Below are 68,967 nucleotides of genomic sequence, written 5' to 3'. Positions count from 1 at the left end.
TGTATTCATCGCTGGGGAAAGCACAAACATGAACTAGTCTCTGTTGCAATTGCCGGATTCTGGTTGCCACGCTCCTCTATGTCCGTCCGCCCATCGATCGTGTCCTGTGTGTTTTGGTTTTTTGGGAGTTGGGATGCGATGCGATGGCCAATATTTAGATACGGCCAGGGAATGTACCGCTCTCGCGCTGGTCATCCCATTTCTCCACCCAGGCGTTAGGGCACATCGACTTGTACACCTTCTGGAAATAGTTGCAGGGCGCAAAGTCCTCGCCGCGCTTCTTCTGGCAGCGGTGGAAGTCGATGTACGACTGGTAGCAGTAGCGGGTCACGTTCTGGTTAGGGAACCGTGGATCGAAGGGTGCAGTCTCCAGCTTATAGGCGGACATGTTGCTGCTGTCTGACGATTTGTCGCTGCTTTTGTTTTTGGACATGAAAAATTGCATATAGACTTTAGTTGGGAAAGGAAAATAAAAAGAAACAAACGAAACCGAAGGGAAGGCGAAAAATATCGATCGAAACGTAACCAAAATCGTAAACCAAGGCATTGACATAGACAGAGAGAGAGATAGAGATGGATAGTTATATAGTCGTAATGGAAAAGAAAGAGATGGGTGAATTAGGATTGCATGAGGTGAAGTACATAATCAAATGAGAATGGAAACGATACGTAAAATACAATTTCAGTGCATAAACGGGAAGGAAGAAATAGATATATAAATCACAAAGGTTAGTTTTTCAGATTCGTGGCTGCTTAATGAGCGGTATATATCATATTTTATATAGAGAGACACATCTCTTATGGATCATGTATGTAAAACTTTATCTTACTATCTAACTATTATTATTTTATTATGTGTATATCAATGCTGCAGCTAGTTCCTTGGCCCTTGTGAAAAAAAAATACAAATTACACAGCTAGCGCTTGCAGCTTAAAAGCCCTTCACTATTACTATAAACTATGTATCTGTGCTCGCTTATACTCGTGTACAAAATCTTCTGGAGGTTGGGGTACTGGGAAATCGCAGTGTTTTTCGAGTGTTTGGAAAAACGCTTTTGATCGAATCAAAATCGAATATGTAGCTGGGGGGGGAGTTCACGTTTGCTGCTCTGACTGCGTTCAAGTTCATGTTTCTATGAGAAGCGGGATTGTTATTGCGACTACTTGACCAACGGACGCTTGCCGTTATCCGTATCGCAGGCGTTGCTCTTGTACTTGTTGACCTCGGCCAGATACAATGACCAGAAGTCCTTTGGGTCCACGTCACTCTCATTGGTCGTCTTCACCTTGGCCACTACGCCAGTCTTTAGGACTTTTCCTCCACGACGTCGTCCCACGAAAGAAGGAGGCGGCGCTAGTTTTCCGGCAGCAGCAGCGGCTATATAGGGAGCAGCTGAGCTGCTGGCGGCTCCTACGGCAATGGCCGGCAATGCGGGAACTGCGGAGGCCTCAGCAGAGGCCAAATGCTGCTGGTGCAGGAGATCCTCCATTGCTGGCTGCTGCATCTGGAGGCTGCTCACTTGCTGCTTCTGTCCCTCCTGCATCTTTTTGAACAGCTCCATGAACGAGCCGTCGTTAGCGAAGACGGGATGCGAAGGTGGTTCCGGCTTCGGTGGAGGGTACACCTTACCCTCTCTGGCTAGTGCTTCTCGTAGCTTTTGCTCCATCTCCCGGTGGATACGTTCCTTGTCGAAAGGCTCGTCGGTGTCCAAATTGTAGTAGGCACCCACGGAAGCGGTGACATTGCTCTTGCTGGCCAACTGGACCTGATCCGTGGCAGCGGCAGCCGCAGCGGCTGCCTTCTGTACGGCGGTTAGCTCTGACCTGCCGGCGGATGATGAATGGTGGCCCCTTCGTTGGCTGCTGCTGGATCCGGATATAGGGCCAGGGACAGAAGGTGATTCTGAGCGGCGGTAGTGATTTGAACGTTTTGAGTAGTCACGGTCACGATCCCTGGAACGGTCTCGGGATCGATCCCTGGAGCGGTCTCTTGAGCGATCTCTGGACCGATCTCTGGAGTCGCGGTCCCTGTGGTAACGAGAGGACTTTTGCCGCTGATGGTCCTGGCGACGGCGACGTTGGCTAGAACGCTCATTGGAGCGGCTGCGACTACGGGAACGCGAACGGCTTCGACTGTAGCGGCTGCGCTCCCGCCTTGAAGATCCGCCGGACCCACGCTCGTTGTAGCCGCGCTTATAATCGCGTCCACCACGTCGCTGCTGATGCCGGTCCTCATGATCCTGCTGATAGTAGGGCAGGCGGGCCGCCGACATGTTGATGCGGATGTAGTGATGATCTGCAATTCGAAACTATGCCGCGTTAAATCGAGCAGTTGGCAGAGGCGCGTTTACGAAATACCTATACACAATATCTGTATGCTTTCTGTATTCAGTTATCTTTTTTTGATCTGCTGTTCGGTTCTTTTCTGTTCGGTTTGGCGCTTGTCAGAATCGAAAATCAAAAATCGAGAATCTAACGTAATCTTGCGCTAACTTGACTTGCCTAGCACTGGCTCCTTGACCTGACCGAATCGAATCGAATGATTTAGATTTTGGGGGTCGGATTTAGGAGCCAGAGCTTGAATCAAGTGGGTGGGCTACAAGAAATGCTTGAGGAACATGGTTTGTTCACAGCGCATACGTGACTCTTATGCAATTTGGATACTTTGACTTTGACTTGGTTTTGTACTTGTACTTGGATTTGGATGGATTGATTTGATTTGATTTGATTTGATTGCTTTGTTTGGTTCTTGGCTTGAAGATTTCTTTTTGATAAAATGAGAAATGGTAATTTACTTGTTTGCGATGTCCGCTGCGATGTGGTTGTGGTTGTAGTGTTGCTCCAACGCTGTGGCTACGTTACGTTATCATCCGTGGTCGTTGTTGTTGCTGTTGCTGTTGATGTTGAGGAGGTGTCCTTCCGTGTGGCTTAGATCGAATCAGTTCGATTCGGTTTGCTTGTTTTTCTTGCGTTTAGTGCTTAACTCTGATTGCGACTCTGAAACGTATCGGATTTTCGGATTCGCCTGCATGGAAAAATGACTTGAACGCATGAATACAAAACGTTACTCGAACCAGGTCGCGCGGTGCAGGGGGTTTGTCTTTCTGGCTACAATAGTGGTTATATTATGGGGACTGTTTCTCTTTCTTATTTCTTTCCACCCCCTTTATGCGGGCGGTGACTTATGTAACCCTGGGGGATACGGATCCAGACTCAGATCCAGATTGGGTCAACTTACGGATAATGATGCAGACGACGGAGTCCGTCCCCCACCCCTCACAACTCACCCCAGCAATAATTACTACCCCGAGAGCACCAGCGAGTTATGTAACTTGTACTTTTTTCTTTCCTGCTGCCCGAGGAATTCGCCAGCGGAAGTGTGTTAGTGCGCTAGTGTCTATGTGTGTGCGTGTTACGAGTTGCGAAGGTACGATTTTTGGCCAAGTACTTTCTTTTTCTTTGGGTGGCATCGATCGGTGCCTTGGCTTACGGTCTGGTGTACGTGATAAGGTGCGAAAAACATACCTTTGTTGTTCCGAGAGTACGACGAAAAATTTTCAACTGCCGAGAATCTCACGAGCGCCTGGCGATAGAAATAGCGATGGCTGAACGGTGCTATCGACAGCTGTCAGAATGACAGCTAGGGCTAGGTTGCCAGATCTCCAGCAGCCAGTGTTTGCCAGCGCTCGTTTCGGAATCTAGTCGCAAGTCCGAAACTGTGACACGCGCAGATGAAAAACACAGGTCGCCATCTCCTTTGACGCCGCTGTTGATGATGGGAAGCAATCCTCCCGAGCACGGGACCAAGCCGAGATCCACCAGACACCACAGACAACAGAATCATCGAGTGGTGCGCAAACAGCCACCGCGTCCTATTGCCAGCGACCGCCACAATATCTACATTACCAGCAAGACAGACTTCAAGGCAAATAGAAGATAATATTTAGAGTATTCCGGAAAATCCCTAATGTTACCTTGTTATCTTAACAGGCCCAGCAACGGCGCTGCGAGGAGCTGCTTAACTCTGGTGCCCGCGAGATCTTCCTGCATTGCATGGGCTTCTCGGTCACCCGAGGCCTCAATCTCGCCCTGCGCCTCGTCCAGAATTCAGACGGTGCCCTTAGCTACGCAATTAACACCTCCACCGTTCAGCTGGTGGACGAACTTCATCCGCTTTGCGATGCTGAGGACGTAACCTTCCGCCAGCGCAACAACTCGGCCCTGCACATCAAGATCTTTAATCGCAGCCTTTTCGACATCGTCGTGCCGCAGCCATCGCAATCGCAAACGCAACCACAATCCCAGGGAGGGTTCCGGGGAAAGCCAAAGGCCAGACAGTAGTATGTTCAAGCTCTCAGAGCTAGTGCGCTGGCTCGGGCTCACCGAGTTCGAGATCCTGGTCAACCTGTGCGGCTTGCTGGTTTTCACCATCACGCTGGCCGTCAAGCTGCATCTACAGGCCAGAGCCGGTCCCGGTGGCATCCTGCCGGAGCCCATGGGTGACTGGTTTACAGTCTTTAGCCCTTTGTTCTTTATCGACATTTGCAACGCGTACTTCTGCGTCATCGTGGGCATCCGCATGTACCTAGACTCTAACAACAAGCGAAAAGCCATGCATCGCTTCATGTGGAGCACCTACTTCCTGGTGCTGATAGCCATCTTTAAGTACCTGCTCTGCCTTAAGCTTTCCAGCAAGACAGGTCTCGAGTACTCGGAGGTCTTTTCGCCGATCTTTGTCCTGCTGCAGCTAGTGGCGGTGCGCGCTTGTCAGTTGCCCAACTCCATATGAACTATAGACCTAGCATATTCATAGCCCTAGTATGATACTATACATACATATATTATTTCTGATTTGATACGAAGAAAGTGTTGATATCTTTTAATGTTTGGGTGAATCGCAGATTGGAGTTTATTTAAAACAAAAATATTATATCTGATTTCTTTTAAATTTTTAAAATAATATAGTGCCTTTTAATCCAATATATATTTTAAGTGATCTGTCACGAAAGATATTTTTTCAGTGCCATTTAATTAAATATTAATTTGATTAGGCTATTTCTATCGGCTTAATTTGATTTTAAAATATTTGAAAGTTACCGTTTTACTAACATACAATGATTTAAGAAAGGTAAATACATATGTATTTGAATTTTAAGAATGATTGCTTAACAGTATTTTCTGTTTCTTCTTTCTGTGTATTTCCTTCCAACAATATTGCTTTCTTTTTAAATGAAATAAAATATTACCAATTAATAAATAAAAATATTTTTCGGAATTATAGTGTTGGGCAACGCCAGTGGTGGGTCAGCGATCAGGTGGCAGCCCCAAGGGAAACTGATTGCTCAGCTCCGCCCGAAACGAATCGAAACAATAACACAAACTGTTGAGTTAATCCGGTACTTTCGGAATCCACTAACACAGATTCGTTAGCGCCATGTCCACTTTAAACCGCCCCAAGTCCCCACACACGCCCACTGCCATTAAAAAGGGCGAGAAGGAGGACAGTTTCTGGGACAAGTTCAGTACTTTGGGTCGCAAACGCGGCACTCGCGAAGGTAGGTAGATCGCTTGGAGCTTCGTAAATACCTCAATTTGGCAAGGAAGTGAAACGGATCCTACTGGGCTTGGTTCTTGGACCTCCATACCGTCAAATGGCGGCCAAAAGTTACAGGAAAACTCCTCCCGTTTCTCCCAGGAAGCTCTTCTGGGAACAGATGTGCGGATGCTCTGATTAATAAGAACATTGCGTCATTGATGACGCACACAAACAAACAAAGCTGTCACTCGCGAGTGTATGCGTACGATGGCCTTGTGTCGTCATGGTTTTTGTTTATCTTGTAGATGGTATCTTTAAATACGCCCTATACTTGCTTAATTTACAGTGAAAAAGGTTCAGGAAGAGGGAAAATACGCCATTGACTCACCCGGATCGCCCAGCCAGTATGACATCCCGCCCGAAGATTACGCACTGCGTAAGTATATTCCAACTAAAGGATAATCTACATTCAAATTTCGATTTTTAAAATTTCATTCCATCTGATCCTTGCAGGCGAGCACGAACAGCGCGCCGTCATTGATCCGCAATCCATCAACGATCCCGAGGTGATCAAACTGCAACGTATCCTCGTCGATTGGATCAACGACGAGCTGGCCGAACAGCGTATCATTGTTCAGCAGCTGGATGAGGACATGTACGACGGTCAGGTCCTCCACAAACTTTGGGAGAAACTCACCGGCAAGAAGTTAGATGTCCCGGAGGTTACCCAGTCGGAGCAGGGTCAGCACGAGAAGCTGAACATCGTCCTGAAAGCTGTTAACCACGTGAGTATTTGTACTATCCGAGTGGAGCCGAAATTCTGGGAAAGATATACTATCCCATTTTAGATCACATATTATATTAACCGGCCCAGTTTTAATCAAGTTTTATGTTTATCCCTTAGACACTTGGTTTTCACCAGAAGATCCCTAAGTGGTCGGTGGCCAGCGTGCACTCAAAGAATATTGTGGCAATCCTGCATCTGCTGGTGGCTCTAGTGCGCCACTTCCGTGCTCCCGTTCGTCTGCCGGAGAACGTTTTCGTGACCGTTGTAATTGCTGAAAAGAACGCGGGAGTGCTAAATGCGCAAAAGTTCCAAGAGCAAATTACTTCAGAGTATGATGACCTAGGCATGCGCTGCGAAAAGGATGCCTTTGATACGCTGATCGACTGTGCGCCGGACAAGCTGGCCGTGGTCAAGAAGTCCTTGATCACTTTTGTAAACAAACACCTTGCCAAGTTGAACTTTGAGATCAGCGACCTAAACACCGACTTCCGTGACGGTGTTTATCTTTGTCTCCTAATGGGTCTGCTTGGGGGCTTCTTTGTCCCGCTGCATGAGTTCCATTTGACGCCGCAGGACGTCGACCAAATGGTAAGCAACGTGGCCTTTGCCTTTGACCTGATGCAGGACGTTGGCTTGCCAAAGCCAAAGGCGCGACCTGAGGATATTGTCAACATGGACCTCAAGTCCACCCTGCGCGTCCTTTACAGCCTTTTCACCATGTTTAGGGACTACGCCTGAGTGAAAACCACATAAAGCTAGCCGCAATGGTGCAGAAATTGACGCCAATTTTACATTTTATATTAACTTTTTGTAATGTTTACACGCTTAATTTATGTGCGTCCTGAAGTTAGTCGTAAACGGTCCGGCGGTTGAAGCAAATGGACCAAAATTAAACACACTTACTGTCCATACTACACAGAGCATTATGAGCAGAAAAGTAGCATTACCGTTTACAATTAGCTTAAAGGATGTTTATATATATTTATATTTATGTGTCGTACGTCTAACCACTGCGATCTGCTCGGACCCAGATTGTTCGAAGCAGAGCAGAGAAAAGCTAACCCAAACCCAAACCCGGCGGCCAGTTGTTAACTTGTCTTACTCACGTGCCAGACGTAGTAGTTGTTACTAAGTGAATTTACTGTATTAATACACAATAACCGAGATTGTGCCTTCAGATCACACAGACCTTTTGCAAATTATGTCACAGATCCAACCAGTAAATGTAAAAGTTTACGGAAAAGTTTTTAAAAATTTTGTATTGTGTACGTTAAAAATTTGGATTAGAAAAATCAATAAATATTGCCAATAGCACATGTGTTTTTCTACTTAAAGAGTTTCAAGGCGCAAAATTTATCTGGGGCTGCAGCACAAACAACCGCCAGCTTCCATCAAATTCACACGTAAGTAGTTATATAAATTCTCCTTTCTTAGTTATTTGTTTACCACTCTGTATTTTGAATTTCGACGGTTGCGCGCAATTCGCAGAGACTTGTTATCGATCAAAGTTGAGGTCAGCCTGCCAGACTTCTGCTAGCATCGAAACGACTAGATATTGAACAGCTGCCAGATTATTTGCAAACCGGTAGACTTTGAATAAAAACTCAGCTATCCGGACCACAAGTTCTAACCAAAAAAAAATTTTTTTCAAAATTGTCCAATTTCCCCCTTTTAGCAACTGCAAAACTTACAGCCAATCGTGTCCTAAAGTAATATGTCGTTTTGAAACAAGGTGGCAACCATGCGCATGCTTTTTATGATTTTCACAATAGCCGAACGAAGTTTCAAGATTCTAGAGTTGTCCAACGCCACAACGCTCCTGCTACGCCGCCAGTCCCACAACTACGGCTACGACTACAGCAGTCCCACACACATAGAACTCAGTCGTGAGGCAACCCGCCTGGTAATACGCCGCCTCCAACGCACCGTTCTTCGCCTGATCCGCGATCCTGACTTTAATATGTCTGCTGAGGCGAATCCCGATACGGAAAAGGAGCCACAAGAGTCCCCGTTCGCGGCTAATCGCAAGGCCGGTGCCACCGCCGGCAAGCAGGACTCCAATTGTCGCACCTGCAACGACTTTAAGTCCTGGTCCAAACAGCAACGCCTCATCTCCAACGTGCAAAACTCCAAGGTGACGTTTCTCTGCAGTCCACCCCGCCAACGCAGCAAATCCGTTATCTCAAGCCTTCCCTTCTCCCCCTCCCTTCCCAGGTTAAGCACATGGCCGCAGCCGAGAAACTGACAGTAAACGCTGCTGAGAATCCTCTGCCTCGTGAAGACTGCCCGCTGGACAAAGTACGGCTGGGCATCTCCACCTGGGGATTGTTGCACACTATGGCCGCATTCTATTCGGACAACCCCACGGACACCGAGAAGCGAGACATGAAGACCTTCTTTGAAGTCCTGTCGCGACTCTATCCCTGCGAATTCTGCGCCAAGGATTTTCGCACCGAGTAAGTCAATTTTTGGCTTTGCTTTCTGTTTACTATTGATCTGATACCTAAACTCTTATAGCCTAGATGTTAACCCCATCAATGTGAACTCCCAAAAGGAGTTAGCCTTGTGGCTGTGCAAGTTCCATAACCGGGTGAACGATAAGCTCGGCAAGCCGCTCTTCGACTGCAGGAAGGTGAACGAAAGGTGGCGCGACGGCTGGCTGGACGGCTCCTGCGACTAGGTGCCCCAGCCACATTTCATATAAAATTCCCAGGGACGTGTTGCCGATTGCCATGTTGACCATACTTTCCCCCCATATTGGTCGACATGCCCACCACAACCACGGAAAACGGGACACCCATTTGGCGGCAATCCGCCAACCAAACTGTTCCCGTACCTGGTCAGAAGCACCGTCTATCTGTCGGAATCTGTGAAATCGGCGTGACATTAAGTTGTGTTAAAAGTTGTTAAATGCTTTGCTGGCTATGGACCTCTCAGAGAATACACACATTTTTTTGAAGATCCGTATTTAATATTCTCACTGGCCCTGCAGATTTCTTAATCTTTGATATGCTGATGGGCTATCATAAGATAAGATGGGGGCGGAGCGGAATTACCTATTTATGTTGACTCATGGGCGAAGGAAGGCAAACCTTCTGGTACCTTCGATAAACTGGAAATATAAATGAATTTAGACCAATTCATTGTGCCGTATGAACCAGGTTGTTTAGGATAATGATTTTGTGTCGAAATTTAAGCTATGATATTCATTCTTATTATCAAAAAAGTATATTTAAGTTTCGATTTTTAAAGGTGTTTACCTGATACTAACATAAATATGGTTCTGATTTGTTGTTGTTTTTATACATATTTTAAAGAACGTGTACAGCGCCAAACGATTTAGAATTTCTCTTTCTCCTAATTTTTAAAAAGAATGTCTGGTTATGTACGAAATATTCAATTAACGTTTTTTATTATTATTTTTTTTTAATAAAGTGTTTTACTTTAAAAATATGATGAAGTTTTAAGCTTTTATAAGAATATTAACACCCTGAGAATTTCTTCAATTGAAAATGATTTTACCCCACCCAAAAACTATTGCTCGCTTGAAAGCATTAAAAAAACAATGATTTACAATTCCCGCAAGTAACAGAAAAATTTCTGAAAGTTTGATACAACATTTTCGGTTATCGATATTTGTTCGATAAATCTTATTGGAGTAGTTTCCCTTTGGAAATAGCCAGATATGTCTAGAAAATCGATACAATGTCGGCACCGCTACCCACACTATTCCGATTTAGCCAACACTGTCGCAGATCGAACTACAGTTAGTTGCTTGCTGGCTTTTGCGCGTCGCATGTTTCACCTCGACAGATTTCTTGATTTAGCCGAGCTGAGTAGAGTGTAATTACCAAACAAAGAAATGCGCCTGGCTGAAATTGAATAAATAAAAGCGCCCGCCGTGTGTGACAATCACTTTGCCCACCCCCTTTGGCCAGAAAAGGAGCGACACCAGCAGAAGAAGAAGAGCCAGCAGCAATAGTAATAGTCGTAGTAGAGGAAGACGAAGAAGCAGGGCTGCAAATAGAAAGAGCGAGCGAGATAGGACGAAGCAAAAACAGGGCTGTTTGGCAACCAGGTGTTTACATCCTGCTCTCCGTCATCTGTGTGTGTGTGTGTGTGTCGTCATCGAACAGCAGTATAAAATATTGAAAATTCGTGTTATAAACAATTGTGACAGTTTCTCTCGATTATTTATTTTATTTTGTTTTTTTTTTTTATAATTTTTTCGCTGTGCCCCACGTGCGTTCTTTTTGTATTGCCGAATCCCAACCACTTTAATCCAACTTGAAGTGCGAACGCGGAAAGCGGCTAAAACACGCGAATTCCCAATTTCCAAACGAGGAAAATTGCAAAAGCAGAATAATGGCCCCGGCGTTGAGCAAGTTGGCCAATAACCAGAGCGCCATCGTCGGCGTGGCGGGCATGACGGCCGCCCTCTGGATAATTGCCTATGGCAAGATGTCCAACAAGAAGAGGTGAGTTTCTGTTTCCATTTCTGTTTTTAAGGTTACTATAAGATCTGCCTATATAGATATCAATATAGCCAACATTGAGAAAGGTCTCGGTCTTGGCCATTGAAATTTCCATGATATTGAATTTGAGTTATTTGCACACACACGCACACACTCTCTCGCAAATCGCAAAAACTCGCAAAATGTGTGTGTGTGTGTGCGTGTATGTTTGCGGAACATACGATGCCGTAGTGGGTCATCATCTGGTGGATTTCAAACTGGTTTCACAATTGGTTTTCCTTCCACATTGGATGCACTTCCCCTTCATTGTATTCCGGTTTCAATTGATCCATCCATCAGCGCACAGTGGGCCAGATAATCCGGTTTTGGACAAAAGGGTTTCCTACTTACCTTTCTTTCTGATGATTTATGGTTTCTATTTGAAAGATTTTACCCAACTAGTGCTTTATGACAGGTTCTTAAGAATTCCTGGAAGATTTGAAGAAATATGTGAAGAAAATTAAAAATTAAAATGATATAATTAAGTCGTCGTTTTAATAGCTTCCCTTCAAGATTCTGAAATATAAGAAACAATTATCAAATTTTTGGCCACAAAAACTACCTGTTTACTCCACGGCACAATGGTCAACATTCCAAGGATAACCAGCGGAAAGCAAGGCCGCCAATTACCTTGATTAGTGCTCGATTATATATCTTAACAGATATGAGAAAAACATCTTTAAAATATTTTTATAACTTGATTAATGCCGGCTTCTTCCTATCGTTAACAGTTTTTCAAGCTAAGGGAAAGATCAGGAAATACAATCTTATAGATTAATATATTCAATATGAAGAGTAGATCGCCGGAAAGTACCACTTTTGGCATAGACATTACTACATACCGATTAGGGAAACGTTTTTCACACTCGTCATTCAGAATTTCAAGCACCACTCCTAAGAAGCCTGATCTGTTGTAAAACGTTCAAGGCTTTCCCAATAAAGCACTTGCGCGATCGGATTCAAACCAAGGGCCACGTTTTGATGTTTGGATGGACTTGGTCTCCTCGACTAATCTAATCGGTATCACGCAAGTCTGAAATACTTAACAACATAGTATATCCCCACACCTGCACTCGGCACTTGTGCCGATTATGCTTGTTGTTAACGCAACCGATATTTGGCTATATTTGATGACCAGGGCTTGGCCCGGAATGTGAACGTTATCTGTCTATTCCATCTAATTGAATGAAAAGGGGTGAGATGGGGAAATGAGACTTCGACTATTTGCATGACAGAGCCAATTAATTAGAGAGATTGCGGCGGACATGTCGAGTGCATTGCAGCGTATTGCCTGTGGCTTCATGTGCCACTCGATAATTGCTGGCATTATTCCGATTATTGCGATTATTCCGATATCAGGAACCCAACTTGATGGCCAGCTCTTTCCACACCTTCTGCACGCCAGCGTAAAATATATAAGTACAAGCTGCACTTTGGAAAGCAAACGAAATTAAAGATTTTTAATGGGCTGTCGGCGGTTGTTTTCGTTGTTATTGTTATCCATGTGTAGCCACTTGTGGATGGCCGGTAAATTTATGCACCATTCCATTATTCGATTCCCCTACAGTGGATGGGGTGACTCACATCGACACAATGGATGCAGTGATTGGACACTCCAGAGTCCAATTCTTGTTTAAATCAAAATATTTGCGATAACATTTCACCTTTCGACCTTTTGTATATCAAATTTAATATGGGTTAAGCACATACCGGAAAGTAATTGCCATTTTACTTTCAAGCTATTTTATATATACCTAGTCTAGACTTACCTTATCTATTTTATAAGTTTATATAAAATGAATTAAACACAGGAAGGTAGTCCAAAAGTCATAAAGACCCTACTACTTACATTAACAAGATCGTAAATTACAGTTTTTCAGAAATGTTTTATAATATCAAATTGTTTACAAATTGTAAAAGCCTTTACAGAAGTCTAAAGGTTGTGAAACGTATAGCTTTTATAGACCCTTATCAAGGTTAGGACTTACCAAAAAAAAAAAAAATTAATACAATAATTATTGGTAACTGATATGAGTAATGTTGGTACTTGAGATGGGTTCGAATTTGGTCTGGTCATTTTATGGCACCGCTTTCGAAGGGTATCCAAGTCCAGGCCCAACGCCATTACATTTCCATTAAGGGTTATGAACGAAACACCTGTGCAAATCTGGCTGCCCGAAAGTCCAACAGAGTCTTTGACATCCAGCAGCCTGGCCTGCAATCGAACACGTAATAACCGGTGGGCAGTTTGCTTTGGTGTGTTGCAACATACTCGATCGTACTCCAAACCATGGGTGAAATGATGACACCTCGACTATAAAACATAAACATTACAGCCGTACCTTTTAATGACTTGCGACGGGCGCATAACACCAGAAAAAAAAAGAAAAAGAAAGAAGGAAAAAAAGCGTTGGCTTCTGGTTTCGTTTTTCCATTTCTTGGGGCTCTTTTTTTTTGTGGGGGGAATAAGTGTTAATTTGTGTAAACCTTGCTCTGTTTTTTTTTTCACATGTAGACACATTCTCGCCCTGGCTGTGTGTTGTTTTGTTGCGCAATATGTGGGCAGTTCCAGAGTTCCAGACGGCAAAGAAGAGAGATTCATTCATTTCGTGCACCTTGCCCCCGGTAAACGCTTGGCCCCTGATAATCGGAGGGCCCTCCGAGAAGCGGATGAATACTGCTATGCAGTGTAATTTGTATAATTCTCGTTTTAACCCAGCCGGTGCGTGAAATGAGATCGTAATTTCAATGCAGATTCACAGCCGAGCTCTGACATTTGCATCTGACAAGCGGCTGTAACTGCGGCTGCGGATGCGGATGCCACGTTGTCAAGGCCTTCCTCTCTCTCTAAATTGAGTTGGTGTTAGTTAACAGGTGATGAGTGTGTCTACCTACCTACCAACCAACCTATCCACCTGCCTACCTACCTACCTATCTGATTTGGCTAGTGTTTATCAACCATTAGCTAGATAACAGTCGCTATACCCCGATCGACGATCGTTGCAAAAGAGCCATTGGAATTGCGATTGGAATTGGCGGGTCCCTATCTGAGTCAGACACTAACCGATCTTCTCGTGTTTGGGTTCAATGTGCCCCCCTATTAGTAGATCGCCGGCGATTAGAAAAAGAGAGCTTTTGATGAATTGAATAGACAAGGGGAAAGGGAGGCCATCGGAGTGACCTATGGACCCAAACACATGTTCCACGCCGAGGCGGTGAAAACAAGTTTAATATACGAATTAAAAAAAAAAAAGGGAACCACATGAGAGTCGGACGAATAGATGGAAACATATCATATATATATATATATATATATATATAGTATTAGTAAATACAAGAGCACTATGAATAATTCAAAGATCTGCGCAGCGATATCTAAGAAATAACCAAGTCATCACGACTCGCCGCTTTTTTTTTTTTGCTTCCACCCTGCAGATAACCAAGGCGCGAGCTTTGTACTTTGTTTGGGCTAACTTATCACCACCACCGCCCTGCCCACTGCATCCATCACCCACATCATCATCATCATCATCGTCGATTGTCATCGCCTAATAGACTTCGAACCGTGGCAGGCTGTGATGTCCGATACGATCCGATTAAGCGATCCAATGTCGGATAACCGCCAAGTTATGTGTGGCGTTGATCGGGTGAGACCGAAACGTTCGTGTTGAGCTGGTCAGCGTTGTCGGTGCTCATTATTGGGCGCTAGCTTTTTATTCGAAACATGATTCCATATTGCCTACACACTTCAATTACTTTCCTTTTCCTTTCTTTGCATTTCTGTATCCATAAAGTTATGGAATTCAAATGAGAAATTTTGGGGAAAAACGCATTAGTTTGCGATAATGTTAAGTTAGGAAATGGTTTATCTTGAGCAAGTAGATAAGAGTTTTTGTTTTGTAGGCAAAAGTATAATATGCTTAATACTGTTAAAAGTTAGTGTTTAAAACTGCTTAGATGATTTATATATTTACTTATATGGGATAAAGGAGCTACTTTAAAAACAACCATTTTCATAAATTGTTTCCGCTGGTAATTTGATATTATCAATTCAAGTGCCAATTTCTAACAAAGGCCGATTTATGTTCAGCATAGAAAGGTTTATACAAGGAAAGAATATTCACAAAATAATAAGCTAGCATTTCATTAAATTTACAAAATTAAAACATAAATTACTATGAATACATGACATTACGATTACGGTCTACATAGGTGATCCAGCATTTTTTTTTTATTAAATTTAACCTATTGACGTGCTGTGTAAAATGTCATGGTGTATCTCATCGTTTTAATTGTTATATTTAATCACACGCCTTCATTGCATATTCGAGAGTTTATGGAGACATTAAACACGTAGTTCGTTCTTTATTTGCCAAAGCCACGAAGCCGACGTGCTAGCAAGAAGCAAAGGTTGATATTCAAATTTCCCATATTGACAGGGGGAGTTAAACAATTGTAATTTATTTTATAAATAAACAGCAATCAACATTGGCAATTTGTTGAGTATATTACTGTGATAATGATCTCATTGGGTCATATAGTTTTGTTATTAAACAAATAACCCTAAAAGTTTGGTCCTAAAATCTGTTATAAGCTTCTTTCTGTATTTATAATATCATAATTTCAAAACCATTTCTACACAATGGATGCTCAAATGATCATATTTATCATATTAATATCGAAGTTTACCTTTTAAGTTAGTTAAATCAGTTAATCGAAACTAAAAATCGGTTTTCCTTCTTGCAGAAAACCAGGCTATGAGGACAAGATCCAGTACACAATCGCCGAAAAGAAGGAGAAGAAGGCATCAAAGGCACACGTCAATTCAGTATTCTTTAAACAGCTTCGCCAGCTTCTCCGTAAGTCCAAAATTATCCTTATCATTAGAGAATAATCACTAACAATCTCGTATCTTATAGCCATTCTCATTCCTGGTTTCTGGAGTGTTGAGACTGGCCTGCTCTTCTTGGTGGCCGCTGCACTGATTGGCCGCTCTGTGAGCGACATCTGGATGATCCAGAATGCGACTGTCGTGGAGAGCACCATCATTCACATGAACCGCACCAAGTTCAAGACGGCGCTGCTTAAATATTTGACAGCTCTTCCAGCGGTAAGATATGATTACTTTTTGCCGATTAACTGATATTTATCTTATGGTTTTCATGTTGCAGATCTCTGTAGTCACCAATGTCCTCAAGTGGAGTTTGGGCGAGCTGAAGCTGAGGTTCCGTACTAACCTTACACATCACCTTTACAGTCAGTACCTAAAGTAAGTATAATATTATTGATTACGTAGAGGCAATATTAACAATCATTCTTACTTGCAGTGGCTACACGTACTACAAAATGTCCAACCTGGACAATAGGATAGCCAACGCCGACCAGTTGCTGACAACCGACATCGACAAGTTCTGCGAGAGTGCTACTGATCTGTATTCCAACATCAGTAAGCCGGTGCTTGACATCTTCATTTATGTTTACCGCTTGACGGTGAACCTCGGTGGCAAGACGCCATCGATTTTGATGCTTTACTTGCTGTTTGCCGGCGTTTTCTTGACCCGCCTGCGTCGTCCCACTGGCCGTTTGACTGTCGAGGAGCAGAAGCTGGAGGGCGAGTTCCGCTATGTGAACAGTCGACTGATCACTAACTCGGAGGAGGTGGCCTTCTACCAGGGCAATGTCCGCGAGAAGCTTACGCTACTGGCCAGCTACTCCAAGCTGCGTTCGCACTTGCGAAAGTTCCTCGAGTTCCGCGTCAGCATGGGCATCATCGATAACATCATCGGCAAATGTATGTGTTAATAATGCAGTCCTTACCCACCAGAGTAAAAATAACATCAGTTGTCTGCTATAGATTTCGCCTCCATTGTTGGTTTCTACGCTGTATCCATTCCCTTCTTCGCGGAAAATCATCCACTACTGTCCGGGGAACAGAGTGGCCAGCGTCTTCAGGCTTACTACACTTATGGGCGAATGTTGGTCAAGTTGGCGGAGGCCATTGGCCGCCTGGTGCTCGCTGGACGTGAAATGTCCCGCCTTGCTGGCTTCACCGCTCGCATGACGGAGTTGATCAAGGTATTGGGTGACCTCAACAAGGGCACCTATGAACGCACCATGATCAACGGCAATAACATCACGCAAAACGCCGGCGGTTCAGCGTCAAGCAACTTTGGGCCCAACAAGGGTGTCATGTGCTTCGAGGACAACATTATTCGTTTCGAACAGGTACCGCTGGTGACGCCCAACGGCGACGTCCTGTTGCAGGAACTAACCTTTGAAGTGAAGTAAGTGAAAATGTGTCGATTTTCTTCTATTTCCTAAAATTATACACAACATCGTGGCAATAAATCTGTTCACTTTAATTTTAATCATAATTTACTTCTTGCAGGTCTGGCACAAACGTCCTAGTATGCGGACCCAACGGCTGTGGCAAGTCCTCTCTGTTCCGCATCCTCGGTGAACTGTGGCCCACGTGGGGTGGCAAGGTCACAAAGCCATCTCGTGGCAAACTTTTCTACATACCTCAGAGGCCCTACATGACACTGGGAACTTTACGTGACCAGGTAAGAAGAGCTTTATAAATCCCCAATGGTACTTGTTAACTAAAATAATATTTATCAATAGATCATTTATCCACACACACGCGAGGACATGCGTCGCCTTGGCCAGAGCGATGAAGATCTCATGCACTATCTGGATATTGTGCAGTTGACCTATCTGGAGCAGCGCGAGAACGGTCTGGACGCAATTGAAGACTGGATCGATGTGTTGTCCGGCGGCGAAAAGCAGCGTATCGCCATGGCTCGACTATTCTATCACCGTCCACAATTCGCTATTCTGGATGAATGCACCAGCGCCGTCTCCGTGGATGTAGAGGGCAAGATGTATAGCTACTGCCGCGAGGTGGGCATTACGCTCTTCACTGTCTCGCACCGCAAGTCTTTGTGGGCGCACCACGACTACTATCTGCAGTTCGATGGACGGGGCAGCTATGAGTTTGCGACTATCGATCAGGATAAGGACCACTTTGGCTCCTAAATTCCGCAACTCTCATTCCCCCATCCCCAAGCCTGATGACCAGAGCCAAAAGCTGCGCAACATTGCGGCCAGAAAATCTTCCCGATTCATCTTCGGTGCTGGCCACTCCTGCTCCGTCTCATCCCGTTCTGCCTCTTTCTCCTCCATTTGGTGCATTGTATATACCGTGAAATGTATATATTGCAAGTTGGAAAACCTTTCTTGTTTCGTTTGTGATTGTTTCCTTTATACGCTATTCCACATTTTATTCCGTTTTAATGTAATATCCCTTCGCTGGGATTTTAGATGTTTAACTCTCTTTGAGAATCGAGCTGGTGTTAGAAATGTAAGCGTAAAGTAATTGGCGATAGACCACAAAACGACGAAAGGCGTTTAGAAAACCTTTTAGTAAATAACACACTTATACCTGTAGATCGCACAAGTCCCAAATCGCGCATAGACAACTTATAGTAATTTGTAAACTACACTTGGCTTATTCAATTGTTTTGTATTTTTGGTTGAATTGGAATTGGAATGGAACCTTGCACGGCAACAATGAATTGCATTATACAGTGCAAGACGCAATAAATGTATATAAATATAAACATAAATGTTTTTTGATATTGGTTGCTAATATTGCTTAAGGTTAGTAACTTGGTATTAACTATCCTGCTCCATCCCAAAGTGTTTTGATGGCATTGTGATGTATGGTATAGCCTAAGCATCTCCAGGTGCTTGGTTTTTGAACAGTTCAGCGTAGGCCCACGGCATATCATCAAAACGTAGCAATCTATTCCGTTTGTATCTGAAAGCTGAAGCAGAATATAATTTCAAAAATTGGCGGTTAGGTGTCGAGTGACAGATCGATAACAAGCGGTGAAATCGATTGACAGGTAATCGTAGCCCTGGTCGGCTACGGCTAACGGTTTTACAGTGTTGCACAATTTGAACTTTATTTAAATTTAAAATGGTTTGACTGTTTTTATGTATGAATTACTAATTACTTACTTAATTATTTAAATAGTAACTATTGTTTATTGTGAATATAAAGACATTATTTAGAATTTCTAAAGAAATTTGTAGCAAAGAGTTTAATCCCCCAACCACTCTTAGATTTGGAATTATTATATCTTCTTGAATATTTATCGGTTTTTTTTTAAAATTAAGTATGTGCTAAGCAGACTTTACTATACATATATTGAAAAAAAATAGCTAAAATTAAAGTATTGAATTTCACCCCCTTCAAGAATTTCCTTGGACTACTTTCACTTACACATTTTCTTCCAGCAAGTGACTTTGTTCTGGCCTGCCTCATTCTCGAAACGATAAAAAAAGCTTAAGCTTATGCTTTCTGCACAATATGGGCTCAGCCCAGTATCCATGTCCACCCTCCGCCCAATCAACAACAACAATGCCTAGAGCTGAAAGCATGCGTAATTCCAAGGAAGGGGGTGGAGTGTTTGTTGGGCAGCGCACATGTGGCCCCGCAGTGGAGCACCACCCTCAATTCTCCTCCTCCGCGCAAAAAAAAAAAAAAAAAGAGGGATGCTGTCCAGCGAGGAAAATTCGTTTTGATTTTGCATGGACTTTTCAAAATTTATGCGCTATTTGAAATGTAACGCACGTGTGTGTGGGTGTGTGTCTGCATATGTATTGGTGCTCTTGTGCCCATGTGTAACATACATGTGTGTATATTTAAGGGAAATTAAATATCCAAAAGGGGCAGGGGAAATGGAATTTAAGGCTTTTGCTTGACTGAAAGTAGGATAAGGCCGGAATTTAAGAAGATTTCCAAGACTAGTTCTCGTTCAAGTTTCATCACTTTAGTTTTTTTAGTACGTTAAAATAATAATTAAATCAAAAGTTAAAGTTAAACAAGGGTATAGACTTGTCATAGAGTTTGTAAAATATTTGATAAGAATTAACAAATATTCAGATTGCTTAAAAATACACAAAGACCTGTATAGCTAAGAGCCTGAAGTAGTACACTGCAATTAAGATCAGAATCATTTATCTATTCTTTAGGCAATTCCTAAACTTAAAACTCAAAAGAGAAACCTTTATATATATCCTTTAAAATCTATTAAGTAACGACTAAAAATATAAATTTTGAACTATAAGTAAAACCTATGAACTTTCCTTTTTCTACCAATTTATATAAACTACTTCTTTAAATTCTTCTCAGTGCATAAATCCAGCCTCCACACACATAGCAAATTTTGAATTTTGTGTGTGTGTGTGTGTGTATATGCAGGCCTTGTATAGTGGAAAGTTTCAATATTGGCTCACCCAAAAGTTGTGGAGAGTGAGAAGTAGGCTTTTTGGTAGGGTTTATAAGGGGAGTGGGGTTTTTTTTTGGGGTGGTCTTTGCCCAACTGCCCAAAAAACGCCCACAGTGACAGCACATAAGCACACATACTTACGTGCCCATGTGGCTGTCTTTGTATATATATATATATATATATTTACATTATTCATGCACACACACACATTGGCACTTTTGAAAAATGCGTTTTATTCAAAGCGGAAGCATCAGGCTTTGACCAAGGGAGTGGGCTGTAAGATGGGTGGGTGGACGGATGGGATGGCTGGTCGGCTCCTTAGGGTTTTTTTTTGCCTTCAAGGTCTCGTCTTCCGTGCTCCCAGCAGATAGATTCAACGTTGCTCTCGTTTACTCAACTCGAAATTTCTTTTGGATGGCTTTAGGCTTTTGTCTAACTTTTACTTTCTACTTCTAGTTAAAAACAGTTTTATATTACACTATTATTTTAAAAGGAATTAATAATGCTTTTAAGGTTATACTTTATGTATAAATTCCTCTAAGATTTGTCAAGAAATTTTATATACAAAATAGTTTAAACTGAAAATAGTTTCTGCGTCGAATATACCCCATAATATTCTCTATAAAAATGTAAAAATTCTCATCCGTTATTTGCGCAACCATCAGCGGTGTTTGTTTTGGAATGTGAGTGTGCTTGGCATAAGTCTAAGCTGTAAGCTCCTTTTAATCGCAGCTAACAGCGAAAAGCGCTTTAAATGGTTTTAAATTCTGGTCCCCGAAGGCTGGAAGTTAAACTGCAAAAAAGGGGTTGTAAGGGAAAACCTTTACGAAATATCTTTAGAAATAAATATAATATATGTACGAGGTGTGTTCAAAAAGTAAGGTGACTCTTCAAATTTCGCGAATTTCAAATTTTTCGATTATCGATTTTTTTGTTTTGTTATATTGGTACACTCTTCCCTAACATCTGTACCAAGTTTCAATGGAACATCCTCTTTTGTTTGGTTGTGAGAGGCGTAAAGTTACAAGTTGTTTTGCGAGCTCGGCGATTTTTTGCTATCGAAAAATATGGATCAAAGGATTTGGATTTTTTGGCCAAAAACAACACCACAATAATGCCTCAGCCACCATATTCACCGGATTTGGCCCCATGTGACTTTTTCTTGTTCCCAAAACTGAAGATAATCGAAAAATTTGAAAAATTTGAAATTTGAAAAGTCACCTTACTTTTTGAACACACCTCGTATAACTTCTAAAAGGTTTCGATAATCGAAAAATTTGAAATTCGCGAAATTTGAAGAGTCACCTTACTTTTTGAACACACCTCGTATGTAGTTTCCATTCTAAGAAAAGGTAATAAATTCATATATCAGAAGTATTAAAAATTCGCTGCCTTAATCAACAATATTCTTAAACTAAGATATCAATCTTTAAATCTGCATAAAGCATCAAAGCAACCTTTCTATAATCCCAAATTTTCACCTTCTTCTCAATGAAAAGTATATACGAGTATATATACCTAATGATAGGGTTTGGAAATGCTGCCGATCAAGGAACCTGCTCTTCCCCCTCCACAGACTTTTCAACTTTCACTCGTCTGCGCATCTGCGCTGGCTCATCTCCCTGACCCGCCTCAATTTGGTTTGCCTTGTGACTTTCCACTTTCCACTCCCTGATTTTCCCTTTATTAACCAACGAGAACTGCAGCGAATGCAACCAAATCGGATTGTTCAATCAAAAGACTGGCACACACCCGCACACAAACTCAAAAATGATTTGGACAATGGAAAACGGACAGGAACATGATTCGATTTTCGGTCTGTGTTACCGGCTTTACCTGAAATCCCATTATGTTTTCTTGATTTTCCATTGGATTAACTGCACAGGCAGAGAGAAAAATCTTAATTTATATTTACTTTTTAGTATATTAATATTTCAAGTTTGCTTTATCATTTTAAGTTTAATGTATATTCAATTTAGTTTTATTTTAAACATAAAGAGAAATCTCTCATATAAACTTTTTTAATATTACTCTTACCATTTTTTCTAAGTGCAGAAGAGGCGTTCCTCTGACTGTGTTAAGGTGCACCGAGAAATCCCGTCTCCTGTGTTCCTTATTCTTCCCACACACACACACAAAGCACCCACTAACTTGCCATGCAACTATAAATTACAGCCCATATGACAGACACACAGCGCCTTTGAATGGGCCAAGGGAAAACTATTCACTCGGGTGTCCTTGAGCTATTATTTTCAGTGTAATTGTTTATGCGGCGATGGAAGTCATGATAAGTGTGAAGTAAGATTAAAATCAAGGAAACTTTGCCTACATTGAGGGGTTGGTTATAACCAAAAACCACCCTTTGCCATATTTCTAGAGTCTTAGAAGCTTCTTGGCCTTGTAAAATGTGCTTAAGGTTCTTTCGAAGTATCCGAGTATTACCATAGTTAGTCCTTTATAACATATGTTTGCATAATCTAATATCCTTGAACTACAAACATCATGAACAGGTCACGCATAAACGTTGTTCCTTTTAGCAGCCCACCTGATTTTTCATTTTCCATTTTCCACCACCACCAACAATCAAGCAGTGCAAGTGCAAGTTCTTTCTTCGTTTATCAATTCTCGTCTTCTCTCTCTCTCTATTGTTTTTCCGAGCTCAGGAGGAAACTCTCGGTCGCCGGGACGTCGCCACTACCTGTTGATTTCATTTCCCCCGACTTCGGCTTCGGCTTCGATGGCGTCATTCCAAATGATGCACGGCGCCTTTCAGTTGGACACGGTCTGCGTGATTCCGCCCCAGACTTTACCATTCCCATCCCCTGTGTGTAATCGTTCCCCGTACCTGCTGCGTTTGAAGTGCGCGTATCTACACTTGGAAAAAGTCTTTAAGGCGATGGTTTCAAAATATAATAAATCATAAAATGTTTACTACAAATATTAGGTGAAAAATCATTTTCTTTAAATTTCAACTTAATTTCCAATAATTTGTTCTTTATGAATTCTTGTAAAATGATTTTGACAAATCAGGACTGACCCAGGTTTCATGTTTGGCATATAATTAACATCATGTACTTTTGCCAAAAATGTTGACTATAGATCTATTAGGAATATAAATACAATCTCAACGAGGTATGTCGTTACATAATTGGATTATTATTGGTTAAGGATAAAATCAAGAATAATCGAATTTTGCACTTTTTATAAGGTGTTCCATAAGTCCTGCGTACTCCAGAGCAGTAACTGATCTCCATGGCCGATGGACTGGAACTGGCACTGATCATAGCTGGGCAGTATCTCCGTCTGAGTGCTCCATAAGTCTGATGAAGTTTCCAGATTCCAGCGCTGCAATACAAAGTTGACAGATTTATGCTTAGCAAGCGAAGTATCTCCATGCGTCAATAAGTTTATAGGTCCAAGAAAATCATTACCTGGTCTCTATTGCTAATGGACTGATACCCACAGCCTAGCAGTATCCACAAGTCCACAGTGTCAGCAGTCCATAAACGAGAAGATCCAAAGCAGAGGAGTACCTAATCTCGATGGCCAGTGGAATGGAACTGGCAGTGATCCCAGCTGGGCAAGCTAAGCTTAACTTCCTTTTAAAAGATCCACATTGCACTAATCCACATTGCATTAATCCACATTACATATGCCCCTCGACTTATGCAGTAAAATTAAAAAAGTTTGCCACTTACCTTGAATTTCCGGCTTGCCGAAGTCCACTCATGGTACAAAAGGCATCGTCATCTATATCCAGTACCAGAATATGGATTCACCAAAAAAAACCCATGGTGCACTGCATCCTCCATGGAAGCCATGTCCAGGTACCACCAATAAGGTAGTGGTGGCTACCACTACCACATCCTGAGTCCAGAATATGGATTCCCAAAAAAATTCATGATGCACTGCTGCCTCCATGGAGGCCATGTCCAGGTACCACCACTACATCCAGAGTCCAGAGTATGGATTCCCAAAGAAATCCATGATGCACTGCTGCCTCCATGGAGGCCATGTCCAGATGACACTACCACAGCCAGAGTCCAGAATGTGGATTACCAAAGAAATCCATGATGCACTGCTGCCTCCATGGAGGCCATGTCCAGATGACACTACCACAGCCAGAGTCCAGAATGTGGATTACCAAAGAAATCCATGATGCACTGCTGCCTCCATGGAGGCCATGTCCAGATGACACTACCACAGCCAGAGTCCAGAATGTGGATTACCAAAGAAATCCATGATGCACTGCTGCCTCCATGGAGGCCATGTCCAGGTGACACTACCACAGCCAGAGTCAAGAGTATGGATTCCCAAAGAAATCCATGATGCACTGCTGCCTCCATGGAGGCCTTGTCCAGATGACACTACCACAGCCAGAGTCCAGAGTATGGATTCCCAAAGAAATCCATGATGCACTGCTGCCTCCATGGAGGCCATGTCCAGGTGACACTACCACAGCCAGAGTCCAGAGTATGGATTCCCAAAGAAATCCATGATGCACTGCTGCCTCCATGGAGGCCATGTCCAGGTGACACTACCACAGCCAGAGTCCAGAGTATGGATTCCCAAAGAAATCCATGATGCACTGCTGCCTCCATGGAGGCCATGTCCAGGTACCACCACTACATCCAGAGTCCAGAGTATGGATTCCCAAAGAAATCCATGATGCACTGCTGCCTCCATGGAGGCCATGTCCAGGTACCACCACTACATCAGCCAGAGTCCAGAGTATGGATTCCCAAAGAAATCCATGATGCACTGCTGCCTCCATGGAGGCCATGTCCAGGTACCACCACTACATCCAGAGTCCAGAGTATGGATTCCCAAAGAAATCCATGATGCACTGCTGCCTCCATGGAGGCCATGTCCAGGTGACACTACCACAGCCAGAGTCCAGAGTATGGATTCCCAAAGAAATCCATGATGCACTGCTGCCTCCATGGAGGCCATGTCCAGGTACCACCACTACATCAGCCAGAGTCCAGAGTATGGATTCCCAAAGAAATCCATGATGCACTGCTGCCTCCATGGAGGCCATGTCCAGGTACCACCACTACATCAGCCAGAGTCCAGAGTATGGATTCCCAAAGAAATCCATGATGCACTGCTGCCTCCATGGAGGCCATGTCCAGGTACCACCACTACATCCAGAGTCCAGAGTATGGATTCCCAAAGAAATCCATGATGCACTGCTGCCTCCATGGAGGCCATGTCCAGGTGACACTACCACAGCCAGAGTCCAGAGTATGGATTCCCAAAGAAATCCATGATGCACTGCTGCCTCCATGGAGGCCATGTCCAGGTGACACTACCACAGCCAGAGTCCAGAGTATGGATTCCCAAAGAAATCCATGATGCACTGCTGCCTCCATGGAGGCCATGTCCAGGTGACACTACCACAGCCAGAGTCCAGAGTATGGATTCCCAAAGAAATCCATGATGCACTGCTGCCTCCATGGAGGCCATGTCCAGGTACCACCACTACATCCAGAGTCCAGAGTATGGATTCCCAAAGAAATCCATGATGCACTGCTGCCTCCATGGAGGCCATGTCCAGGTACCACCACTACATCAGCCAGAGTCCAGAGTATGGATTCCCAAAGAAATCCATGATGCACTGCTGCCTCCATGGAGGCCATGTCCAGGTGACACTACCACAGCCAGAGTCCAGAGTATGGATTCCCAAAGAAATCCATGATGCACTGCTGCCTCCATGGAGGCCATGTCCAGGTACCACCACTACATCCAGAGTCCAGAGTATGGATTCCCAAAGAAATCCATGATGCACTGCTGCCTCCATGGAGGCCATGTCCAGGTGACACTACCACAGCCAGAGTCCAGAGTATGGATTCCCAAAGAAATCCATGATGCACTGCTGCCTCCATGGAGGCCATGTCCAGGTGACACTACCACAGCCAGAGTCCAGAGTATGGATTCCCAAAGAAATCCATGATGCACTGCTGCCTCCATGGAGGCCATGTCCAGGTACCACCACTACATCCAGAGTCCAGAGTATGGATTCCCAAAGAAATCCATGATGCACTGCTGCCTCCATGGAGGCCATGTCCAGGTGACACTACCACAGCCAGAGTCCAGAGTATGGATTCCCAAAGAAATCCATGATGCACTGCTGCCTCCATGGAGGCCATGTCCAGGTGACACTACCACAGCCAGAGTCCAGAGTATGGATTCCCAAAGAAATCCATGATGCAGTGCTGCGTCCATGGAGGCCATGTCCAGATGACACTACCACAGCCAGAGTCCAGAGTATGGATTCCCAAAGAAATCCATGATGCACTGCTGCCTCCATGGAGGCCATGTCCAGATGACACTACCACAGCCAGAGTCCAGAATGTGGATTACCAAAGAAATCCATGATGCACTGCTGCCTCCATGGAGGCCATGTCCAGGTGACACTACCACAGCCAGAGTCCAGAGTATGGATTCCCAAAGAAATCCATGATGCACTGCTGCCTCCATGGAGGCCATGTCCAGGTGACACTACCACAGCCAGAGTCCAGAGTATGGATTCCCAAAGAAATCCATGATGCACTGCTTCCCCCATGGAGGCCATGTCCAGGTACCACCAATATGATGGTGCGTACCATGGGACCACTTGGAAGCACTGAAAGAACACAAACACAAACACACAAAAATGACTTGACTGATTTCACCGGCCAGCAGCGGCGTAGTCACAACTTTTCTGCTATAACCAATTGGGAATTACAAGTTTCCCCGAGTGGACAAAGTTTCGTTTAGCCTGGACTCAAACAATATGGCCGTTAATTGGTTTTTAACTTAACTTTCATTTTTTTTTAAATTCAAAACACTGCCGTTAGCAAACAAATTTTCCGTTTATGTTTAAATTTTAAAATATTTTATAAATTTCTGTTAATTTATAAATTTGGGGTTAATATTTAAAATTACATTGGCATGAAAAAAATCTAAAAATAACAAAAAATTATATATTTTTCATCAAAAAATTTCAAAAATTGCTAACCATTTTTAAAGTTCTGAGCAATGTAAAAGCTTTTTTCCCTTCAATATTTCGGCCAAAAACTGGGGCCTATTTTGATCATTTGTAACCCCGAAAAATAAGCTGAATTTCTCCACTAGGAGCTATATATCGACTAAAATTTTTTAAAAATATGAAGTTTTTATTTTTTATTGTTGAGAATTTTTACGATTTAAACCTGAACAGGCTTCATACTTTTCAAAGTATGAATGCAGATACATTGGGAATAAGAAAACGATCTCGACTAGGTATGTAATTTCACTTTTGAAAAATTATTGCCAAATTTATAGACAAAACACTTTCATTTTGGGGCTAAGCTCTGGATTAACCAAATTTTGCCATGGCTAACATCATCTATTTTTACAAAACGTGGCCAAAACATTATTTCTCAGGGCTTTACCCAATGCCATCCCATTATGGATTCACATAACGACCTCCAGGATGCATGATATTCCATATTTTGACAATTTTTCACTTTGCTCCGCTCTACATACTGATCTGGTTAAAGACTTTTCACCAAATTTTCATTGCATTTCCTCCAAACAAAAAAAAGCCAATTGAAACTTCAAAACTGTAGTTTACATTCTTTATTTCGGTTCAAAAAAATTCATTTTTTCTCTGTCATGTGGCTTGTCACTTTGTTTTGTTTCCAATATTTTGGGTTTTTGACAATTTCGGTTTCTCCAACTTTTGTGTAAAAGGGTAAAGGGGGAGATGGGTCGTTTATATATGTATGTACACATATATCTATATATATATATGTACAGATTTATTATAGAGATACATATATATATAGAGAAAGAGAGAGACAATTTCGCATAAATTCATTCGGTTGCAGGATATTTTTTTAGGGTATTACAACTTTTGTTTCGATTTCAGTTTACAGATTTCCGATTTTGGGGTACATTGAGATTTTCTTATTAGAGAAAACACACACATATATGTATATATGTATGTGTGTATATGTCCATTTAACACTGAGTTTTCCTAACTTTTATTATATAAAATCTTTGTTTAAATTCCTGATACCTGGAGTTACGAGTTCGGTTTCTCTTGAGGTTGCTTGGTTGGCCTGTTGCTATAAGTTTTTCGTAAAAATGTACAAATATCAATGCACACACACGCACACACACACACACAACATACACAAAAAAATGTTAAACTTTGTGCTTTTTTCGATTTCTTCCTTGTGTATTGTTTGGTGGAGAGAGGGTGAGAGAGAGGTACATGGTTCCTTGTCCAATTATTGGTTACTTTTTATACTTTTTGTTTTTTGTTTTTTATTCGAATTACTACTACACACATGTGGGTTATCCTTGGACAAACCGAATAGTTGTCAAGTTTTCAGGGGTTTTCTTAAAAATAAAACACTTTTGACACCATGAGAAAGGAAGTTGATATATTGGCTTAAAAAATAATTATCAGAAAATCTTAACTTGAAAGATATTCGGTTTGTAAAAGCTTAACCCATATATACAGACAAATATCATGCTTTTTGGCGATTGTTCAACTTTTCCTATAAACTTTTTGTTTAGTTTTTTTTTGGCGGTTTCAGTGTTTTTTTTTTTTAGTTTTTACTTGGTGCTTCTTAAAAATTTCCTTTAATTTTATACCCGTTTATCATGTTCGTATATATGTGTGTAGATTTCATGCGGGTTTTGTGCTCCCATTTTGTGTTTTTTTTTTCTTTCTTTTTTTTTTATTTAATAATTAATTGCTAAAATTTAACATGTAGTTGCTACATAATTCAAATATGTTTTTAGTTTCTCTCGTTTTTTTTTTCAAGTTTCTGCTTTTTGCTTTTTGCTTTCAAGAAATTGCATTTAGCTTAGATCGAAAGAGTCGTTAGAATCCGAACCAAAATAGTTGCCTGCATCAAGTATTGCTTAGGTGTTCTGCATTTAAGTTTTAAGATTTTGTTTTTAGACAAAAAAAAAAAATAACTATATTTACGTATAATTCTAAACACAAACAAAACTGCTTTCGAGTTCAGGGGGAAGGGAAGAATAGATTCCGGTTAACCGAAAGTAAGTAATAATCCTGCGGGGATTTTTCAAGCTTAAATCTTTCTTTCTTTTTTTCTTTGTCAAATATAATAATAGTTAGTTTTGAACTTGGTATAAGGACTAACGGACATTGATTAAGGTTTAAATTTCAAGTTTAAATCCCCGCAGTACCATCGAAATCACTTGTTTCGCTTCCACTTCCTTGTTTCTAGCTCTCAATTGGATTTTCGTTGTTGAGTTAGACGTTGTAAGGTTGTGGGTTGTGGGTGGTTGACAACTACTGACCCCTTTCTGATCGCCGCCACCCTGCTCTCCTTAAGCCACCGCCCCCCCTAAAACAGGTTTAAGATTAGTTTTTAGGGCGTGGTTGCGTTTGTCATGTGAGCAACAAATTCATGATTAGCTGGCCAAACTGTAAAGATTCAAATTTAAACTGATGACAATGACGCGCAACGCGAACAGGGGGGGAATGGGTGGCAATGGTGGGTGATGGCGGCGATTCAAGTTCAATATTAAGCCTAAAATATATCCTTCGTATATAATGTTTGGGGTGTGTATATAAATAGCATATAAACAATTATATATTTAAAGTTATTTGTTTTAGTTTTACGTATAATTAGTTGACATTTTCTTCGTTATCTTTTGGCATTTTCTTAAGCCTTGGTTTTTGTTTTTGTAAAAGCTTTCTCTTTTCAAAAATTGAGAATCAAACTAAAATATATATAATATATATTTCTGGTGATTTTTTGTAATTTCTTTTATTTTCTTTCTTTATTTCTTTTTATTGCTAACGAGGTAGATTTCTATTACTTTCTGAGCTGTTCTGCTGAGGTAATCAATTTCCTTAACATTTCGTTATTTTCGTTATTTTTAAAAAAAAAAAGGTTTAGTTTTATATTGCACAGTAAACACTCCCAACTGACGGATGAAATGCGTTTCGCAAAGCGATTTATAGTAATTCAATTTTCAATTTCAACTAAAAGTATTGCCTCTCCTGCTTTTCCTTTCTCATCTCGTTTATTTTTTTTAACCTTTTTGCTATTTAAGTTTAATTATTGTTAATGTTTTCCATTTTCCTTTTTTTCGTTATTTGCCCAATAAATGATATGCACAATGTTGATATATAGGAGACAAGATTCTTCGTCTTCGTTTTCCACATCTTCAAAATTTGTAGTCCTTGCCTATTTACATAGCTTAATGGTTGCATTTGCAGTTTTAGTTAGTTTGTGATTATGGCCAGGAGCAGTGGTTAAAACAGGGCTAAAACTCGTACAAGATCATTTAGTACAGTTTCTACTTCTTATATATATATATAGTAGATATATATATTGGCTGACAAAAAAAGAGTTCAACTAAATTTACACTAAAAAGTGAGAATCCTTAGTACGTATTTCGTTATAAACAACAAAAAAAAACAAAAACTATTACATTGATTGCACTAAAATATTTTGTCAAAAAAAGAAAACAAAAGAGAGGGAGTTCCTGATCGGTTTTGGGGTTGGGTTAAAGTGTACTTAGTAAATCCATCATATTAAAAGTTTTTTTTGTTAATCCTTCTTTCTTTCTTTAGTTTTACCCTCAACGGCTGTGTCCGAAATATTTGAATTCGCTTAAATTTTGATCCGTTTGTGGGCGTTCGCTGAGTACATCGATGGATGATACGATCGGGGCTGCCTCCTGGTTGCTGCAATGAAACGAAAGTGAGGGGTTCGCTTGGTTAGTTCGAAGATTAATGTCAATTTTTTTTGTTTTTTTTTTGAAATGGTGAAAAGGCCAACCCAAAAGTTAAGTCAACTTAGCTAATTAGTCAATGTTCCCAGCAGATAATGATGACAAGTACGTATCTGTATCTGCGAGTCTTAAACAAAAAAAACATCTGTTACTGTTGCTTATATATATAATATCTTTTTTTTTTGGTAATTTTTATATCTGGTAATGCAGCTGCGGGATCGGATTGAAATCGTATCGGAATCGAGGAATAAAAATCAGGGGTAGTCGGTTTCAGGTTCAATGTAAGACTTTTGATATAAAGGAATCACAATCACAACTCACATCAAATCCAATAAATCTCTAATCCAATTTGAACTCATTATGCTTATATGCACACACGATCCCACAGCGATCTCGCTCGCACTCGTTCGAAAATTATTAGCTATAAGGCCAGCGCTCTATAATCTGATATCTAAGATGTTGCTCTTTTCTTCATCGCCTCCTTCTCTCTCTCTCTCTCTATCTATCTTTCTCTCTCTTTCTTGCTTCATCGATTCGGTTTCGGCGTAATTCTTATAATTCGTATGATTCTGCTTCTTCAACGCTGGCTTTGTTGTTTCTTTTTCTTCTGTGGCCCACAATCCACAACAACAACAACAACAACAACAACAAGGGGAACGCCTTTATTTTTTTTTTTCTTCTTTTAATTTCGGCTCGGCCTTCTTCTTCTTCTTCTTCTTACATTTTGATGTGTGTATGCGTCACACGAAGGCTTAGATTATACACAGCGAGAAATGGAGGGAGCGAGAGAGGGATTAGGGATTTGGAATTAGGCAAGGATTTTGATAATTTTTAAACCCATAAAAGTTGTAATTATAAGCATTTTTCTTATACTTTTTATATTACTAATATATTTAGAAGGTTATAAAATTTTATTATTTGACTATTCTTCTACTTCTTCTTCTTTAAAATACAAGATTTATAGGCTAGTATGGCTGTAAGTTCTTTATGAAAACGATAAACTGGCAGAAATGCAACTCAGCTCTTACATCTTTCAGCTTAAACTAAGCTTAATAGAGATAAAACTGATAAGTAGAAGAATAAGAACTTTATAAACCCCAAAGTTCTGATCTTTTCTTGAAACTATGTACATATAGTAGACCACATCTTCACAATCTCTACTCTACTCTCTACTCTTTTCTCTACTCCCAATATAAGAACAACTTCATAAACCCCAAAGTTCTGATTTTTCCTTCTAACTACATATAGTAGACCACATCTTCACAATCTAAAACCTTCTGTTTTTCTCTACTCCCAATACAAGAACAACTTCATAAACCCCAAAGTTCTGATCTTTCCTTGAAACTATACATATATAGTAAAAGATATTTCCACAATCAAAAACCTTCTGTATTTCTCTACTCCCAATACAGTTTTCCTTTAGTAAAAGCTAATATAGTGATTTAATGTGACAGCCTCCCTTTTGGTTCGTGTAACTTTTGTAGTTCAGAGTTTGGCGTGTTGCAATGTGTACGTTTCTAGCCTAAAACCAAGTCGAAACTTAAACAACCCCCTACCCCTTCTATTCTGCGGCCATTTATCTTGGCTTGCTTGATTTCTGTGGCTGGATCTCGGGGCTTCAGTTAATCTGCAGCGCATCAGCAATTAGCGGAAACTCGTCATAAAAAATACGAAAAAAACAAAAAAAAAAGCAAAGAGAACAGCAGCGGCAGCAACAGCAACAACACAAAATCGGATAAAGCGCCGACAGCAACAAGGCACAAAAATATATACAAAACAAAAAAATAAAAAAAAGATTTTTGGCTATAGTTTAGTTTTGTTGTTGGTGTTGTTATTGTAGGTTGTATTTTGGTTGAAACTCAGTTCGTTTCGGGGCTCAAAAAGATTTATTTTGTTTTACTTTACTTCTTTCTGTCGTCTTGGATTTTTTTTCTGATTTTTTTTTTGATTTTTTTTTTGGTTTCTAACTGATTGTGAGACAAAATTTCGGTTGAATTGGAATTAGGACACACACATGAAGTGAAGCTTTGAAATGTAGCAACAATTTCTGGACAGTCGAAAAACACGCTCGACGCAGCTGTGCGCCATTTGATGACGCTCCTCGTTTTTTGGTTTTGTATGTTTTCATCTTTTCTTTTTTTTTTTGCCATGCGGCAGCACCATTGCCCCGCCCATTCAGCCCCGCCTCCTGCCCCGCATATATCATTTGAAATTTTGAAATGCTCCAAAGTTCGACACCTTGTTCCCTTCATCCCGCTGTTCCAAGCACAAATTTCGCAGAGGATTCGCAAGTTTGTTAGTAAGTTCGTTGCCTAAGTCTTTTGTTTTGAATACCCATTTTGGGTTTATATTTTAAATACAGTTAGTTAGCAGATTGACTTGGAATGATATGGTGAAGGTATTTGATGGTGACATCTCAGGGATTAAAAAGGATGCAAGTTAGTTAAGGAAAAGGGGTAGCCATGTGGTATGTTTTGGGATCCCCTGAAATGTGGGAAAATATTCATTTTAAGTTTGTTCTTAGAAGATAGAATTTCCATAGATATCTATCTACATATCAAGTTAATTTATATATATATATATAACTATAGCTTCTATAGCTTCCTTATGATATATGCATTTATCTGAGATACTTCAATAGATTCCAAAAATAAGCAACTGAATAGCTCAACTAATCTGTTGGATGAACTCAGCAAAAGCCTTCTCAGAAAGAAATAGTAATCCAAAGTAGTAGATAGCAATCTATGTTAGAATATTAGAATGTTAGAAGGTCTTTAATCCTAGATCTACTAGGAATAAGAATATCTTTAAGATTTTTATATCTTCTAAATAATTATTATTGAATAATTTCTATCTTGTTGTCGTTAAGAAAAGGTTTTACTGCAAAAGTAATTAACATCTTTTGCATCCTCAACTTTTAGTTAATACATAAAATTATATAATAAAATAATCCTGAATGAGATAATCCTTATCAAATAGTATATACCCCTCTACCCTTTCCCACAAAGTCATAGTGCCCTTAGCACTTGACAATCCTTGAACACTAGCCAATCCCTTTCCCTTCCTTGTTACATCTTCCGCTTTAGGACTACTCCTAGAAGATACATTTATCGAATCTGTATTCGTTTGTATCTATATCTCTATAGCCATGGCCATTTTCCAAGCATCGTAATTAAGGTTCTAGACAGACACTCGGAATCTTGGCCAGACATGGCAGATGCTCGAAACAATGTTTAGCCGAGCCGAGCCGAGACGATAATGATAATGATGCCGATGATGATGCGGCCGCCATGCTATCCTGTCATCTTGGCTGGCTGTTTTTGGTTCTTGGTTGTTTGGTTTTTGGCCTTCGTGATGCTATTATTGTTGTTGCTGTTGTTGTTGTTGCCGTTTGTCATTGAATTTTGGAAATCAAATATCTAAGGCCATAGCTCCGGGGGTTGATTTCTTCTAGCGCTCGCATGCACACATGCCCGAAATGAAAGCAAGAAATGGTTAACAACCAAGCGAAGATGGTATGGTATGGTATGGTGTGTGTGTGTGTATGTCTATCTGAGCCTTGTATACCTTTAGATACATATATATATGTATGTATCTGGAACACAATAAGCATTTTAGGATGCTGTCAAATGTTTGGTAATTAAAAAAAAATAGAAGAAATTTCTCGGTCTAAGCCAAAGTCAAATGGAGGGAAAAACCTATCAAATGAAAACGAAAAAAAATTAAATGGAATATTTAACAATTTCTGGGAAAGAAGAACATTTCACATTGCCAGATTGGGAGGGTGTGAATTTCCATTTTCCGGCGGGCCTAATTTGATTGAGTTCCCGTGTTAGATGTCAAGTGAGGCTGAAGCTTTCTGGGTTGTTTTGATTTAACCCCCCGCCAAATTTAACCTTTTCATCTCATTCGAGATGTGAAATTAGCCATGAACATTTTTTTTTTTGACAAAAATTGGTGTGATTAGTTTGCAGGTCTCTTTTTTTGAGAGGGGGAGGGGGAAATAAGCAAGTTAATTGGTTAAAGATTAAGAAGATGTTAGTATGAGTAAAGTAACTTCAGCTGGTTACGAAATGTGTCTCTACTTAAGCTTGAAAGATTGTGTTTTAAAGATGAGAAAATCAGCTAGCTTTGTCACCAAAGAAAGATTATCTTATCATTAAGCATTTTTAAGAAGTTAATATCTTATCAATATTTTGATTTATTAAACTAAATCTTAACTATCTTTATGATTTCCCCTGCACTTTAGTTCCAAAAATAAACCCGCTTAGTAAGCTGAAAGATATTTACAGGCTTCTGGTTTCTAAAAAATTGAACAGAATTCCGGAATTCAAGAAATCGGGAAGGAAGACAGAGATGGAGCTGAAGCTGAAGCTGACGCTGGAGAGAGGTGTAGTGCGAGGTGGAGGGGTGACCCTGAGAAAAGCAAATACAAAAGAACAGTTATAAGCAAAGGAAACCCAAATCCAATCTTCGGCCAGAATGTAAACACAGGCATACAGTCGGCGAAAAGGAAAAGGGCCAAGGAAGTGAGCACAGATCACACATGTTCGAGAATTGCGTGGGAAGAAGCAGGAGAAGAAGGAGGAAGACAACGGAGGAGGTCTTCAAAGTAGCAGAACAAGAAGAAGAAGAAGAAGAAGAAGAACCAGAAGTAGAAAAGAAAGAGGTTGGCGAGGTTGAATGCCAAATTTGCCAAACATCCATCATAGCACAATTTTCGTTTTGTGGTTTTTCTCTCTTTTTGAATAGTTTCCTTTAACCACTCTCTTCCTCTTATCCGCTAGGCTCCCCTCTATCCTTCTGCTATGCCTTATCCTCCTTCTTCTTCTCCTTCTGCTTCTGCTTCCTCCTCCAAAAAAACAAAGACACAAAAGCCTGTCAAGGCGAACCTATTGTGTTTTTGTGCGATATATATTTTTCCTTTACTTTTTTTTTACTTTTTTTGCTCTTCACAGGAAGATTCTTTCCTTTTGCCTCGATCTTTATACATATATAACTATGAATCATGGTAAGTGCTAACGCTGTACATATGTACATATACTTATATAGCTGGAGAATCGGTAGAAACAGGCAAAGAACAGCACAAAAGGAACAAACGAAAGAGAGACAACCGAGCGCACATTTCAAGGATTACACTATCGTGTGCGAGCGGGACAGAGTCAAGACCTACTGTCTTTTTTCGAGGGTACGAGTGTATCTACAAGACACACACACACACACACGCACACACGAAGGTAGACAAAATTTCTACCTGGATAACCGATGATCAAAATCTCTGCCGAAAAAAAAACAACAACAACAACAACAACAACAGCACACACAAGAAAACGAAAACGAATACGAAAACGGCGAAAGAGGGAGGCAGAGCGGCAGAGCGCAACATCTTGCCGAAAAATTAAAATTACAGATGGTTTGTTGCTGGATGAGCATATGTACAGGAAACCAGTTTTTATGTTCAACAAACAAACACAGAAAGAAAGAAAAAAAAAACGGAGTAGAAGATACAGATACACACACACGTACACCAACACTGATGCGCGCCAAACGCCGCAAGAAGAAGAAGACGGCGGCAGCGTTATGATGACATAGCCACAATTGTTGCTGCTGCCGCAACTGGTGTTGTTGTTGTTGCTGCTGCTGTTGCTGTTGCTTTTGCCTTGCCTTTGCCTTTGCTTGGAGTGTCGCGCAAGCGCAGCCCCAAAAAACAAAAAACCGCCACAAAGCCGGCAAATTTAGAGGCACTTCTTGAGATTCCAAGTTGCTAAAGCTTATGGAGATATTCCGTTTTCCTTACATAACTCAGCTTCTTTCTAGCATCATTCAAATCCATATTAATTTAGAGATTTTTAAGAAGTTTTTCCTTAAGAATGATCTTAGCTTTAGGTCATAGCTGAAACATCTTTGGGCAACTATCCTAAGCGAGGTCTTTAGTCTTAAAAACCCAAAAGAGTCTATAAGCTAATCAGTAAAGACCCTCTAAGCCTCTAGTATTAGATGTTCGAACTTTTCCTAAGAATGATTTTGTACTTTCTACTTCAAAACTAACTTTTATATTCCTGTTTAACATATAACTTCCTTAAATATATTTTATATACAATCCTTAAAGTTGTTCCCTTCTAAGATAATCAAAGAACTGCTTCAATAATTCTTCTAGGAAATTAAAGCGAAGCGATATTAAGATTCCTTTAGTTGAAGATGAAATATTGTGGTTAGATATAAAAGTGAGATATAGAAGTGCCATCCTATAATAGTATATTGCTAGTAAAGGGCATAAAAATGGCCTTTGAAGTCAATGTAAACCTTAAAGGCTTTCATTTTAAGAACAAATGTAATGATTTTTAAGAATTTGAAATAAAAAATGTTACAAAATAAAGAACAAAATCAAAGACAAATTTGAAAATCCTAAAGAACTATCAAAATATTCCCTAAGATACACAACTTCTTTATAATTTTCCATAACTTCTTAACAAATTTGTAGAACTCAACTTTCATTTTAAAACTAAATCATAAAACCTTCAAGTATTACATAATAATTTCCAAGAAAGGGATGTTAAGATATCTTCTAAGCAAGCAATAACCACATTTCTCAGCTGTTTGCCAAATCTCTGGCATATTCCTGCCAACTTCCACATCTGTAAGAATATCTTCATGTATCTGCTTCTATTTGCAGCCCCTGGTTGCCTTGTACTTTCCTGATCCATACCCCCTGAGTACCGCATCTTTTCGCCCCCGGGGAGAGAGAGAGCATACAAAAAAAAAGGAGGGAATGCAGAGCAGAAGATACTTTGTGTTGAACATGTGTTGGCGCGATGTTTGCGTGCTGCGAAAACACATTGCCAAAGGAAGGATGGCGAAATCCATAGAGAGCGGCGAATGGAATCCTTTGTGCCGAAGATCCTTGGAAGCCAGTTGTTGCCACACAGAAATATATACACACACACACACATACACATACATACATAGATAGAAACACGTCCTCCAGCGGCGACGCGTATCTTTGTATCTACACATGTCTTGCTTGTCTCTCATTCTCATGCCCGGCTTCATTCGGCCTCTGCTTCGCCTCTTTCTTCGCGAAAATTGAGCCTCAAAGAAAACAACAAAAAAAAAATGTCTATCTTGAATTCGTTTTCTTAGCCTCAAAACTAAAACTGAAATCAGAAAACAAAAAAACCAAAAAAAAAAAACAGAAAGAAAGAGGAAAAAACGGCGTTGAAAAATAAATATTAAAGACACGCACGTAGTTTCCGAGGAACTAGCAGCGAACAACAACAACAACAACAATGAATTTCTACAAAAATAATTAAGAAAATGGAAAGAGAGAGAAGAAAACATACATTTATTTAAAAGTTTATGGCTTATGCGGTTTATGGAAAGAACCAAACAAAAACAACACAAAAAATATGGCCAAAAAGGAAAGGGAACAAGGTCTGGCAAATTAGAGAGGAAGTCCAAGGGCAACTCAAGAAACATTCTTTTCGAAAACAAAAAATTCGAAAAATCTGAATCAATCTGAAAAATAAGAGAAAAATCAAATCAAATAAAAAGCATAATTTTTGTAATTTTCACTTTTTTTTTTTTGGTTTTGTTTATATTTGTCATTTTAAAAAAAATTGTAGGCGTGCCAAAAGGGAAAGCGTTAAATTGGTTAACAATAAAAATAAAAAAAAAATATAATTACAAACAAGATCTAAGGGTAGGTAGGCAGAGAGAGAGAGAGAGGGGGGGACACATATTAAATGAAGATTTGAAATAATTACAATTTGTTTTATTGGCGGAAAACATAAGTTAGGGGCAAACTAATCGTAATAAATATATAGGCATTATAATAATAATAATACGCGATCATAAAGTGCGTCTCGTTTGAGGCTTAGAAACATAATAATATCCCTGATTTTGCATTTTCTTGAGTTTATCTTTTTTGTTTTTTCTTTCCTTTGCTATGACAATTTGGCATTTTTAAGGCTAACATATATATATATATATATATACTAATATATATATATATATAAGGATTGTATATATGCGTTTGTCTAGTAACTAGATATAGTATATATATATATATCAATTGGCATATAGTTGCTGATTTTTAGTTTACATATCGTGTATATGGCATTTGTTGTGTGTTTCTTTCTCTCGATTACAAAATATATAATCAATAATCAAATAATAATTAAACAAGTTTGTTACAAATTAAAATTCGAGCAAAAAAAAAAAAAGTTTATACTAAAATCTAGTGTTTACATAGGTAAAATATATGGAATATGTATAAATAGGTTTTATATATGCATATATATATATATATAGGCGCCCTGATTTTAAGCGTTTCTTGGACTGCTGTTGCTGAGGTATACTTGATGGTTTTACACATACAAAATAAGGCTTAATCATAATAATAATAATAGTTAAAGTACAGATAATAATAATACAAGTTTAACATACAAATAAAATTAAATAATTTGCTGCTACAACAATTAGGAATTCTTTCGGTCTTTCAATCGCTTCTTCTCCATACACATTTTATATGGCAAACTCAAAATACAAATTACAGGAATGGTTTGTGGTGGTGGCCCCCGGTGGGTGGCATTCCCGGGTATTCAGAGCCAAGGAGTGGCCGCTGCGGCTGTCTAAGTTATTGAAATGCTGCGGCTTTCTGATCAATTCTAAGTACATTCGTTTTCGTTTTTTTTTTTCCCCTCCACAAAAAAAATACCAACAAACATCGAATTATTGCTTGCCAGGCAATAAAATGTGTTTTCTTAACGAGCAAGCTTAATAAAACTGGGCGAAAGCTCGTTAAAAATTTAATCGAAACATTTAAACTGCTTAATCGACTGACTAACTCTGATCAACCCAACTCCCCCCGCCCCTTCTCACTCAACTGCAGAGCCACTTGAACTGCGCCCGCAGCCCAAACCGCACTCAGTTGCCCACTGATCATCCTCCTACTACTACTACCTACTCCCTTCTCCTTAAGCTCAAAGCCCTGGAGCATTTCATAACCCAGATCCTGGCTGCTGCTGCTGCTACTGTTTTAGTACAACTCTATGCTCTTCTCGATCATTTGATATTCCTCCTTCATTATGTGGTGATCGCTCAGCTCCTCCTCCTCCTCCTCATCCTCCTCCTCTAACATTTTCATCTCCATCTCATCCTCGTCCAACAGACTATCATCGTCCGCGGCCAAATCATCGATATGCCGCTTCAGACTAAGTCCGGGAATGAGATTTGGATTGACAACCTGGGCTAGAGTAAGACCAGGAGAAGAAGCTGTTGGCACCATAGATTCCTGTTTCACAGCCGTCACCGTCAGCGAGCGGGCAAAGGCCGCTTTAATGGATAAGCCGCCCGGCACCCCTCCTCCTACGCCTAATCCCGTCGTACCAGTTACAGACGCTGCTGCTGCTGCTGCAGCGGCTGCAGCCGCGGCGGATTTCTTGCCCACTACCCGCGGTCGATTGTGCGTCTCAAGATGCTTGCGCAGATGATCCTTGCGGCAGAAGCCCTTCTCACAAATATCGCACATATGCTGCTTCAGCCCCGTGTGGATAGCCTCCACGTGTCGACGCAGATCCGTTTTGTGATGGAACTGCTTGGGGCACAAGTCGCATTTGTGCGGCTTGTCTTGGGTACGATGGCGACCCAGATGCGTGGTATAAACATCCTCGCTCTGGAAACGCTTGCCACATTTCTGGCAGCGAAACGGGTACTCACCGGAGTGGAAGCTCTTGTTGTGCTGCGTAAGGTAGCAGTTCTTGGTGAACTCTTTGTCGCACTCCAGACACTTGATCCGTCCGGAGGGCAATGTGGTTGAGTGCGGCGACGTTGATCCAACGCTGCTGTTCCGCCGTCGTTTCGTAGTCGATGGTGTTGCTGCTGCATTGTTGCCGCGTCGCTTTTTGGCCAACGGCTGCTGTCCCAGAGACTGGACCTGATCTACCATTATCTGTTGCTGCTGCTGCTGCTGCTGTTGCTCCAATTGTTGCTGTTGTTGCTGCTGCAGTTGCTCTAATTGCTGATGCTGCAGCTGGTACTGCTCCATCTCGTAATCCTGCTGATGTTGCATAAGCGTGGCCATGTCCATCTCCAGCGCGGGAGTGGCTCGCGAACTGCTCACCGTGGGCGAGTACGGGGTGGAAAGTACCGTTAACGTTGGCGTTTGTGCCTCCTGTTGCCCACCCTGCTGATGGGCATGAAGCGCTGTGGTCAGCGTATGCACCGGCGGCAGATCACCCTCCTGCGGCGATCGCTGGGCGGCCACCGAGTACGGTGAAAGTGGGGCATAGGGTGCAAACAGGGAGGCGGGCATCAGCTGCAGGATTTGGCCATCACTGGTGGCGATCTGGTTGCTACCATATCCTCCGGCCGCTGTTGCCGAATGCGCCTCCGTTCCACTACCAATAATAGTGTGATAGCTCATTGTGGGGTCCAGCGGCTGCAGCTGCTGGTAGCATTGCGGCGGCGGCGGCATGATGGGCATGTGCATGGTGGGCGGCATGGGCATGGTGCTGGTGATGTGCGGCGGCGGCGGCTGCAGCGGCAGCAGCTGCGGCGCTGTGATGGTGGTGAGCGGCATGGGCATGGCCATGGTGGGCGGCGGGGAGCTGCTGGTGGGCGAACTGCTGCTGTGCGGCAAATTGTCCGCCAGGATTAGCGCCTGCTGCTGCTGCTGCTGCTGCTGCTGCTGATCCAGTTGGAGAAGCTCCCGCTGCTGCTGATGATGATCCTCCTCCTGGCCCTGCTGATGATCCTCCAGATGCTGATGGTGCGGGTGGAGCACCGGTTGGTGGTAATGGTGCACCAGCTGCTGCTGCTGCGGCTGCATAGTGTCCGGCATACTGGTGGTGGTGGTAGTAGCTAGCGGCGTGGTGCTGGTGTTGCTGCACTGCAGCATATTGCTGTGCATGAGCGTGGGCATGGGCATATCCAAAGCCAGCATGTTGTAGTCCATTGCCATATGCGGCAGCATTCCCATAGGCGGCAGCGGCTGCGGCGGCGGGGTGGTGCGCGAGAAATCCGTTCCCTGCGGCTCCTGCCGGTAAATAGTATGGGGCGAGTTGCTGCTGGGCGTGCTGGGATTGGTGTTGCTGCTGTTGAGCGTGTTGGGCGTGCTGCTGTGATAATGGCGTGCCGATAGCAGATATTGTTGGGACGCCGCCTGCTGCTGATGCTGATGCAGGTGATCTTCCCCCTGTTCCGCCTGATCCCGCAGCTCCTGCTCCTCCGCCTCCTCCGTGGCCATTGAGCTGCTGCTGTTGCTGCTGTGGCTCCCGTCCTGGCTGTGACTGTGATTGGGATGGGTGTGGTTGCTGTCCTCCATTAGCTCGCTCTTTATAGCTACCGTGGTGGCCGCCGTTGTTATTGTTGTGATTTGTGGTGCTCGGGTTGTTGTTGTTGGTGGCGGCGTGGTTGTTGTTTCGTTCAGCAGGCCCCTCATTTGGGAGGACGGCATTTGGGTGGTGTTGTTGTTGTTGTGTGGGGCGGAGGGACCTGCTAGCCCGTTTGGGTGACCGTTCAAAACGGAGTTGTGGTGCTGCGGCATCTGCTGCTGCTGCTGTTGCTGGTGGAGCTGCTGCTGCTGTTGCTGCTGCTGCTGTTGTTGTTGGTTGTTGGAAGCGTGCTGTGGTGAAGCGTTTGTCGTGGATTGCACTTGTTGCTGCATGTAGCCATAGCCGTTGGCGGTGCCATTAGCATAGCCATTGGCCTGCTGCTGATGGTGGTTGAGGTGATGCTGCTGCTGCTGGGTGGGCGAGGGTGAGGCCGAGTACTGGGACATGGCAGCACCGCCCATCGCTCCCACGCCCAAGCCACCACCTCCGCCATACTCGGGCGGACTTCTGGGCGGCTCCGGCGGTGGCACATTGGCCGGCGGTGGTGGCGGCGGCGGTTGTTGTTGCTGCCCTTGACCATTGGCCGAGGCGGCAGCTGCAGCAGCAGCCGCAGCGGCTGCGGCAGTGCCACGGCGACTGGGTTTCGTAACCGGATCGCGGGCGGGATGATGATGTGCCGAGATGGGTAAGGTGGCTGGATCCGGTTGACCGCTCGACTTCACCGCGTTCTTGTGCAACGTTGTGTTGTAATGGCGCTTAAGGTGCCCCGAACTGGTGAACCACTTGTTGCAGGCCGTACAGTTGTATGTCTTAGGGCGACGTGCCTCGTTTGACTTCCAGGTGGCCGCCTTAGCTGTCAGACTGTTGGCCGGCAGCACAGAACTGGAGCTTGGCGGCTCGAAACCGCGATATCCACCTCCTGGCCCCGCACCAGCCGCGCTCTCCTGCCCGGGTCCGCCCGTGGTGGTGCTAGGGAACTCCGCAGGACTGGTGGCAACATTGGCGCACAATTCAGCACCGCCACCACCGCCGGCTGTCGGGTCAAAGGACTTGTCCACATAGTGTTGCGAATCGGGATACTCGGACTTAATCAGTCCATGTCCACCATACTCCTGTTTGATCAGCGTGGCTCCGCCAACGCCGGCCGATTGGTGATATGGCGACTGTTTGGGCGAATAGTAGGGTGACTTTTCCACGCCCACTCCCAGACCTACGCCCAGTCCTTGCTGCATGTAGGGTGGCAGGCCTTCAACTGAGGCCACTGTCTGTTGCGGCTGCTGCTCCCAGCTGTGGAGCGCCCGCTGTTGCATTGACTGCATCGAGTGCAGTGGATCTGGTAGAGCGCCCAGCGGCAGACCGGCGACCGCATCGTGTTGCTGTTGTTGTTGTTGCTGCTGCTGTTGAAGCAACTGCTGGTGGTATACCATCTTTTGGGAATCCAAATCGAGCAGCTCACCAGGATTTGCCGCTGAGGATCCACCGCCGGGTGGTTGTGGCGTCGGCATCTCCTCCTTGATGTACGGCGAACTGGCGTAACCGCTGCTACCATATGGCGACTCTCCATGCACGTTAGCGATATGCTCTTGCAGTTCCGATTCGTTGGTGGTAAGGATGCCGCACTTCTTGCACTGCAACTTGCATCCACCACTTCCGGCGGCACCGCCCGGGGAGCCCGGTGTCTGACCACTGGAGCTTCCCAGTTGCATATGCGATGATGTCGACGTAGGACTGCTGCTGCTAACCACTCGCGGACTCATGGCCACCGTTGTGGTAGTGCTAACGGCGCTAGGCGCACTGCCTGTCTCCTCCTGAGCCGCGCTGGCCGTTGGAATGCCACCCAGTCCGGATGTGGGAGTCTGCAGGTAGGGATGATAACGCACACCGGCGCTCTTGCCATAATCCACGCCCACGGCGCCAAAGGCATAGTCCGTGCCCTGCTGCTGCTGTTGTTGTTGCTGGTAGAACTGTTCGTAGCTATTAATGTAGCTGCTGGCGTATCCCTGTTGCTGTTGCATATCTCCACCGTAGAGTCCACCGTAGATCTGCTGCTGTTGCTGTCCGCCGGTTGCCGAGTACATGTGATGGGTGGCATACGGCTGATGGGTAATACCCGTGACCTGCTGCTGTTGTTGGGGATCACCGCCCATGGCCTGCTGTTGCTGTTGCGTTTGTGGCTGCTGCAATTGTTGCTGCGTCGGTTGCTGCTGCTGCTGCTGTTGCGGGGGCTGCGGCGTACCGGGTTGATTATCACTAGAATCGGCTGCGGCACTGATCGTGGCATTTGGCGTGGCTGGCGCACTGCCGCCGTTACCTCCATTGCCTGCTCCACCAGCTCCTGGTCCGCCCGATCCTCCACCTCCTCCTGCTCCACCTCCTCCACCACTATCGGTGGCACTGCTGGCGGCTAGCGCCTCTGCCGCATGCAGGGGCGGCATCTCGGTCTTAATGCTCGTCATGGACCGCTACATAAGTCGATGCTAGCGATGCTGTTTGGCTGCTACTTCCAATGCTTCCGCTTCTCATGTCTTGCGCTCTCCGGGATTAGTGGCGCATCCTCTGCTCCTCTGCTGATTTTGTTCGTTGGCTCTGCTGAGCCGGATCGTTTTGTTTTGGTTTTTTGACGTTATATGTATAATTTTTTTTTTTTTTGCGATTTTTAGTTGTATTTTTTGTTGTTGTTGTTGTTGTGTTTTTGTATTTGTACTGAAAATAAGCCAATTATTTGTTTAAGCTATTATTAATTTGAAGTTACTCGAATATTAAAAAAAAAAAAAAACAAACACAAACACACACACACTCAAAGATTTGAAAAGCTTCTGGTGTCTAACGGTTCTTGGTGTCCATTTCACTTTGATTCGGCATTCGCCTGGCACTTTGATTTGATTTCGATCTTGAAATTCAATAGCAAATGTAGTGTCAACTGCAATTGTTTGTGGAATTTACACATCTGTATGTATGTGGAATCATACACACTCGCACACACACACACACACTTGAAAAAAATATATAGGATCCTCGTTGAAGATCCCTTTTTTCGTATTCTTTTTACGTTTCTTACTTATATCTGCGCCTCGCTTTTGGGCACTTCTTCGTTGGACTTGGACTGCTTCTTTGCTCCTTCTCCTTTCCTGCTGCTTCGCTTCGCTCTCTATGCTCTTTTCGATCGCTCTCTCTCTCTCTCTCTTTTTTTCTTTCGCTCAATCTTCAGCGAAACACAAAACAGCAGACTCGATAAAATAATACGAACTGAACTGAAGAAACCAATATCGGGAACCGTAACGAATGCTGGTTAATTTTGAATTTTGAATTTTGTTTTTGCGAATTTGCGAGGGAAGCGAGAATGGCAACGATCTCTCTTGCTCTCTCACGCGATCTCTTTACCACTCTCTCGCTGTTTCTCGCCACTTTTTTTACCGGTGAGTTTTTGAGTTTTTGTCGCCTTTTTTCCAAAAAGATCACTGGAAATATTCGCGTTTAACGTTTGTTTTTTCTTTCGGGGATCGGTTTGAACAGAAAAAAATTGTTTACGAACACAAATATTATATGTGGAATATATAATATAATATTCCCGCGTTTAGTTTGTTTTTCTTTTTGTTGTGTTGTTTTTTTTTTCAATTCTCAATTTGTTTGCCGAAAAGTTGTTGCCAAAAATGTTATGCTTTTTTTTATGAGTGGGGAAAATGAAACAAAAAAGGGCGCTAAAAGTAGCCGCTCCACTCCGTTCGCACGCTTCGTCGCTTTTTCACCCGTGTCCTTCTGTCTGCTACGGCGTTCCAAATACAAATGACCGACAAATACACCGCCGTGCATGCGGCACATTCTCGTTCTGTTGGCAGCGACGTCGGCAGTGGCGGCGGCTGCGCTGCCAGCCGTGCTAGCGTCTCTGTCGACGCACATGCGTAACTGTGTGTGTATGTGTGATGGTGTGTGCGTTTGCTATATACACTGCGCGGCGGCGGCGGCATTTCGTTTATGTGTTTATGTATGCGTTTGTATGTGCGACCGCCGCTGTCGCTGTCTCTGTCGCGCACTGCCGCCGTTGCCGTCGCTGCATTTGATTTTGCTTTTGACTTTGGTTTTTTGCTTTTGCCCCTGCCTTTGCATTTTCTTTGCGTTATTTTTTGCGTTTCAATACTCTTTGCTGGGAAGTATTACGATTTTGATCGGAATTACGACGTTTTTAGTATATAGCTTTAGTTATTCATGGAGTTATATATGTATTTATTTAAAATTTAATGTTAAATATAAAGCTGATCATGTTTAAAAACTCTGTGGAACGAAATACCATATACTTTGTCGGTTAGTTTTTAATCGGAATCGGAGGAATATTTATATGTTTAAGTTTAAAAACTATTATTATTGAACTTTAAAATCCTATCACTAGATTATGATAATATTTACGAGCATTTTATCATTTGTATGTTCAAATAAGGTATATATTCCCTAACCATAGGAAATATCGGAGCAGAATGTATTTCTTAGATTTTATATGCAGATGATCTGGTAAAACAATTTTTGATGCTGTTAGAATATTACTAAAATTTAACGACTATATTCTCCTATGTTCTCCTTAATTTCTATTCAAATGAAAAGGTTTTCTTTATTTTTCTTCACTTTTCCCATTTCATAAGAAATCATAAGTTAATCTAAACAATTAATAGCCGCAATCGAATGTCTTTGTAATAAGATACAACCCTCGCGTTGCATTTTTATCTGCACTTTTGTTTAGGTGAAAATCAATAGGTGTATTACCCGTTTATAAGTATTCGCATTTTTGTTTATAAACAAAAGTTAGTTTAGGTTTTTATATAACATACAAATATCAAACATTTTTTCTTGGAATTAAAAGGTTTCAAATACAAGTAATCCCAGAAATGTTGCAGTTCCTAAAAGCAGTTAACTTTTAAAGCAATTAATCATACTAAGAACTAAAAAGTATGTTTATTAGTAATAAAAATACAACGTTCAATCAAGATTAGGACTTCTGGGATGAATAAACAAATGATTAAACGTTTAAGTAGAAACTAATTAACTGTTTTAGTAATCCGTTGATTAGCACATGGCTACTTAGCTAAGTTAAAGCTGTATTGCATTTAAGTTTGTTTGTTTATTTTTACATAATGCCTTCGATATAAAGACGCGGCCTATAAATAGCCAACAAAGTCTGTATTAGTCAGTTGGTTGAGTCACCGCCGAACCCCGGCCAAAAACCAATTCGCACTACTAGCCTAGTTTCTGAGCCGCGTTCCAGCGATTATCGGCGTCACAGGTCTCGTAAAAAGTGTGTTCAGCGCTTAAAAAATTAATAAACCAAACTTTTATTACGCTGGGCACACGAGAGAGTGGGCAAAAGATGAGGGACAACAAGAGCTAATATGAATTTTAAAAGGAACGTATTCAGTGGGTGTTACGACTGTGAGATACCCTCTATTAACAATTCTGATATATCATATATAATATGAAAAAGATTTTTACTAGTTCCTTTTTAAATTACTAGCTCTGTTGTTTTTTATTTTCTCTACTTAACCAGTCTAGTCTTACTCTAACCCTTAAACTACCCAACATATCTATAGCTGTGATCATGATCTCAACACAGTACTAATATACCTTTTTCTTCTATAACTAATGGGTATAAATAGCGACCGAAAGGGTTTGTGCTTTGGATTTGGAAGTAGCTATGGTTTTTCACGTCGTTTTTTTTTTTATATCTTCATTTTTTGTTGTTTTTGTTGTTGCTGTTCTTTTGGTCTGGGATTCCAGCTCAGCTGAGAATGGCCCAAAAGTATTTAAAAATCTCGTAAGAGAAAAGACGAGGGCTAATGGAGCCCAGATATAAATACATATGCACATCCAACCATACCATTCGCACACAGATACCCAACGACTCCGTGATGTCCATGTTAGTGTGTGTTAGTGTGGGGCCTTGAGGAAGAGTTTAGATTGGAGTAGTGGAGAGCCGTTGAAGAACGAACGAGAGAGATAGAGAGAGAGAAAGAGAGACAGAGGCGAAATTTACATACATGATTGTCATAAAAAATCAGCAAGCAAATTGTCAAATCCCTAAACTGACAATAAAACAATAAAGAAAACGAAGACGGAGACCGAGACGAAGACAACGACGAAAGTGGGTGGACGTGTAGGGGAAGAAGGGGAGGATGGGAGAATGGGAGGTAGGAGAGTCAACGATGATGAAGTGGAGGGCTCGAGAACGGATGGCGATGAGTGATTGTTGGCACCGCAAAAACCGGCTGTAAATCGCGAACAGATCTGCTATTTCATAGATCTATGAGATATAAAACCCTGATAAAAGCGAATTTGTAAACTTTAAAAATGTTTTTTAAAATAATATACATTATTTTTTTTATGATATTTTACTAATATGTCTTAGTTTTTAGTTTTAATAAGCAAACTAGGTCAAATAACAAAATGATTTAACTTTTAAGATATTTTTTCCATGGAATATAGGATATTATAACAGTTTTACGATTAATTTTGAAATATAATACTAACATATATTGGTATTATATGTTAGTTTTAAACCAAATTAACATTTTAAGATCCCCTCTTATAGGTATTAGTAATTACAATCATACCTATTAAGTCCTTAAAAACACATTACTTTTGGCATTTTATAAGCACTTGTAAACCAACCCCTTTTTACTTTGCGGTCCCCCGTTTGGCAACATGTATGTACGAGTACATAAGGATAGGCATATTTATAAATTATCAGCATATGTTGCAAGTGCAGTGGCAGGGGGATGAGTGGCAGGTGGCAAAAAAAAAGGTTGTTGCAGAGGGGAGAACATTAGCGCAAAAGCTGATGCAACTGTTGCAGCCGCTCGACCTGCATCGGGATTAGCTCATTTTATGGCGCATTTATGGGCACGCAACAGTTGACCTGTAGTTACTGTTGTTGTTGCAGAAGTTCGTGCCCCAGGTAGGTCATCTTCACTTTCATGTTTCCACATACATAGAAAGAATTAATTAACCCCTGTAATAGAGGTAATTACCATGAAGCAGCAGTGGAAAAAGTTGTCAAACTTAGATTTGTTTGTATTAGAAATTGTTGGATCAAATAGATTGTCTTTTTGAAAGTTAATTTTATAAGGCAAAAAATAGTGAATAAATAGATATAAATTTAGATACCTTAATAATAGATCTTATGTTAAGTGACCTGGAAAATCAAGATTTATCTATGTACATACCAAGATTCCCGATCAATCCTCTCAAAAGGTAAGCAATTTTTTCGTTTTTCTTTGTACTGCTAAACCTTTACTTTAGCTTTACTTTGCATTGTTAAAAATCAAATTAAAAATGTTTTTATCTACTTACTTAGTGGTTAAAATACATAAAAAATCACTTAAATATTACTTTTATAAATAAATATTTAAATATTATTTTGACAGTCTTAGCTTTCCATTCTGATGTGTTGTGTTTTTTCTGCTATTTAAAAACTTTTTAGTAACTTTTAACTTTCTTAAAATCTTTTAAAATTTCAAAACTAACAAATTAAATATTAACTAATCCTTAATATAACCCAGCAGCATTCACATTGCAAAAGTACCTGAATTTTCAACCTTACCACCTGCAGTATTTGGAAGTACTAGTATGTCATCCCTGCTACTACTTGTGGCATTCAACGTTGAGTTTTCTTCTCCACATGCCCCGATGTCCAACCGGGGTAATTGCAAGGTGCGTGCAGCGATATACCATATCTCTGCCATATCGCCAGCAGATATATATCTTAGGCCAAAGGAAGGGAGGGTGGAACGAGGGTGGATCTTGCGTGCTGGTGTCAATCACAGTCCTTCTATCGGCTCTTTCGGCTTTTTGGTCCCTTTGCGTGCAACACACTTGTGTGCTGCAGTTAATGACTTTTTAATTGAGCGCGTACAGATGTCAGTGTCAGCGCCGTCGATTTGTGTTTGGTTTTTGTTTTTCACTAAGTGAAGATGGAAATCGGAGGCAGGAATATGAGCCTGTTTAAGGGATTAGTTAGAGTTGTAATTTTGAAATTTCCCAAAAAAAAAGTTTATTAGTATAAGTAGTTCAGGATTAAGATATGATTTCATCATCTTTTAAAAACTTTGTTAATTTTTGTAAATATATTTTTAAGTTAGGAAAACCTGAGAATGACTCTTGAGTTAAGGAATTTAGCGCTTAGCGTCTAGTATTTTATATAAAAAGATCGAGAAGATTTTTAAGACACATTTTGTAGGTTTTTAATGCATACGAAAAACCTACAAAATGTGTCTTAAAAATCTATTATGTAAACATAGATACTAACATATTGTATAACCTATACCTTAAAATATAAAAGTCTTAAAGCTTTTGGACCATCTAGCAAGTGGTCGTCAAATGGGTCATTGTGGGAATAGGGTATATAAAAGTATACCATTATCTAGTATTTGCTCTTCACACGACAATTGTGAATTACACAGCAAGAATTTCTCTTTTTTACCCTCTCCTCTTCTCATACCCTTGGGGAGGGTAATATGGTTTTGTTAAAGTGTTTGTAACGCAGCTCGTCTGTTACCCTATAAGGTATAAAGACCTTTGTTATAATCTTAATCCTTTTGAATATGATACTAATGATTAAGCACAAATATCACGGCATCGAAAGACTATATCCTACAACTTTCATGCTCTTACTTAAAGAATCACAAAGATCGAAAAAAAAACATATCCAACAGCTCTTTAGACGAACGATCTACCAATAGAAGGGTATTTAAATTTCAACTAACCCAAGCCAACTTCCTTTTTCGTTCTTCTTCTTCTGATTATTATTAATATTATTATTATTATTTTGTGCGGATCGTTGTGGTGGGCAATTGTTTTTGTTGTTGCTGGGCTTGTTGGCTTGTTTGCTTGTCGGTTGTTTTCGTTTGCACAATATCTTTCGTCCCTGGCTCCCCTCTTTCGTTTTCTCTTCCCATTCCCCGTTTGTTTGCCCAACACTTCTTCCTCTTCCTCAGCTTCGTTCTCTTCATCTTCACTCTTTCCGTCTTCGTCTTCTTGTTGTTCTTCAGCTGAGCCAGCTCTCATTTGCATATTTTCAAAGATTTGCCAGTTACGATTTCAATTACTCGCTAGAAGAAAGAGGAAGAGAGTAAGCGCGTGAGGTAATGATAAAGGCAGTGTGAAAAGGAGAGGGGGTGTTGGTGGCTAGAAGTAAACCAAAAAGAAAGAGGAGAATGAGAAGGGGGAAAAAGAGAAGATCGATGAGAGACGAAAATATTAAATGCTGAACAGCCGGCAAGCAAAATTAATATTTTCGGTCCTCTTAAAACAGGGTGAAAAGCGAGAAAAATATCACAAAAAAAAAAACTAAGTACACACACGAACATACCAACACATGCACACACGCATACGAATGCCGATGGAAAAACACAATGGGCAACTAAGCCAAACCAAAACAACAAAACGATCGACAAATGCCGCTCGATCATAATTGAAAAATGCATGCTAGCAAAAACAATAACAAAAGCACAACAACGCAGCAACAGCTATGGGAAAACAACAAAGAGAGAGAGCCAGAAAGAAGAGAGAAAAAAAAACAGCAGATGCACAACGCAACGAACAACAAAAATGCCATCGCATATCTTGGTTAAAGAGGGAGGAAAAGAGAGGTAGGAGACAGAGCAAAATAGAGAGAATGACACGCAAAGGAGTTGAAATTTTAAAGGAATTTAATTTGAAATGCAAACAATGCAACTCACACACATTTACTTACACATGCACACATAGGAAGTGCAACTAAATGGCAACGAAACACGGGCAGCAAAATGAGCAGAGCAGCTAGCAGCGCTGCGGCAGAGACGTTGACTGAGGATACACAAGAAGAAATGTAGAAAAAATTTGGTAAGTGGACAATTTGGGCTACATAAAATCCTAAAAACAGTATTAAATATGCACATTAAAAGGATGAAATATTAAATTTTCCAATATAAAATGAAAATACTTTAATCTATGGTGTATAAAAAGTAATTTAAAGTCAAGTTAACTTAGTTTAACATAAAATAAAATGATAAATTCTACTTAGGTAAACCTTTTGACTATACGAAATATGATTATAAGCATTCAGGAAGTCAAAAGTATCAATAAAATGGTTTTAGAAGTAATCTGTATTAAAAAATAGGCAAATATGAAAGATTACAGGTTGAAATAGTAACCCTTTAAGTTACTTAAACTTTGTGGAGTCAAAGTTTATGTTATAAAATTGAAAAAATAATAAAGGTTTATATAAAAATTGGCAGGACTTTTCACAAGTTGCTTATCTTTGTTTTCACATGGTACATGGCTTTATTAACTATGGAATATCTACTTCAACTTATACCGCTATCTATCTTACACATTTTTTAGTTAGTAATTAATGTCATAAATACTGCTGCATGCCACATAGAGCGACATAGCAAATTGACACCGGAAATTGGTTAAACGCAGACTTTTCACTGCGTGGGCAGTTGACTTTTCCAGCTGGAGGGTCTAGAGTCTAAAGGAAGGGGTCACAACAGCTTGACTGGTATTTGTTGTGTCCAACTGTACTTTCTGTTTGACACACACAGACACACACACATACACACACAGCAGCCGCACACAAACTTGGACAAACAAAGCTGGAGCATACACATGCGCCAAGTTTTAATCATTTAAAATCGTAACTGTTATTAATATTTAAGGCTTCCACATAATGGTACAAATACACAGATACGAGAGCACACATATACACAGAGAGAAATGATATTTGCAGTGTTCCAGTTACAAAATTTCCTCTTAAGATATATAGTATATAATTTTGTTCAGTTAAGAAGGATTTTTTAATGTTTTTAAAATCTTTGATTGAAAAAAAGAACAATTTTTTACCCGTTTTTGGCTTTTAACCAAACTGCATTGCAAAAAGCCTTTGGTTACCCTTAAAAGTAGGCAATATATTTATAAGCAGGACTCTCGCTGAATATCAGATATTGCCACAGGTGAGAAATATCACATATTCACTAGATTTTATTGCAAAATATCCTAAGATTGTATACATTTTCTTTTCCTGTGCAGCTTAATAATTTTAATTTCACCATGGCTTCCCAAAATTAAACTACGTTACTCCACTGTGCCTCGTGTCCGTCGCCGCTTTTCGCCCACATGACCGCCACCCACCTTCCAGCCACCTCAAACAAATCCCCTTGCCCCCTTCTGCCACAGAAACCATCCTGCCACCACTCTAAAATATATCCGAGCGCCAATTTAAATTTAATATCGACGCATGGGCAATCCACCACCGACATACGCACTCGCACTCGCAGGACACTGCGGCTGCTGCTGCTGCTGCTGTTGCTGCTTCGCCTTCTTGCCTCTCGTAAATCTATTTGGCACATTCATGCATAAAGTATTTAGTATCTTTGAGATACCTTTTTAACCGCATGGCAACTACACACGCACACTGCTCTAAAAAGTGTAAGGAGAGGGGGGGAGGGATTGGCAGGCGTCAAGTTCATATGGCAGCCAACCAAAATGCGCGGACATTGGGGGGGAAATTTTGTTAAAAGGGAGTGTGGGGTGTGTCGTTAGCCCAACGGCCGACACTTTCACTTGTAAATTGTGTGTTGGTGTGTGTGTGTGTGTCCTTGCGAGTGCGATTTTGTGTGTGCGTGTGTGTGCGTTTGTTTGTGTGAGCTTTCCAGTCCAAATAAATTAATTTCGAATGTAAACTCAGAGAGGACAACAAATACAATTTCAAGTGAAGACTCGCACACATGTACATATGTATGTGTGTGTGTGCTTGGATATATGTTTGCATGTATACGTGAATCTAGAAGAAGATAAAGGAAAGTGGAAAAGGAGTTGGCTTAAAAGCTTAAGAGCAATGCGGTTAAGATAATCAGTCATTAAAAGGAAATAAACTGAGAAGTTTACTTTTTCTTTTTCAATTTGCTTAAAATATAAACTAATGAAAGGCATAAATAACCCCCCTATAATATCACATCAAGATGCATTTTGTAATTGAAAGATTTTCCCATGTGTTTCCTATACTCCATCTTTATAAATCTGTTAGCTTGTTTAGGTCAGTCTTAAGATGCACTCAACTTCCCTGCATGCCAAATGCATATTTAAAAACCAAAGCAAAGAAGGTAAAAAATAAAGCAATATTCTTAAGCAAAGCCTTAACATTAGGTAGATCATCCTTCTCTCTCTCTTAACTGATGAAAATCGAATCGAAAGCGGAAATTGCGGAGCCATGGGGTTTGGCCATTGGCCCAACTCTCAAGCTTGCGGATTTCTGGCCAAAAACTCCACCTTGCCGTAGGGCTTATGTGCGTAGTTTCGTAATGGCCAAGCCACCAGGACACCTCCATCTACCTACACCCACCGGAAACAAACACACACACACACACATATAGACTGGCACACACACACACACACACACAACTCGCAAAGGGATAATTTACGAAATTTGAATCTTAGAAATTGTTAAAAGCATTCCTCTTTCCACAGCAGCATCTCCCCCTTTCCTTTTCCACTCTCACTCCCAACTCCAATCTCCCCTTCACTTTCACTTTTCATTTTCAGTGGCCACACATGTGTGTGTGTGTGTGTATCCGCATGTATTTCAAAATTGCAAAATGTCTACCGTGGACATTCAAAGTCAGCATCGCCAGCGTCCGCAAGGCAAATCTACCCCAACCTCAAGCTATCCGCCATGCAGAGAGAGAAATTTTTGATAGCTTTTGAGGTCTAAGTTTAAACTCAAGGAAAGTTACTTTCACTCTTCCTTTAAATGAGATTTTTATGCAAAATTTGTTTGCTTTTTAACACCCAAAATAGTCATAAATTTTTCTCAGTGTACCAATCTGCCTGTCTCTCTTGCTCGCTACTTCGGCCCATACATCTTGGCTCGACGTCCTTGCCCCAAACTCATTTGTACATCGCCGCTGCTGCTGCTGCTGCTGCCTCTCTCTACCCCCCTGCCCCTTGAAATCCTGCTGACTGACACAGCCTCCTCCCCCGACCCCCTCTAGGCTGTCACCCCCGTGTCCAATACACGAGATATGTATACGTAACGGACAGTCAAATTTGAGGCAGGAGTTGGGCGATGGGTGGTCGTATGTGTGTGTGTGTGGGTGGGGAAGGGTTGGGGGTAGTGTGGCTGCTTTTGGATTTTGGACTTGAAAGTAGCGCGATAGACGAACACATTTGGTTGCGTGTGCGTCTGTGCACAGGCTCAGACTCTCCATCTCCTCTAGTCAGCTGCCCATCCTTCGCCCCACTCACATCCTTTTTTTGGCCAACTGCTTCCTGAACTGTTTTAAATGTGTGACAGCCGACAACAAACCCCCACTTCCCCTCCGACGGTCTGCTTACTCCTGCCGCTGTAAGCGTTTTGAGGGGGTGATGCTGTCCTTGCTGTCCGTAAGTACACTGGGAGAAAAATGTGTGTAATGTATATTAAATATTAATTTAAAGATTTTATTTAAGATTTGCGACTAGATAAAAGGATTTTTAAGTTTTTTTTAAAAATATTTTTTTAAATTTTATATTTAATAATTATTAGCAATTTTTTTTAGTTCATAAAATTAGATTAATTGGCCTTTAAAAAGGTTTTATTTTTTAGATATAAGAAATGTTTAATTTTTCAAAATACAAATCTATTTACCACTTTTTATTTCCAGTGTTCTCCCGTTGTCCTTGCTATTTTTGCTTGCCCAGTTTTCGAAAATGTAAACTCATCATAAGTGAACCAGCATCAGCATGTGCATGTGTGTGTGTGAGAGAGTGTGTGTGTGTGTGTGGTTGTGTGTGTTTGTGTGTGTGAGTGTGTGTGTGTGTCAGTGTGTGCTTGTGTTTGTGTTGTCCAAAAGGAGCCAACGCAGACATCGTTGACTTTGTTGTTGCTTTGAATGGTAGAAGGTGGAGTAGATGGTGGCAGTGGGCGGGATGGCGTGGGCGGACATTGTGCGTGGCAAGTGTTGTGAATGGACATGCCACTCCAAGGCAGATGAGGAAAGTGGGAGTGAAAGTAGGGGGAAGGGGGATGGTGTGTGGTAGTGGGAAAACGAACGAATTTTACAATTTTCCTTTCCTGCTGCTCACTGTGTGTACACATGGGCTTAGACATAAATATATGCAAATCGCGAGGGTTGCCGCAGTAGTTTTTGGTTTTTTAAATATTTTAAGAAAAAGATTTGGTTTGAAAATGTTAGTAAAACTGATTTTTCTAATGGTTTTTATTTATGTAATTAAGGCTGCAGAAAAATCTTTAGTTAACTTTTTTGTTAAAAAAAAAAAATGATTTTTAATTAGAACTTTGATTAAGCTATGATCTTAAATATGAAATTCTGAAATGTAAAGTATGAAATCATTATGGGGTTAAAATTTAATCTTTAACCCATAATATTTTGAAGATTAATGTGAAACATTTTTAAGCTTAAATTTGCTTAATTAAGTTAAAAATAATTCCCAAACATAAATTAACTTATATTTACTAAGAAAATTGTAAAAAAATATATAATTTGATTTTTAATATATTTTTTAAACATTTTTTATAATTTATTTGACAATATTTAAGCAAAATTATTACTAGTTTATGTATCAAAAGTTTTATTAATATTTTTCTAGGATTATGTTAATATCAGTTTCTCTTTTTATAAGTCATAAGGTTCCTTTTTTTATTTTCTTTTTTGAACTTAAGTGAAAAAATCGAATAAAAACAAAAGATCATTTTAAAATTTAGCAGAAATATTAAAATTTAAGGCCAATTTTCTTGATAAATATTAAAGATTTATACATATTTATTTCTTATTTTTAAAGTTTAAATTAAAAACAAATATTTATTTCCCATATTTTACCATCAATTTGAATGCCGCTTTTCCTAGTTCCATTTCTAGTTTTCTACTCTCACACGGACACATGTAGAAAGTAAGTGGTTTTGTCTGTGTGTGTGTGTGTGTGTGTTTTTTAGGAGAAAGTGGATGTGTGTGTCCAAGTGCACGTGGTGCGTCGTCGTTTTCGTCGTCTGGCATCAAAGCCAACCACCGGCCAGAGCTTTCCTCCCAGCGCCCACCTCTTCCTTCATCCTTCCTTAACTTCAGCTTCGGCTGGCGCTGCTGCTTTTGCGTAATTTTCGAGATTATTTCGCACAAACACACACATATATGGGGGGTTGTGTGCTTGTATGGGTAAGGGTAAAGTGGGCAGAGGGGGGGAGGGGGGGAGGTGGAGTTAGGACATGGACACACAGCCATGCATAATGATGTTGGCTTGTCCTGGACAGCAGAAGCGGCAGCAGCAGGCGCCCACTGGATGGCCGGATGGTTAGATGGGCGGTTGGGTGGTTGGGTGGTGTTTTCTGGGCTGGTCTTGTCGTAGTTATTGCTTGCGGGCATTCATTTTAATTTTAAAACAACAGCAGAACGAGCCAAGGCCTAGAACACACAGCGCTTACAAATGGCAATCAATTTCAGACGCACACACATATACATATATACCCCACACATACACACGCACACACACCTACACATATGGTTACAAGGGTTGTGCGGACCACTCACATTGCCATCTTGTTGCGAACATCTCTGGGAAATTTTGCAGGAGCAAGGCGGTCAAACGAGCAGTGGCAAATGTTGAAATGAAAAGTTTGGAGGGAGTTTGGTATTTGGAAGAAGAAATAAGAAATAAGAAAGTGAAAGTTGAAGAAGAAAAGTAAGGAGATTGAAGAACTTTTAGAGAGAAAGTAAGATCAGTTGGGGCTTAGGATGTGAAAGAGGTTAAAAGGAAAGGAAAAACCTTGTTTCTTAATGGAAAACTATGAACTTATATAGGCAAAAGTTCCTCTGTAAGCTTGCCTACCTTCTTCCTTCTAATGATCTTCCTGAAACGTTCTTAGTTTTTTGAACTTAAACTAATAAATTTATGCCTATTAAGTAAGGAACATGTCACTTTAGGTTTAAACTTAACTTTTTCTTATCATTATCTTTAAATTTCCCAAAAGGAGTAATCACAAAGATAATTATATATCCTATATATCATATATATCCTATCTTATATACCAATAAAACAACCTTTTTGGTAACATATATGATCTCTAGCTCCTTTAGAGACCTAAAACCTTACTTAAAAATCATTAAAAAAAACCGCATTCCTATAGCTCTATCTAAGTTTAAAGAAAATCTATTGGACACATGATAAATATAGTAACAAACCCAATTTTACTGCTATATACATTCCGAGTAAGAGTAAAATCCAAAAGCTGCAACTTCCTAGAGAGAGAGAGAAACCCAATGAAGCCATCAAACGACGTCAATAGAAAACCACCAAGAAACCTAAACGATTGCACTGCCCTATGCTGTTGGCTCAATCATTCCTTTTACTAAAGAGTAAAAAAGGGTTAAGGTTTTGGATTTGATAGAGATAGAACACAGCTTGACCTTCATACGTCGCAGTTAGTGGTAGCTCCATTCGTCAGCAGACCAACAATATTCCGATGCTCTGGTCAAAATGGAAATGTACCCTTAATCCGGGATTCCCATCTTACCAGCTTCAGGTTTTCACTTCTTCTTTAGCCAAACACCATGACTCCCTCCTCCCCCCCCCACAAAACTCAACTCCTTGCTGGATGCTTGTTGGATGCTTTCAGTGTCATTAGTTTTGAATAAGCCATAAATTAAAGATTAAAATATATGTCCGTATATGTATAAGTGTGTGTGTGTGTGTATGGACAGTAGAATCCCACCACCACCCCCTTACTTTTTTGGTAATGGGCATGGCCAGCTGCGTGGTGTGGGTGTGTGGGGGGCTGGCTAACTGAAAAGGAGTACACCAGGAGGCTGAGGAAAAGTTAAAGTGAAAGGGAAACATAAGTCCAACAATGGCCCAAAGGCAGCCTAACGACATTGCCATTTGGGGGAGGGGGAGAAGGGGCTGGAGTTCAGGACAATGACGAAGGCGCTTTAAGCAGGCTCCCCCTACTACCTACACACACACACACTCACACACGTGGACCAACCCCAAAAAGCATTACAAATTTGCATATGTGTGTCCATGCCAATGTCCATGTTTGTGTCGCTGTGTGCGTGTGCCAAAAATTGCTGGCGTAGGTAAATTAGTTGCTCTATGAAAGTGCCAATGTGTGTGTGTACAGGAAGGTGGTGTGCACTGTTATCGAACACACTCATACTCATATATGCCCCCAGAATATCTCTACTCCACACTGAAAGAAAAGCTAAGAAATTGTAAGAAGTTATTAAGAAGGAAAAGGATTTGGTTTGCAGAAGAAGTTCCTCTCTTAGTTTGGATATTTTTGGGGTAAGAAAGCTAACTCTAAGGTGAAGTTAGCCCAGGACTAAGTCACTGAATAACCAGTTTAACCCATGATAATGAGTTTCTTGGTGCAAAGAAAAACTTTCTTCTTTCTTCTAAAGAATTAACAGGCTATTAAAGGTTGATTTTTCACTGGGAAAACCTGAGAAAAATCCTGAAAAAAAGCTTACAATTCTTAAGTGACACCCTTTTTCTCTCAGTGACATCATCGGCACCAAGAATGTTCCTTTAAAACTGTAAGTTTATGCGTGAGCCTGTGTGTGTTGAGTGGGTGGGGGGTGGGGAAAAAGGGGTGTAGGGGCGGCTAGCAGCTTGGGCAGTTGTTGGCCAAGCACACACACACACGCAAACATCAGAACACACACATACGCATACATAACAGCTTTACCTACACATAGGCAAGTTTAAATGTTCATCTGACGCATGCCCAACAAAGTATGCAACACAATTGGGCTAACTATGTTGCCTCCTGATTTATTGAGGGGTGGAGTTGGGTAGGCAAAAGGGTTAGATTTTTGGGGGAAATCATGTTGTTGTTTCTAGATATATATATATATATATCTGTATATGTATATGTGTGTGTGTATACATGCTAGTGACAAACAATGGCCAAGAGGAACAACATGGAACATGGAGCAACCCTTACAACTTACAACTTACAACTACCATTCCCACCTCTACTCATCCTCTCAAGGCAAAAACACTACAAATGAATGCCCAACGAATGGCTTACAGTTGGAGCAGCACAGTTGTTGTCCAAACTAAATATTTCGCTTTCCAGTTTTGATTATCAAAATAACTTAATTTATGTGGCCCCCCATCTAAGAGGAAAGTATGTGTGTGGGCTGTGTGGGTGTGTGTGTTTTTGGGATTGGGAATGCCAAAGAGTTTTGTACTAAATGGCAGCTTAAATGACGTAAATGTAGCATTGCTACTGGTCCTTTTGTTTTGCAACGGGGGTCTGGCAAAAAGGATAAAAACATTAGGCAAAGTTATACCCCAAAAATGTTACGAGTTTGATTGTCATTTTTGCCCGACTCTCGACCTCTTTCACTTGGCTGGCTGGCTGGCTGATTGGTCCTGGTTCGGTAATAACTATTAAAATAAAATGCTCAACTTTGCCATTCATTAAACACTTGTCTCCGGCGATCGCTTGCCGTAATTGGAAAGTTTTACGTTAGTTGGTAGAACATTTCCAGGAAATGGTATTATGTCAGCGATTAAGAGTAAAGGAATTTGGGGTTTTTCTGAGTTTAGAACTTCGATTTTTAAGGTTAATTGGATCAGTCAGCTAGAATAGTTAGTAAGGAAAGATCAAGATTATTTCAAATATAAGTAGAAAGAAAGTAAATTCCTTTAAAAAAAGAAAAGAAAAGAAAAAGAACAGCAAAAGTAAGAGTTCATTAGAAAGGCTACCATTATTGACTTGTTTTCTTGAGGATTTCAGACTCCCATCAACTCCCCCCTTTTTAGGATCCTTTCCTTGGGCTAAGTACTTGAGCGCAAAGATTGAGAGTGAAAGGCCCACCAGGTCCAATTAAACATAATTGCCGACCTTCCACCTCCAATGCCTCTCTCTAAGCCTTCACCTCCCTCCTCCTATGCTTTTCCTTTTCCAAGCAGCGTAAAAAATAAAAAAGAAAAACAAAGTTTTCAAAGAATGGAAACAAAGAAGGAAAAAAAACCACGAAGAAAATGATTGGACCCCCAGTGAAAGCTATGCTTACGCACTGCCCCCGAAATCCTGTACCTTGGTCCAGTAAATAGCGCCGAGGTCCTTGGACACCCCACGCATCCATCCAACCATCCATCCATCCCCGAGGAGTGTGGCTGGCGTATGCTAGCTGGGAAGGGTTGGTTGGTCCAGTCAAACTGGGTAAATGAAAATTGGCATTTATATAAATTCAAAATGCAAAGTGAGACGCAAAAAAAAGAGAAAATTATAAGAAGAAAAGTTGGGAAAAAAGGGTGGCTCTCGGCTGGCCATTGGCAGTGGTGGGTTAAACGTAGATTGAGAGGCCATTAAGATAATCAATCTCATTAATGGCCAAGAAATTTCTTTTTGCATCGCCACACAAAGACTTTGAAGGGGAAATTGGTAAGATCTTAGCCCTTAGTAAGATCTACTTTTTAAGGTTTTTCTAAATTTTTGGAAAGTTTGGTAGTAGGAAATTTGGTGACCGGACTGTAAAGTCTTCTTATTTTTTACACTTTCTGGGCTCTCAAGCTTGTTCTGCTTTCTCACTCTTAACTTTCCTTTTTTGCTTACTTTCACTTTCAGTCGAAAATTTTCTTTGACATGCCCTTACTTAAGAAGTTTATTCACTATTTTGAAGTTTAGATTATGGAATGTATTGTTAGGTAAGTAAGAAAATTAGTAAGTAAGCAAGGAAGTATGAAAGTAAGTTATTTAGTTAGTATGTGAGTTAGTTAGTAAGTAAGCAAGTTAGCAAGTAAGCATTAAGTAAGTATGAAAGTAAGCAGGGAAGTAGTAAAGTAGCTAGTAAGTAAGCAAGTAAGCAAGTGAGCAGGGAATTAAGCAAGTAAGCTAGTAAGTAGTTATGTATTAAGTAAGAAACTAAGTATGTAAGTATGTAAGTAAGTAAGGAAGTTAGTAAATTAGCAAATTAGTAAGCAAGCAAGTAGGTAAGTAATGAAGTAACTGTTTACTTATCTACTCAAGTAAGCTAGTAAGCTAAGTAAGTAAGCAAGTAGTAAGAAGCAAGTAAGCAAGTATGCAAGTTAGTAAGGTAGTAAGCAAGCAAGTAGGTAAGTAAGGTAGTAAGTAAGTAAGTAAGTAAGGAAGTTATTATTATTAAGGAAGTTGTTGAGTAAGTTTGGAAGTAAGTAAGTAGGCAAGTAAGCAAGTAAGTAAGTAAGTAAGTAAGGTAGTAAGTAAGTAAGTAATCAAGTTATTAAGTAAGTATAGAAGTAAGTAAGTAGGAATGTAAGCAAGTAAGGTGGTAAGTAAGCAAGGAAGTGAGTGAGAAAGTAAGTAGGGAAGTAAGCAAGCAAGTAAGCAGGTTGGTAAGCAAGTTAGTACGCAAGTAAGTAGGCAACTGTTTACTTACCTACTTAAGTAAGCTAGTAACTAAGTAAGTAAGCAAGTAGTAGGCAGGCAAGTAGGCAAGCAAGCAAGTAAGTAAGATATTAAGTAACTATGAAAGTAAGTAAGTAGGTAAGTAAGTAAGTAAGCAAGTAAGCTGGTAAGGAAGAATGGAAGTATGTAAGAAAGTAAGCAGGGAAATAAGAAAGTAAGTAAGTAAGCTAGAAAATAAGTAGCTATGTAAGCAAGGAAGCAGGCAAGTTAGTTAGTAAGTAAGCAAGTTAGTAAGAAAGTATGGAAGTAAGTAAGTAGGAAAGTAAGCTGGTTAGGAAGCAAGGAAGTAAGTGAGAAAGTAAGCAGGGAAGAAAGCAAGTAAGTAAGCAGGTTAGTTAGCAAGTAAGCAAGTAAGTAAGTAAGCAGGGATTTAAGTAAGTAAGCCAGTAAGTAAGCAGTCAAGTAAGCAATTAAGCTAGTAATTAACTAAGCAACTAACTAACTAACTAATTAATAAAAATTCTTCATGATTGATCGCTAGTCTTAAGGCCCCATAACTATATTCCCTTTTTCCACTTAAAGAGCATCCCACCTTCGGCCTCATCACTTGCCCTGGCCATCTGCAAACACCTTCTCTCTACAGTAGTTCCACCCCTTTACGGCCGCTGTGTCCGTTCGCAAAAAAAAAAAGAAAAGAAAAGAAAATAAGAAGAAGGAGGAGGAGGAGGAGAAAAAAAGGAGACCAAGTCCTGGGCTTTCGTTTTTTATTTACTCGCCTTGGAGCGTGCATTTTATGTCCGAAGATGGTGGAAGGATTTTTCCCTCTATTTCGCCCTTTTTCTCCCAAAAATATATTTTTTTTTTTCACTCAACATTCGCAGTTTCTTTGGCGGCGCCTTCTTCTGCTGCTTCTTCTTCTTCTTCTCGGTTTTTTTGGGGCTTTTTTCGGGTGTTTAAATTAGAACTTTGTTCGTGCTTTGAATTTTTAAGTTATAAACTCAAGGGGGTATTCCTCCAGCATACTACCCCCCCACCACTTCTTTCGTTCGTTTTTTATGCTCCCCTCTTGTCCACTCTTTTGACTTTCACTTTTCTCCCTCTTAGCCATTTCTCTTGTTTGGCCAGCTAAAAAAGAAAAAAAGGGGGAAAAAAAATTGAAAGAAAATTCTCGACTCGAAAGGGGGAAAATGAGTTTTTTTTTTCGTTCGTTTTCTTCAGGCACTGGGTGTAGCCTGAGCAGCCGTTGTTACATTGGGTCCACTCTAAATGCTCCACTGTGGCCTCTCCGAACAGCTGCTACAGTGCCACCTCCTTTCGATGCCTTAGAGCCCCCATATCCCGCCCCCAGATCCTTGGGGTTATTATCAAATTGAATAAAAATAAATGCGACTTCATGTGAGAGTTTAAATTTGGCCATTGGGTGGTTGGGGTTTCAGCTTGGGCTCTGGCTTGTTGGCTAATGGGAGTGTTACGAAAACTTGTTGCTACTGGCTCTAACGAGCCAAGAATCTGTCTGGGGATTGGCAGTGGGTTTGGGTATGGGTATGGGTATGGGATTGAAAGGGAACAAGGAACCACATAAGGGATGTCTTCATTTTGGGATTGAACTTAACATTACTTTCACTTGCAGTTGGCAAATTGCTTGGAAAACTGCTTCCTATATTTCATGTTGAGGGATTGCTTTTGCATTTTCGATTAGCCTAGAAGAGTTTGAAATGTTAGAAAAAGAGAAAATCAAGGAAAATAGTTAAGGTTAAACTTTGAAAAGTTAAGAAAAAAAGAAAAGACTTTAAATCAATCAATTTCCTTTTAACATTTCACAGACCCTCCGAAAAAGGGTTCATATATTTTTGGAACCTTTTCAAAAATTCAAATTTGATTGCTCATTTTGTGCATTAACTATTGGATTTGTGTTGGCTGGCAAGGGTTGAAGGAGGCAAATCTTTTCCCAGGCGGCCAACAAATGTTTTTTCAAAAAAAAAAAAAAACTAATTTGAATTAACAGCGAGGGATGTTCATGACTTCCATAAAACCACAAAAATATTAATTTATGTACCTATTTTTTTAATTTTGATTTAAGAAAAACATTTATATTTTCAAAATTTTAACCCTTTTGTTGGGTCTAAAAAAAAAAAGGCAACTTTATGTTTAGGAAAATAAAGCATTTTGTTATTCTTTCTTGTAAAATTTTAATTTGATTTGTTTTTCTTATAATTAGAAAAGTATTTCTATGCAGCTGTTCTTCTTTAGATATCCACCAAAAAACGTGGCACTTAAGCTTAAGAAGAAACTTTGTATCCAAACTGCCTCCCACTTTCCACCCCACAAACTCTCAACTTTTGGTCAACTTTGTTGACAAAAAAGTCTTGCGGTGTTTTAGCTAGTTGGTAGTAGTTCTTGTTTTATTCGCAAGTCGTATCAGGTCAAACCTGATATACCTTTTTGGAAAGCTCATTTCAGGCGCTAAACGGGTGTTTGATTGATTTTTCTTTTCTTTTAAGTCATTCGTGATTTATGGCGTCGCAATCAGGGATCAAAATAAAGAGAAAATAGGGCATATTTTACAGTAGTACTTCTACGATAAAGGCAAAAATGCATCTCAAGCCGCCAATAAAGTTTGTGCAGTTTATGGACCCAAAACAGTTTGCATTTCCACCGCACAACGATGGTATCAAAGTTTTCTTTCTGGTGCAGAGGTGGTCGAAGATGCGCCACGCTCCGCCACGTTTCTTGCCAATAGGGAAGCGAGCTTCTATGAGAGGGGCATTATGAACGTTGGCATCCCGTTGAGCTCGTTGGGAACGCGTCATCGAACAAAACGGAGCATACTTTGACTTTAATCATCAGCATTATTGTAACCAATTTTATACCGCAAGACTTTTTTGACAACCAAATATTTACACATCAAAGTCAAAATTAACGTTAATGAAAGATTTATGCAATTTATACAATTTAACCATTTTCTGCAGTTCAACGCAATTCAAGTGAAAATCCTAGAGATAAACACATGAACGGGTTGGTAGAACGGGAAAAACCGGACATTGGCCAAAGGGGTTGGCCACCCCCAATATGCTCCATATATATATATATTCTTCAGCTATATAAAAGGCAAAAATTCAAAAAAAAAATTTATATTACATAAATGTAATTTCATTCTCTGTCTATGTATGTGTGTGTTTGTGTGTGTGTCTGCGCTACATAGATCAAGCCAAGCCAAGCCAAGCCAACCCAACCCCCAGCCCTGTTTTGGTTATTAAAATTTTCCTTTTAAAAATAAATGAAAACTAAATAGAAAAGCAGAAAGAGAGAGAGAAAGAGAAAAGGCAAGGGGGCAAAAATGTGATTTTACCCCCATTTTCGATTTTTTATACACTCCCCCCCCTCCACTCCTGCCCCTTGGTCCTTTTTATTCCTCAACCCCCTCTCCATGCTCTCTCCACGCTCTCTCCCTCTCCCTCTCTCATGCCACATAGATTTATCTCGTCCGCTGGCGAAACTTTTTAACCCTTTTGTTTAATTAAAAAACACAGAAAACGAACGGAAAAAATAAATGCTAGGCAGCAGCAGCAGCAGAGGGGTGTTGGGGGAGGGGAACCTGCAAGAAGAAGATGTGAAATAGGAAGATGATGAACAAGGACGAAGGACGCAGGACCATGATAGGACAGCTGGCGCTGGATTTTAAAATGCTTTTCAATACCAAAAAAAAAAAAAAAAAGAATGAAAACGAACCCAAAAAAAAATGAAAGAAAGAAATGGAAAGCAAAGTACATAAATTTCGACAGCCGTTGTCCTTAAAAAGGGGTTAGAAGAAGGGGGTTGGGCAGAGGCGGCGGCGGCGGCGGCGGCTGCTGCTTCTTCTCTACAAAAAAAAAACAAGAAACCAAAGAAAAAGTAAAGTAATTATTTTGCATTTGCGTAGATAAAATTAACGATGATGGCGAGTTTTCCCAAAAAAAAAAAAGAAGAGAGAACCGAATTGGTCAAAGCAGCTAGACAGAGTCAGTTGCAATGCGGCCAAAAAGGGAGACGGCGAATGGCCAAGTCAGTGACAATGCGGTGAGTCCTTGGTCCAGGAGAAACACTACCACTACCACACACACACACACACCCCCCTGATGGTGAAGCCCCCCACCCCGTTCCTGGGCATCACTAACCCCATCATTATGCCAATTCGGCTGTCAAAACTTTGTGCGTACTTTTGGTCCTTCTTCGCGTCTCTTTTTCCCGTTTTAACCCCTTTTTTTTTGTTTTTTTGTATTTGTCGCGCTTTATGGCCTTTAAGATTTTTCTGGAGAGTGGGTGGAGCTGGTGGGGGAGGAGGGCTGGCGCTGCCCCTAAGTGCGTTGGCTTGATTTTCGTTGCTGTGATTCCTTGGCCGAGCCTCATTTGAATATGCATGAGCGCAGGGTTCTTTGATGAATGACACGTGCGTAGGCGGACAGGGGGGAGGGGGGGCAGTTTGTCCAAGTGTAATCTGAAAGGGGGTTTACGATCATTAAGCACTCCTATCGCTGGGTAACTAAAGTCTAAAGAGATAGTAAGAGATATCAAGATGAGTTTTAAAAGGTTAGATTTTGGCCATTCCAAAGAGATCATTCTTAACATTCTTCTTAAAATGGGAAATAAATTGTTGGAGTTCTGAAAAAATCTAAGCAGAGGATAGTTTGTAAGAGAAAGTAGAATGAATTTTGTGATTTTGTGTAGTATTTTTTAACATTTTTTTGTTAAATGTAAGCAGTTACAATGTAGTTAATGAAGAAAATATAGTTGGGAGAGAGGAAGATAATCTTTAACAAGGCAATTTCCGCTTATGGGGATGTAATGGGTTAACAAATTTCTTAAATAATATAAAATATAAATCAAATTTGATGATAATCAATCACAAACATCTTTTCAAGGTACTTTTAAAGCCAAAAATTGATATAAACTTCTAAAGGAAACTCTAACTCTCAAATATTACAAATTGTATTGCCTACTTCTAGGCTTGAACAAAACCAACCAAAATTAAACCCACTAAAAGCAAATTTAACAGTACTTAAAGTTCATGTTTATAGAAATAAGATCACATCCAACAAGGCGTATGGGTAATGCTTGATTTTAATATTTTTTGTTTTAAATTTTAGTTTAATATTTTAAGCTTGACTTAAAAATATATTAAAAATTTGAGCTTTCTCAAGCAAAACTACATAGCAGCGTAAAACTAAAGATCACTGATCACTTAAGCCCACAAAACTCGATCCCCTTGTAATTGACGCTCCTGCAGCCTACGAACTCCCCTTACCACCAACTCTTACGCACTTTTTCCTTCTTACGCACTTCGTTTTATTTTTTTTTTCATTTTTGCATATACAAAAAATACAAAAAAAAAAAATAAAGCTTGGGCCAAATAAAAAGGGGTTGATTATGGTCACTAGCAAATTGGTAGTACACAGGCTAAAAGAACACCCCCCCACCCAACCACCCCTGCCCAGGCAGGTCACTACGTTTGGACCAGCCAACCGTCGGCGAGGACAAAACAAAAAGTGAAAAGTGGTTGATTTTTCTTTATTTATTTATACATTTTTTTTTCTTCTAGATTTTCGTTGGTATTATTTGATTTGCTTTGCAATTTTGGTGCTAAGATTTTCACTCTTCTTTGTGGGAAAAGATGAATATATATATATATATATATATATAGATATATAGATGGTAAATGGCGCAAGCGAGAAGGGGAGATTGATGGGGTCTCTGCTTCTAATGGTTTTTAAATTTCGTAATATTTCAATGTCATTTTTGGGCTAATGCGCAGCGCAAGAAAGTACAGTTGATGGCAAAAGGGTTCGGGAAAACTCCTTTTTTTTTGCCCTTTTCTTATAATTTTTTCCTTCTCTTTGCCTGCTTTTAATTAGCCAAAGAACGCCATCTGTTGGGCAAAAGTCATTTGACATTTGAATTGCTTTGAAAATGTTCAATTGATCTCGTTGAAGGAAAAATGAAAGGAAAAAGGAAAGCAAAAACGAAAGAAAAACTCTTTGAATGAAAAATTTAAAACCTTGTGTTAGTATGCATGTGTATGAGTGTGTGTGTAGGTGTGTGTGTTGGTGTGCTAGCATAAATAACATGCACACACACACTGGCACGCAGAAATGTTGTCAAATAAACCAAATAGAGAGACGCAGACAAACGCTTCACACTTTCGTTATTTTTGGCCAGCGGGCAAAGTGAAAGCAGCCAGAAAGGGGCAAAATGCGAGTGAGTCCAGACGCAAGTGAAAGTCAAATGGGGGTAGCAATGGGCACACACACACTCACACTCACACACACACACATGTGGCAAAAGCTAAAGAACGTAATCGCACGTAAGTCCTGACGTCCAGTAAAAAATTCAAAAAACCGAAAAAACGAAAAAAAAGAAAAA

General features: G+C 40.8%; 8 protein-coding genes across 14 annotated transcripts in view; 5 read left to right on the top strand and 3 right to left on the bottom strand.

Annotated features, from left to right (window-relative positions):
• LOC108105036 (cytochrome c oxidase subunit 6B1) overlaps nucleotides 1–3,638 on the bottom strand; it is a 3,693-nt gene extending 55 nt beyond the window's left edge. Inside the window, exons 1-2 of one of the 2 annotated variants that reach the window (XM_017211434.2) lie at nucleotides 3,526–3,638; nucleotides 1–416 (exon numbers count right to left, since the gene is read on the bottom strand). The exon at nucleotides 1–416 is cut by the window's left edge and continues 55 nt beyond it. In XM_017211434.2, coding sequence (XP_017066923.1) covers nucleotides 155–388 — 234 coding nt within the window. In that variant the 5' untranslated portion in view covers nucleotides 389–416; nucleotides 3,526–3,638 and the 3' untranslated portion in view covers nucleotides 1–154. The remainder of the gene's footprint in view (nucleotides 417–3,525) is intronic. The other variant, XM_017211435.2, reaches the window with a different exon arrangement.
• Nucleotides 429–2,970, bottom strand: LOC108105030 (arginine/serine-rich protein 1). 3 transcript variants are annotated; one of them, XM_017211429.2, is made up of 2 exons: nucleotides 2,359–2,970; nucleotides 429–2,296 (listed from the first exon to the last, which is right to left on the bottom strand). In XM_017211429.2, the coding sequence occupies exon 2, from the start codon at nucleotides 2,271–2,273 to the stop codon at nucleotides 1,161–1,163; it is 1,113 nt and encodes a 370-aa protein (XP_017066918.1). In that variant the 5' UTR covers nucleotides 2,274–2,296; nucleotides 2,359–2,970; the 3' UTR covers nucleotides 429–1,160. The 3 variants fall into 3 exon arrangements, with proteins under 3 accessions (XP_017066918.1, XP_017066917.1, XP_017066916.1); XM_017211428.2 differs by having other exon boundaries at nucleotides 429–2,309; nucleotides 2,796–2,970; XM_017211427.2 differs by having other exon boundaries at nucleotides 2,796–2,970.
• A 37-nt stretch (nucleotides 3,639–3,675) lies between the features above and the next one.
• On the top strand, nucleotides 3,676–4,341 carry LOC108105033 (ribonuclease P protein subunit p20). The gene is made up of 2 exons (XM_017211432.2): nucleotides 3,676–3,925; nucleotides 3,991–4,341. Exons 1-2 carry the CDS (start codon nucleotides 3,773–3,775, stop codon nucleotides 4,339–4,341), a joined length of 504 nt encoding a protein of 167 aa, XP_017066921.1. The 5' UTR covers nucleotides 3,676–3,772.
• Nucleotide 4,342: 1 nt separating this feature from the next.
• Nucleotides 4,343–4,960, top strand: LOC108105035 (transmembrane protein 203). Its single transcript, XM_017211433.2, has one exon. The coding sequence runs from the start codon at nucleotides 4,343–4,345 to the stop codon at nucleotides 4,787–4,789; it is 447 nt and encodes a 148-aa protein (XP_017066922.1). The 3' UTR covers nucleotides 4,790–4,960.
• Nucleotides 4,961–5,303: 343 nt separating this feature from the next.
• LOC108105031 (beta-parvin) lies at nucleotides 5,304–7,637 on the top strand. Its single transcript, XM_017211430.1, has 4 exons — nucleotides 5,304–5,555; nucleotides 5,883–5,972; nucleotides 6,050–6,321; nucleotides 6,441–7,637. Exons 1-4 carry the CDS (start codon nucleotides 5,435–5,437, stop codon nucleotides 7,059–7,061), a joined length of 1,104 nt encoding a protein of 367 aa, XP_017066919.1. The 5' UTR covers nucleotides 5,304–5,434; the 3' UTR covers nucleotides 7,062–7,637.
• On the top strand, nucleotides 7,627–9,282 carry LOC108105032 (FAD-linked sulfhydryl oxidase ALR). The gene is made up of 4 exons (XM_017211431.2): nucleotides 7,627–7,726; nucleotides 7,999–8,457; nucleotides 8,538–8,779; nucleotides 8,841–9,282. Exons 2-4 carry the CDS (start codon nucleotides 8,065–8,067, stop codon nucleotides 9,001–9,003), a joined length of 798 nt encoding a protein of 265 aa, XP_017066920.1. The 5' UTR covers nucleotides 7,627–7,726; nucleotides 7,999–8,064; the 3' UTR covers nucleotides 9,004–9,282.
• Nucleotides 9,283–10,076: 794 nt separating this feature from the next.
• LOC108105090 (ATP-binding cassette sub-family D member 3) lies at nucleotides 10,077–18,459 on the top strand. Of its 3 annotated transcripts, none has more exons than XM_017211518.2 (9): nucleotides 10,077–10,401; nucleotides 10,617–10,801; nucleotides 15,584–15,696; nucleotides 15,757–15,947; nucleotides 16,009–16,106; nucleotides 16,165–16,628; nucleotides 16,692–17,121; nucleotides 17,226–17,400; nucleotides 17,462–18,459. In XM_017211518.2, the coding sequence occupies exons 2-9, from the start codon at nucleotides 10,689–10,691 to the stop codon at nucleotides 17,873–17,875; spliced, it is 1,998 nt and encodes a 665-aa protein (XP_017067007.1). In that variant the 5' UTR covers nucleotides 10,077–10,401; nucleotides 10,617–10,688; the 3' UTR covers nucleotides 17,876–18,459. The 3 variants fall into 3 exon arrangements, with proteins under 3 accessions (XP_017067007.1, XP_017067006.1, XP_017067008.1); XM_017211519.2 differs by having other exon boundaries at nucleotides 10,097–10,166; XM_017211517.2 differs by having other exon boundaries at nucleotides 10,077–10,801.
• A 9,267-nt stretch (nucleotides 18,460–27,726) lies between these two features.
• On the bottom strand, nucleotides 27,727–45,780 carry LOC108105040 (trithorax group protein osa). 2 transcript variants are annotated; one of them, XM_017211441.2, is made up of 3 exons: nucleotides 45,283–45,780; nucleotides 40,609–44,927; nucleotides 27,727–30,844 (listed from the first exon to the last, which is right to left on the bottom strand). In XM_017211441.2, the coding sequence occupies exons 2-3, from the start codon at nucleotides 44,678–44,680 to the stop codon at nucleotides 30,771–30,773; spliced, it is 4,146 nt and encodes a 1,381-aa protein (XP_017066930.1). In that variant the 5' UTR covers nucleotides 44,681–44,927; nucleotides 45,283–45,780; the 3' UTR covers nucleotides 27,727–30,770. The 2 variants fall into 2 exon arrangements, with proteins under 2 accessions (XP_017066930.1, XP_017066929.1); XM_017211440.2 differs by lacking the exon at nucleotides 27,727–30,844 and having other exon boundaries at nucleotides 38,641–44,927.
• Nucleotides 45,781–68,967: the final 23,187 nt, after the last annotated feature.

Source organism: Drosophila eugracilis, unplaced genomic scaffold (assembly GCF_018153835.1).
Source record: "Drosophila eugracilis isolate 14026-0451.02 unplaced genomic scaffold, ASM1815383v1 contig_2155, whole genome shotgun sequence".
Taxonomy (NCBI): domain Eukaryota; kingdom Metazoa; phylum Arthropoda; class Insecta; order Diptera; family Drosophilidae; genus Drosophila; species Drosophila eugracilis.
Note: the sequence above shows the minus strand (reverse complement) of the source record. Positions and strands in the feature narration are given on the sequence as shown.

What these genes read in the sequence shown, in the direction of transcription:
- LOC108105031 (XM_017211430.1), top strand. Translation starts at nt 5,435, where the DNA reads ATGTCCACTTTAAACCGCCCCAAGTCCCCACACACGCCCACTGCCATT. An exon ending in GCCCGAAGATTACGCACTGC is followed by an intron (nt 5,973 to 6,049) that starts GTAAGTATATTC and finishes TGATCCTTGCAG; the next exon opens with GCGAGCACGAACAGCGCGCC. An exon ending in TCCTGAAAGCTGTTAACCAC is followed by an intron (nt 6,322 to 6,440) that starts GTGAGTATTTGT and finishes TTTATCCCTTAG; the next exon opens with ACACTTGGTTTTCACCAGAA.
- LOC108105033 (XM_017211432.2), top strand. Translation starts at nt 3,773, where the DNA reads ATGATGGGAAGCAATCCTCCCGAGCACGGGACCAAGCCGAGATCCACC. An exon ending in CCAGCAAGACAGACTTCAAG is followed by an intron (nt 3,926 to 3,990) that starts GCAAATAGAAGA and finishes TTATCTTAACAG; the next exon opens with GCCCAGCAACGGCGCTGCGA.
- LOC108105035 (XM_017211433.2), top strand. Translation starts at nt 4,343, where the DNA reads ATGTTCAAGCTCTCAGAGCTAGTGCGCTGGCTCGGGCTCACCGAGTTC.
- LOC108105040 (XM_017211440.2), bottom strand. Translation starts at nt 44,680, where the DNA reads ATGACGAGCATTAAGACCGAGATGCCGCCCCTGCATGCGGCAGAGGCG.
- LOC108105032 (XM_017211431.2), top strand. Translation starts at nt 8,065, where the DNA reads ATGCGCATGCTTTTTATGATTTTCACAATAGCCGAACGAAGTTTCAAG. An exon ending in CCAACGTGCAAAACTCCAAG is followed by an intron (nt 8,458 to 8,537) that starts GTGACGTTTCTC and finishes CTCCCTTCCCAG; the next exon opens with GTTAAGCACATGGCCGCAGC. An exon ending in GCCAAGGATTTTCGCACCGA is followed by an intron (nt 8,780 to 8,840) that starts GTAAGTCAATTT and finishes AAACTCTTATAG; the next exon opens with CCTAGATGTTAACCCCATCA.
- LOC108105090 (XM_017211518.2), top strand. Translation starts at nt 10,689, where the DNA reads ATGGCCCCGGCGTTGAGCAAGTTGGCCAATAACCAGAGCGCCATCGTC. An exon ending in ATTTGACAGCTCTTCCAGCG is followed by an intron (nt 15,948 to 16,008) that starts GTAAGATATGAT and finishes TTCATGTTGCAG; the next exon opens with ATCTCTGTAGTCACCAATGT. An exon ending in GAACTAACCTTTGAAGTGAA is followed by an intron (nt 17,122 to 17,225) that starts GTAAGTGAAAAT and finishes TACTTCTTGCAG; the next exon opens with GTCTGGCACAAACGTCCTAG.
- LOC108105030 (XM_017211429.2), bottom strand. Translation starts at nt 2,273, where the DNA reads ATGTCGGCGGCCCGCCTGCCCTACTATCAGCAGGATCATGAGGACCGG.